The following is a 72,089-nucleotide window of genomic DNA, read 5'->3' as shown; positions in this document are numbered from 1 at the left end:
AAGAGTGATCAGATGAATTGCATAGTCCTTCTTTGCCATGAAAAATGATGATTACACTTACCGGTAATCGGATTTTCCAGACCCCACGACAGCACCATAGAGAGAGAGAGGGATCCACCCCCAGGGACAGGAAACCTACAGAAATAAAAGGGTGGAGCCTCTCTTCCCATTCAGTGGATTACAGAGCAAGAGAGGGACTCCTACACCATTGGTTAATCCAGACAGAACCTCATAAGCTTATCAATTGTGCAAGATCAAGAAAATTCTAAATATAACAATATATATACATTTTTTTAATTTTTTATTTTTAAAAAAAACCATCACCAGGGTGGGAATTAGGAAGGGTACTGACGTGGGGTCTGGAAAATCAGATTACCGGTAAGTGTAATCATCATTTTTCCCCTCCCCCACGACAGCACCATAGAGAGAATTACAGAGAAAGAACCCTTCCTAGGGAGGGACCACCGCTTGCAAAACCTTTCTCCCAAAGGAAAGATCAGAAGAGGAGAGTAAATCCAAACGGTAGTGATGGAAAGAGGTAGAGGGTGAAGACCACGTGGCTGCCTTACAAATCTGTTCAATGGAAGCCCCCGACGTTTCCGCCCATGAAGTGGAAACCGAACGTGTAGAGTGAGCCTTCACCGAAAGAGGAGGAGACAGGCCCTCCTCCAAGTAAGACTGAATAATGGCCAGTCTAAGCCATCTGGACAAGGTACTTTTGGTAGCCTTCCTCCCTTTATTTGATCCCGAGAAGAGAACAAACAAAACAGAAGACTTTCTCCATCCTTCCGTAACTTTGAGATACTGCAACAAGCATCTCCGTACATCTAGCGTATGAAACACAATCTCTCCCGCATTCTTTGGATGGTCACAAAAGGAAGGGAGAACGATCTCCTGTGATCTGTGAAATTTAGAAGATACCTTGGGAGAAAAGGCCGGATCAGGTAGAATAATAACTCTATCATCAAGAATTACAGTAAAAGGGGGGTTGATGGAAATGGCCTGCAGCTCGCTAATCCTTCTAGCCGTAGTAAGGGCCACTAACAAAACTAGCTTGAGAGTAAGAAACTTAATACCTATTGAATCAATGGGTTTGAAAGGTGCTTTGGTAAGGGAATTAAGAACTAAATTAAGGTCCCACGGGGGCACCCTAGGGGAAGAGACTGGTGTCATCCTATCTACCGCCTTGAAAAATCTAACAATCCATGGATTCATGGCAAAATTTTGCTGAAAAAGGGCAAATAAAGCAGAGACCTGCACTTTAAGCGTACTTTTAGCGAGACCCAAGGAAAGACCCTTCTGCAAAAATTCCAGGACCTGGGAAATAGGGACCCATTCTGGCAAATGCTTAGGGTTGAGTTTACTGAACTCCATAAACTTCTTCCAAGTCCTCGCGTAGATTGAAACCATTACTGGTTTTCTACTTTTTAGTAAGGTCGTGATGAGTTCCTGAGTAAAACCTTTTTTAACTAATAGGCTCCGCTCAAATTCCATGCAGTCAGATGGAGACCAGCTGCTGCCGGATGGAAGACCGGACCCTGAGACAGTAGATCCGGTAGATCTGGTAGGATCCAGGGGTCCGAAATAGACATGGTTCGAAGCAGCGTGAACCACGCCCTCTTGGGCCAAAAGGGGGCAATCAGGATGACCCTTGCTTTGTCTACCCTGATCTTTTTTAGAACTGCTGGGATTAACTGGAAGGGGGGAAAGGCATATGCCAGAGGGAAGTTCCACTTCAGAAGAAACGCATCTACCCCATAGGGGGATTCTCTTGGATTTAGAGAACAAAAGACTTCTACTTTCTTGTTCAGGCTCGTACTGAAAAGATCTATAGTTGGCGTGCCCCACGACCTGCAGATCCTGGAAAATATTGAGGCGTTGAGGGACCATTCCCCCTGTCTTAAGGGGTATCTGCTGAGAAAATCCACCTGAATATTCTCTTTCCCTTTTATGTGGAGAGCCGAAACGTGACTGACTTGTCTCTCCAATAATGTTAACAATCTCCCAGCTTCCCACCGTAGGGATACCGACCTTGTCCCCCCCTGGTGATTTACATATGCTACTGTCGTCTGATTGTCTGACAGAATTCTCACATGGCCTGTGCCAAGAAGGGCTAAGGAAGCTTTCACTGCCAGTCTGACTGCCACTAACTCTTTCCGGTTGGAGGAAAAGACCTTCTGAGCTGGGGACCATAGACCTTGGAAGTTGTATCCCAGCACATGAGCCCCCCACCCCCAGGGGCTTGCATCTGTGGTCAGGACAATGGGATCCGGGTAGGACCATGGAATTCCCTGAATCAGATTGTCTCTGACCAGCCATCAGGATAAGCTTTTCTTGGTTGTGTCTGAAATTCTTATTCTGACATCTAGCTTTCCCCCGTGTCTTTTGAAGGCTGTCAAAACTTCCGACTGTAGCTGTCGGGAGTGAAGCTGAGCCCATTCTACCGCCGGGAGCCTAGTACCGACATAGCCTTCCGAAGAGTCAGGGAGGTGGAAGAGAGGGATTCTATTTGACTCCAGACCTTTGCGATTTTTTTCTTCTGGGAGATACGTTCTTTGAGTCTCGGAGTTCAACACTAGGCCCAGGAATTTCTGCACCTTTAGCGGTATCAATCTGGATTTTTTGTAATTTATTATCCATCCCAGATCCTGGAAGGTCTGAATGATAGACTGAACATTCTGTTGGCAGACCCGTAAAGAATATGCAATAACTAGAAAATCATCTAGATATGGGACTATCAAAATATTTTTTATCCTCATGAACGACACCATCTCTGCCACCACCTTCGTAAAAATCCTTGGTGCCATGGCCAGGCCAAAGGGCAGCGCCTGGAACTGATATTGTCTGATCTGACCTTCTATCTGAATCGCCACTCTCAGGAACTTCTGAAACCTCTGGTGCATCGGTATGTGAAAATAGACGTCCTTTAAATCCAACACTGCCATGAAACAATGAGGAAAAAGAAGCTGAATCGTATTCCTCACCGTCTCCATCTTGAATTTCCTGAAGACCAGAAATTTGTTCAAATCCCTGAGATTGATGATAGTCCTGAAAGTGCAGTCTGGTTTTGGAACTAAAAACAGGTGGGAGAAAAAACCTTCGGACAGTTCCTCTTGCGGAACGGGAATCAAGACATTTTTCCTGATAAGGTCCAAAACTTCTTTTATTATAGGAAAGGAACCTCTTACACAAATACTTTTTGTAATAATAAATCTTTGCGGAGGCAAAGAGATGAATTCTGGCTTTAGACCTGAACGGATTATGTCCAGGACCCAAGGACCTGCAACCCTTTCCCAAGAGGCCTGGAAGAACTTCAGTCTTCCTCCCACCTCTAACCTGGCGTCATTGTGGGGTCTGTTTCTTGCTAGTAGAGGAGGAGCCTCCAAATAGGAAACCTTTCCCCCCCGAATTCCTGGATCTAAACCTCTGATCTTTATCTCGGCCAGACCTCCTACTGGTATTACCTCTGAAGGGACGAAAGGACTGCCTATTTCTGGGACCAAAAACTGAAGCAGGGCCAGGGGCCGGAAATCTTTTCTTTTTATCCGCCGCCTTTTCTAAAAGGTCGTCTAGCTCAGGCCCAAACAAAAATTCTCCCTGGCAGGGGATATTACATAATCTTTGTTTAGAAGCCAAATCACCCCCACTCCAACTCTTCAACCAAAGGGCCCTCCGTGCTGAATTGGTGAGAGAAGCAGACTGAGCACTGAACTTAATGGAATCAACCAATGCATCTGTCAAGAAGTCGGCCGCTTTTTGTAGGGTTGGCAAGGAAGACAAGATCTGATCCCTAGGGGTTCTATCTTTTAATTGCCCCACCAACTGTTGTAACCAGAAGGATAAGGTCCTAGCCGTGACCGTAGCAGCTATGGCTGGGCAAAAGGCTAAGGTAGAGGCCTCCCAGGCACCCCTAAGAAAGGTTTCAGCCTTCTTGTCTAAGGGTTCCTTAAGCATCCCCGTATCCTCAAAGGGGAGGGAGGATTTTTTTTATGCTTTAGAGATGGCGACATCAATTTTAGGGGCTTTCCCCCAAGAGGAGGAAGCTACTTATTCAAATGGGTATTTACGTTTGAAGGCCCTAGAGGCAAATACCCTCTTGCCCGGCTTTTTCCATTCTCTCTGAATTAGCGACATGATGCTGACGTGTACAGGAAAACAGCGACCCTTCTTTTCCTGTAACCCTTCAAACAAGGAGTCAGCTACGGATTTATCCTCTTTAATGTCTTCAATGTTCATGGTAGACCTAATGACTTTTAATAATTTATCTGTGTCCTCAGGGGGAAAAAAGGTGTTGGACATGGACTCATCTTCCGAGGAAGAACCAGACGAGGATGGCCCCGCTGATTTATCACTGTCCTCTGACGAAAAGACTTGGGATGCTTTTTCACCTTTATCTTTCACGGAAGTTCTTGCCTTTCTATCAGACCTCAGGGTATTCTTAACCTCCGTCTTGATGAGCGACCGGATGTTATCTAACAGGGACGGTGACTCCTCCGATATGGTTTTTTCAATGCAAATTTGACACAGCTTCTTCCCATAAGAAGCGGATAAAGCCGTACCGCATAGCGGACATTCTTTGTTTTTTCTTTTGGCCAGCACTTTTTTCGGTTTAGGCTGGAAAAAAGAGAGCACAAAGCGCAATTCTTAACAACGCCAAAAACCAGACAATAAGCCACTTACCCCCTGAAGATCAAAAGAACTACCAGGATGGGATTCACATCACCCTCAGCAGATTCTTGTCTTCTTTCTTCCTCCATAACAACCTCTGATGGGGGGAATATGGAGTCTATACACTTCAGGGATACAAGAGAATAGTATTAAAATCCTTAAATACTATAAGCTAGGGCCACTCCACTGAAGGCCTCCTACATTGTCTGGCTTCAGACCGTCCTGTATAGGCTCAAGGATCGGCCTGTCCGCATCTCCTTAAATAAGCAGGAGGGACCGAGAGCGTCCGGCTTCTCAGTTCCGGAACGGAAGCACCGATGTGCGTTCCACCTGAATCCGGAAGTGCGCCCTGCTCGGCGCGCTCCGGAAGTGCGTCATCATACTTACCGCGCACCGGAAGTGCGTCACCCGCTCGCCGCATCAGACCCACGTGGAAGCGCTGCGCAGCTCTAATACAAGGTTAGGTGGTAGAGCCCCTGAACCCGAGGATAGCCACCTAACTGCGCCATCATAAGGCGCCTCCCATGGGGCAGAGCTCTCCCTGAGAGGTAACCCTCATGCCTGCCGCAGGATACAGAGGGCCCCTGGAGCACCTCCACATCCTAGGGTCCTGACAGCCTGCCCAGCAGCGTGATGGACCCCGGCAGTAAAACCGTTAGGCCTCTAGGAACGCCTAGGAAGCAAGACCAACGGTAAGACCTGAAAAGGAAACTGTAGGTCTCCCACTCCAGGGACAGGAAACCACTGAATGGGAAGAGAGGCTCCACCTTTTTATTTCTGTAGGTTTCCTGTCCCTGGGGGTGGATCCCTCTCTCTCTCTCTATGGTGCTGTCGTGGGGGAGGGGAAAATTAACTTAATCCCAAAAAAAAACTTTCCACTGCATTTCATTGCTGTCATTAAAGGACCTGCTGAGATCATTTCAGTAATCGTCTTGTTAACTCAGGTGAGAATGTTGACGAGCACAAGGCTGGAGATCATTATGTCAGGCTGACTGGGTTAAAATGGCAGACTTGACCTGTTAAAAGAAGGGTGATGCTTGAAATGATTGTTCTTCCATTGTTAACCATGGTGACCTGCAAAGAAACGCGTGCAGCTATCATTGCGTTGCATAAAAATGGCTTCACAGGCAAGGATATTGTGGCTACTAAGATTGCACCTCAATCAACAATTTATAGGATCATCAAGAACGTCAAGGAAAGAGGTTCAATTCTTGTTAAGAAGGCTTCAGGGCGTCCAAGAAAGTCCAGCAAGCGCCAGGATCGTCTCCTAAAGAGGATTCAGCTGCAGGATCGGAGTGCCCCCAGTGCAGAGCTTGCTCAGGAATGGCAGCAGGCAGGTGTGAGCGCATCTGCACGCACAGTGAGGCGAAGACTTTTGGAAGATGGCCTGGTGGCAAGAAGGGCAGCAAAGAAGCCACTTCTCTCCTAAAAAAACATCAGGGACAGATTGATCTTCTGCAGAAAGTTTGGTGAATGGACTGCTGAGGACTGGGGCAAAGTCATATTCTCCGATGAAGCCTCTTTCCGATTGTTTGGGGCATCAGGAAAAAGGCTTGTCCAGAGAAGAAAAGGTGAGCGCTACCATCAGTCCTGTGTCATGCCAACAGTAAAGCATCCTGAGACCATTCATGTGTGGCGTTGCTTCTCATCCAAGGGAGTGGGCTCACTCACAATTTTGCCCAAAAACACAGCCATGAATAAAGAATGGTACCAAAACACCCTCCAACAGCAACTTCTTCCAACAATCCAAAAACAGTTTGGTGAAGAACAATGCATTTTCAGCAAGATGGAGCACCGTGCCATAGGGCAAAAGTGATAACTAAGTGGCTCGGGGACCAAAACGTTGACATTTTGGGTCCATGGCCTGGAAACTCCCCAGATCTTAATCCCATTGAGAACTTGTGGTCAATCCTCAAGAGGCGGGTGGACAAACAAAAACCCACTAATTCTGACAAACTCCAAGAAGTGATTATGAAAGAATGGGTTGCTATCAGTCAGGAATTGGCCCAGACGTTGATTGAGAGCATGCCCAGTCGAATTGCAGAGGTCCTGAAAAAGAAGGGCCAACACTGCAAATACTGACTCTTTGTATAAATATCATGTAATTGTCGATAAAAGCCTTTGAAACGTATGAAGTGCGTGTAATTATATTTCACTACATCACAGAAACAACTGAAACAAAGATCTAAAAGCAGTTTAGCAGCAAACTTTGTGAAAACTAATATTTGTGTCATTCTTAAAACTTTTGGCCACGACTGTATGTCATCCACATATCCCCTCATAGCACTCTCATCCACATATCCCCCCCATAACAGTGTCATCCACAGATCCCCCCAAAACAGTGTCATCCACAGATCCCCCCATAACAGTGTCATCCACAGATCCCCCATAACAGTGCCATCCACAGATCCCCCATAACAGTGCCATCCACAGATCCCCATAACAGTGCCATCCACAGATCCCCATAACAGTGCATCATCCACAGATCCCCCATAATAGTGTCATCCACAGACCACCATTAGTTCAAAACCCACCAAAAGCACACCTTTTGGTTCAAAATATTTTTTTCTTATTTTCCTCCTCAAAAACCTAGGTGTGTCTTATGGGCAGATGTGTCTTATAGGGCGAAAAATTAATAAAACGGCAAACGGTAAATAAAAGCCGCCATATTGTATCAGATAAATCCTACGACAGTGGACATAAGTCTAATATGTTATACACTGCCCGTCCCCCCAAAAAAGTCTCCACCAAAAATATTTTGTTGGACCTCCTTTAGCTTTGATTACGGCACGCATTCGCTGTGGAATTGTTTTGATAAGCTTCTGCAATGTCACAAGATTTATTTCCATCCAGTGTTGCATTCATTTTTCACCAAGATCTTGCATTGATGATGGTAGAGTCTGACTGCTGAGGAAAGTCTTCTCCAGCACATCCCAAAGATTCTCCATGGGGTTAAGGTCTGGACTCTGTGGTGGCCAATCCATGTGTGAAAATAATGTCTCATGCTCCCTGAACCACTCTTTCACAATTTGAGCCCGATGAATCCTGGCATTGTCATCTTGGAATATGCCCGTGCCATCAGGGAAGAAAAAATCAACTGATGGAATAACCTGGTCATTCAGTATGTTCAGGTAGTCAGCTGACCTCATTCTTGGAGCACATACTGTTGCTGAACCTAGACCTGACCATCTGCAGCAACCCCAGATCATAGCACTGCCCCCACAGGCTTGTACATTAGGCACTAGGCATAATGGGTGCATCACTTCATCAGCCTCTCTTCTTACCCTGATGCGCCCATCACTTTGGAACAGGGTAAATCTGGACTCATCAGTCCACATGACCTTCTTCCATTGCTCCAGAGTCCAATCTTTATGCTCCCTAGCAAATCAAAGCCTTTTTTTCTAGTTTGCCTCACTGATTAGTGGTTTTCTTACGGCTACACAGCTGTTCAGTCCCAATCCCTTGAGTTCCCTTCGCATTGTGCATGTGGAAATGCTCTTACTTTCATTATTAAACATAGCCCTGAGTTCTACTGTTGTTTTTCTTCAAGTTGATTTCACAAAACTTTTAAGTGATTGCCGATCACGATCATTCAGGATTCTTTTCCCGCCACATTTCTTACCTCGAATACAATGGGTCCCCACTATCCTTCCAGTTTTTAATAATGCGTTGGACAGTTCTTAACACAATTTTAGACTAACAGACTAACATCTTTTCCACGACCATGAGATGTGTCTTTCGACATGGTTGTTTAACTGTCTCCCGACCGCCTAACGCAGGGATGCGTCCTGCGGGCGGCCGGGTTATTCTTCCTAGACGCATCGGTGCGTCATTTTGCGCGAGACGAAATTTTGCGCGCATGCGCGCACGTTCACAACAGCACTAAGCTGAGTAGTTGATCTACAGCCTGCCAGCAACGATCATTCGCTGGCAGGCTGTAGATGCGATTTTTTTTAACCCCAAAAAGGTATATTAGACGCTGTTTTGTTAACAGCGTCTGATATACCTGCTACCTGGTCCTCTGGTGGTCCCTTTTGCTTGGATCGACCATCAGAGGACACAGGCAGCTCTATAAGTAGCACCAATCACCACACTACACTACACTACACCCCCTCCTGTCACTTATAAACCCCTTATTAACCCCTGATCACCCCATATAGACTCCCTGATCACCTTCCTGTCAGGCTCCATTCAGACGTCCGTATTTTTTGCGGATCCGCAAAACACGGACACCAGCAATGTGCTTTCCGCATTTTGCGGATCCGCACATTGCAAGAACTGTATAGAAAATGCCTTTTCTTGTCCGCAATTGCGGACAAGAATAGGACATGTTCTATAGGCTCTACAAAAAACGCAGTGTTCGCCCGATCAGGCCTGATCTTGTGAGCACATTTGCGTTCAGTCCGCCCTACCGCAGTGACAGAATTTTATTTTTTCTGATCACTGCAAAAACACCGTAAAATTGCTGCAGCGCTATAAAGATCACTTTTGAGGGGCATGGCAAGCTCATAGAAGATTTTTTTTTTGGGGCACAACTTCTAACAAAAAATAAAATCTTACATGAACTCACCATACCCCTCACGGAATCCAAATGCGTAAAAATGCCCTGTGAAATCCTAAAGGTACACATTGGAATTTGGGCCCCTTTGCGCATCTTGGCTGCAAAAAAGTGTCACACATGTGGTATGGCCGTACTCAGGAGAAGTAGGCCAATGTGGTTTGGGGTATATTTTTACATATACCCATGCTGGGTGAGAGAAATATCTCAGTAAATTGACAACTTTGTATAATTTTTTTTAAAAGTTGTCATTTACAGAGATATTTCTCTCACCCAGCATGGGTATATGTAAAAATACACCCCAAAACACATTGCCCTTCTTCTCCTGAGTACGGCAATACCACATGTGTGACACTTTTTTGCAGCCAAGATGCGCAAAGAGGCCCAAATTCCAATGAGTACCTTTTAGGAGGGCATTTTTAGGCATTTGTATTCCAGACTTCTCACGCTTTAGGGCCCCTAAAATTCCAGGGCAGTATAAATACCCCACATGTGACCCCATTTTGGAAAGAAGACACCCCAAGCTATTTCGTGAGGGGCATGGCGAGTTCATGTAAAATTTAATTTTTTGTCTCAAGTTATGGAATATGAGACTTTGTAAGAATAAAAATATATCATTTTCCGCTAACTTGTGTAAAAAAAAAAAAACTTCTATGAACTCGCCATGCCCCTAACAGAATACCTTCGGGTGTCTTCTGTCCAAAATGGGGTCACATGTGGGGTATTTATACTGCCCTGGCATTTTAAGGACCCTAAAGCGTGAGAAGTAGTTTGGAATACAAATGCCTAAAAATGCCCTCCTAAAAGGTACTCATTGGAATTTGGGCCCCTTTGCGCACCTAGGCTGCAAAAAAGTGTCACACATCGCCATACTCAGGAGAAGTAGGGCAATGTGGTTTGGGGTGTATTTTTACATATACCCATGCTGGGTGAGAGAAATATCTCTGTAAATTGACACCTTTGTATAAAAAAATGTAAAAAGTTGTCATTTACAGAGATATTTCTCACACACAGTATGGGTATATGTAAAAATACACCCCAAACCACATTGCCCTACTTCTCTTGAGTACGGCGATACCACATGTGTGCCACTTTTTTGCAACCTAGGTGCGCAAAGGGGCCCAAATTCCAATGAGTACCTTTTAGGAGGGCATTTTTAGGCATTTGGATTCCAGACTTCTTCTCACGCTTTAGGGCCCCTAAAATGCCAGGGCAGTATAAATACCCCACATGTGACCCCATTTTGGAAAGAAGACACCCCAAGGTATTCCGTGAGGGGCATGGCAAGTTCATGTAAAATTTTATTTTTTGTCACAAGTTAGTGAAATATGAGACTTTGTAAGAAAAAAATATATATTTCCGCTAACTTGTGCCCCAAAAAAAAATATTCTAGGAACTCGCCATGCCCCTCACAGAATAGCTTGGGTGTCTTCTTTCCAAAATGGGGTCACTTGTGGGTTATTTATACTGCCCTGGCATTTTAGGGGCCCTAAAGCGTGAGAAGTAGTTTGGAATCCAAATGCGTAAAAAATGCCCTGTGAAATCCTAAAGATACTCATTGGAATTTGGGCCCCTTTGTGCACCTAGGCTGCAAAAAAGTGTCACACATGTGGTATCGCCGTACTCAGGAGAAGTAGGGCAATGTGTTTTGGGGTGTATTTTTACGTATACCCATGCTGGGTGAGAGAAATATCTCTGTAAAATGACAACTTTGTATAAAAAAATGGTAAAAGTTGTCATTTACAGAGATATTTAGGGCCCCTAAAATGCCAGGGCAGTATAGATACCACACATGTGACACCATTTTGGAAAGAAGACACCCCAAGGTATTCCGTGAGGGGTATGGTGAGTTCATGTAAAATTTTATTTTTTGTCACAAATAATAAGGCTGTTAACAGCCTGCATTTGTGGGAGGGGCGTCTGGCTATTTATCCCCCCACCTGCCGCTCAGCCAGGCGCCCGAGCCTCACGCATCACTGTGGCTTCACGCTCCCTCCTTCAGTGTCGTCACTTCTGGGTTACCGTGATCACGTGCCGCCGACGTCAGCTTCGCTGCCAGCCTGTCAGGTAATCGGGGTACAGCGTCCCCGCTCCAGCTTTACTTTACGTCCGGCCTGGTATCTGGCTTCGGGGGTGGCGCGGTCGGGATGCCGCTCTCCCCCAGTACGTTCCGCCCACGCAGTTACAGGCGGCTGGGTCGGGGGAGCGGTGTCCTAGCTTGTGCTCTTCCGTCTCATCGGTGTCCAGGAGTCAGATCCGGAGGGGGGCCACTTTGCTACCCCACCAGATTACCAGGGGAGAAAGCATATGATGGGAGTACACGGGAGGTAGATGGTTCTGGAGGGTGCCTAACCCAGCTAGATGTAGCGGTGATGAGTATGCCGTGGTATCACCGTATGTCATCTGTATTTTTCCATAAGGCTGCATTTAAATCCTTTAGAGTTATCGGATAAGGGTCATGAAGGATTTAAAGGGCCAGTGGTAGAGTCAGGGCGAGGCTATATTTGAGATTGTTGAAGCAGTGCTTCCAGCACAGCAAGGGTTGTCAAATTCCGGTGTTATGGTGCAGGGGTACTCCTGCGTTCAGGGGGGGGGCATTGCTTCATTCATGCTCCCTAACCCCTCCAGCAGGTTACCGGCGGGTTTAACACACCATGCGTGTGCCCGTTTTCAGAGCAGCAATGCAGGCTGGCTATTTAAAAAAAAAAAAAAAAAAGAAGAGAGGGGGAGTTTAAATATAATAAAAAATATATATATATATATATATATAAATATATAAATACATATAATAATTCTTGCATATTTAACAGTTTTCAAACCCTACAGCATCATAATGCCAGAATTTGCGGTCTAGTTGAGGGGAAGTTTTCACTTTACTGTTTCAAGTCAGCGAGTTTGTTTCAGTCGCATTGTGCGTCTGTCTCGGTTGTCTATGTCCCTGGATCGCCCAGGTTGTCTATGTCCCTGGATCGCCCAGGGTGTCAATGTCCCTGGATCGCCCAGGGTGTCAATGTCCCTGTATCGCCCAGGTTGTCAATGTCCCTGTATCGCCCAGGTTGTCAATGTCCCTGGATCGCCCAGGTTGTCAATGTCCCTGGATCGCCCAGGCTGTCAATGTCCCTGGATCGCCCAGGCTGTCAATGTCCCTGGATCGCCCAGGCTGTCAATGTCCCTGGATCGCCCAGGGTGTCAATGTCCCGGGATCGCCCAGGGTGTCAATGTCCCGGGATCGCCCAGGTTGTCAATGTCCCTGGATCGCCCAGGTTGTCAATGTCCCTGGATCGCCCAGGTTGTCTATGTCCCTGGATCGCCCAGGTTGTCTATGTCCCTGGATCGCCCAGGTTGTCTATGTCCCTGGATCGCCCAGGTTGTCTCTGTCCCTGGATCGCCCAGGTTGTCTCTGTCCCTGGATCGCCCAGGTTGTCTCTGTCCCTGGATCGCCCAGGTTGTCTCTGTCCCTGGATCGCCCAGGTTGTCTCTGTCCCTGGATCGCCCAGGTTGTCTCTGTCCCTGGATCGCCCAGGTTGTCTCTGTCCCTGGATCGCCCAGGTTGTCTCTGTCCCTGGATCGCCCAGGTTGTCTCTGTCCCTGGATCGCCCAGGTTGTCTCTGTCCCTGGATCGCCCAGGTTGTCTCTGTCCCTGGATCGCCCAGGTTGTCTCTGTCCCTGGATCGCCCAGGTTGTCTCTGTCCCTGGATCGCCCAGGTTGTCTTCGTCCCTGGTTCGCCCAGGTTGTCTGTGTCTCCCGGTTCTTCAGGGGGTTCGTATATATATTCTTTTAATTCTGACGTTGTGTTGTTCTTCCCTTTTAGATTGGCTTTTAGTTGTACGTTCTCTACGTTTTCGGCCAGGCAATTCCGAGGCGCTCTCTGGTAAGTCAGTTTATAGTTGATTAGCAAGGCAGGGCGGCAAACTTCGGTTCTACTCAGGGTCATTTTCCTTTCATTAGCTCCAACTTTAGCATTTGGGGTTTTGGAGCCGTGCTTCCAAATCCGTTCGTGTCCTACCAGGTAGGTTGTTGGTCCGATGGGCATTTTACTCACCTTTATTGGCCTCACGCTCCGCCGACATCCGGATCGCAGCACGCCAGCCTGCCGGGTGATCGAGGCTCAGCTGGCTCCGTGCTAGCTGCGTCTCGCACCCGACCTGGTTCCCTGCCCCCGGCTGGTGCACGCTTGATTGCCGCTCCCCCCAGCATGTTGCGCTCGCACGAGTGCGGGCGGCGGGGTTGGGGGAGCGGCGTTCTAGTCAGGGAACTGCCGGTCACATGCCGGCTCGGCATGAGAGCCTATTGTGTTAAAAAAGGGTGTCATAGGTTGATTTCACTTATAACCATGCTATCTTGGCATATCTATTAATTCTGGTTTTGGGATGCAGGTTGCCCTCCCGCTGTCAGGGGGGGGGCGCAGTTTTGGGTCCCCTGCCAAATTAGTTGGGGCTCTGTACGTTTAATTTTAAGTTTATCTGCCTTGCATCACAATACCAGAATTAGCGACTTACGTGTTTTCACTTTACGGTCTCAGAAATCAGTGGTTTATCGTTTTCTGGTTCAATCTGCTTCTGTCTCCTGGTCTTTACGTATGGCCGGGGTCCCCTGGCCCCCCCTGGGATCTCAGTGCCTCCCGGATCGCCCAGGTTGTCAATGTTCCTGGATCACCCAGGTTGTCGGGGTCCCTGGTTCGCCCGGGTTGTCAGGTTCCCTGGATCGCTCAGGTTATCAGTGTCCCTGGATCGCTCAGGTTGTCAGGGTCCCTGGATCACCCAGGTTGTCGGGGTCCCTGGATCGCCCAGGTTGTCGGGGTCCCTGGATCGCCCAGGTTGTCGGGGTCCCTGGATCGCCCAGGTTGTCAGGGTCCCTGGATCGCCCAGGTTGTCAGCTTCTCTGGATCGCCCAGGTGGTCAGCGTCCCTGGGTCGCCCAGGTTGTCAGGGTCCCTGGATCGCCCAGGTTGTCAGGGTCCCTGGATCGCCCATGTTGTCAGGGTCCCTGGATCGCCCAGGTTGTCAGCGTCCCTGGATCGCCCAGGTTGTCAGCGTCCCTGGATCGCCCGGGTTGTCAGGGTACCTGGATCGCCCAGGTTGTCAGGGTCCCTGGACCGCCCAGGTGGTCAGCGTCCCTGGACCGCCCAGGTGGTCAGCGTCCCTGGGTTGCCCAGGTGGTTAGCATCCCTGGATCGCCCAGGTTCTGTCTTCGTTTAAATGTCAGTGTCCCTGGATCGCCCAGGTTGTCAGTGTCCCTGGATCGCCCAGGTTGTCAGTGTCCCTGGATCGCCCAGGTTGTCAGTGTCCCTGGGTTGCCCAGGTTCTGTCTTCGTTTAAATGTCAGTGTCCCTGGATCGCCCAGGTTGTCAGCGTCCCTGGATCGCCCAGGTTGTCAGGGTCCCTTGATCGCCCAGGTTGTCAGCGTCCCTGGATCGCCCAGGTGGTCAGCGTCCCTGGATCGCCCAGGTGGTCAGCGTCCCTGGATCGCCCAGGTGGTCAGCGTCCCTGGATCGCCCAGGTGGTCAGCGTCCCTGGATCGCCCAGGTGGTCAGCGTCCCTGGATCGCCCAGGTGGTCAGCGTCCCTGGATCGCCCAGGTGGTCAGCGTCCCTGGATCGCCCAGGTGGTCAGCGTTCCCGGATCGCCCAGGCGGTCAGCGTTCCCGCTTCGCCCAGGTTGTCAGCGTTCCCGGATCGCCCAGGTTCTGTCTTCGTTTTCTAAAGCCACCCTTCGGGGTATTCAAAAGGAGGGGAAGGGGTCCGTGAGCCATAGGCAACCTGTTTCCGGTAAATTGTTCAGGGATCTTTCTTAGTCATTGGATGGTAATCCTTTTTGGGCCCTTCACTAACCTGATTTTGAAAGCGGCCATGTATCTCACCTTTTATGGATTCCTCCGGCCCGGTGAGGTTCTGGCGGGTTCAAATCGCCATAACCATCCTCTGAAGCAGCATCTGTTATGGGGCCAGGGCCATTACACTCCCCTGCTACCTTCCACCAAAACCATTCAGACGGGACCCTCTTCCGAGGTAAATTCTATCCCACGCTGAACGATTGGTGCCCAGTTCAGGTGCTGCATCAACTGCTAGCCCTCATCCAAGGTTAATCACCAGATAGCCCGCTCCTGCCACACGCAGGCAAGCTTCTCAGCACCCTCAGTTTATATCTTTCATCCGTGCCCTCGCCCAGGGTCTAGGCTAGGACCCCAAGGTAAATTCGGGCCACTCATGTCGCTAGGGGCAGACTACGCTGCTTCTCGGCATCAGGTGCCAGCTCATGTCATCCGGTCCATGGGGCGGTGGCGGCCCTCCTGCTTCACTAGGTATATACACAATCCTCGAGTAGAGTTATCTCGTGCCTTTCGATCACTGGCTTTGCAGTTTGCAAAAAGTGTTGTACCTAACTGATGTTTTTTGCCCCCTTTTTTCACTGGTGTACCCGCGCCGTGGCTCCCGGCACAATTCAGCCACTATGTTCAGGGCAGGTGTCTCTGCGTGCGCCGACGTTGTCCTAGCCCTGACCATAAATAATAAGGCTGTTAACAGCCTGCATTTATGGGAGGGGCGTCTGGCTATTTATCCCCCCACCTGCCGCTCAGCCAGGCGCCCGAGCCTCACGCCCCTCCCTCCCGCCCTTTTTCTCTAAACTCCCTTCAGGTATGCCCCCTTTTTTCACTGGTGTACCCGCGCCGTGGCTCCCGGCACAATTCAGCCACTATGTTCAGGGCAGGTGTCTCTGCGTGCGCCGACGTTGTCCTAGCCCTGACCATAAGTGGAATATGAGACTTTGTAAGAAAAAAATATATATTATTTTCCGCTAACTTGTGACAAAAAATAAAAACTTCCATGAACTCACTATGCCCATCAGTGAATACCTTAAGTTGTCTACTTTCCGAAATGGGGTCATTTGTGGGTTGTTTCTACTGTTTGGGCATTGTAGAACCTCAGGAAACATGACAGGTGCTCAGAAAGTCAAAGCGCATAAATTAATTTTTTTGCACCATAGTTTGTAAACGCTTTAACTTTTACCCAAACCAATAAATGTACACTTATTGCATTTTTTTTTATCAAAGACATGTAGAACAATAAATTTAGAGAAAATTTTATATAGAAATGTAGTTTTATTTGAAAAATTTTACAACAGAAAGTGAAAAATTTCATTTTTTTGCAAGAATTTCGGTCAATTTTGATTAATATAAAAAAAGTTAAAAAATCCAGGTGGCGACAAGCAGTGTATATAATATTATCTACCTTACTGCATAGAATAATTGTAACCATAATGTGTATAAATAAATCCTCCACAGCGCACAGAATAATTCCATCATACTATGAAAAATACATAGAATTCAATCAAAAGAAATGATGAAAGGCGTCCACAGCCTTACTGATCCCCATCCCCAGTAATCCTGACAGACAAGGGCGGTGACTGTACCTCCACCTGCACCGCTGGACACTACATGTATGGGGGAGACTAGTGGGCTAAAGGACCTTTCATGATGTCATGACCATGTGACTATGTGTGGGAGGTGTCCTCCAGGCTGTGCTGTTGGAGGAGGTAAAGGACCTGTGATGATGTCATGAACATGTGACTGTGTATGGGAGGAGTCTGGAATCACATGACTGGGTGCTATTCAGTGTATTCAGGACTCTGTTGTGCTGGTTGTGATCGGGATGTAGTTACAGAGTGTATGCAGTGGAGCTGTCTCTGTCTCTCCTACAATATAGGATCCGCTCAGTGGAGATCTTCTATAGCAGATCCTTCTCCTGATTGACCCATCAAGAATGGATAGGGACAAGATGGCGGAGAGTATAATAAATCTCACCCTAGAGATCCTCTTCTAGCTTACTGGAGAGGTGAGATATTCTGATGATGTCACATTACATCATTTTATCTATGTTACGAAAAGATGGACATGACTGGAGAGGTGAGGGACTCAGGAGATATATGGAGTGATATTTATTACTGTGTCTCTCCATAACAAGGACTACACAGTAGTGAAGAAGACCTCTAGTGAGCGCTGTCAGGCCCCCATGTCTGAAGGATGGGAAAGAACCCTGAGCCCAATCACGGGGCCTCCACCTCACCCCCTGATACATGAGGAAATCAATAGAGAGAAGATCCTAGAACTCACCAACAAGATGATTGAGCTGCTGACTGGAGAGGTGACATTGCTGGGAATGCTGGGACATTATACAGGATTGCTATGAAGGGATCTAGGTGGTGACTGTATCATTGTGTTGTTAGGTTCCTATGAGGTGTCAGGATGTCACCATCTATTTCTCCATGGAGGAGTGGGAGTATTTAGAAGAACACAAAGATCTGTACAAGGATGTCATGATGGAGGATCATCGGCCCCTCACATCAGCAGGTAATAGACATGACTAAATACACATGTCCTCTCATTATCTGTATGTAAGGAATTAATTCAGTCACTGGATGTGTTTCCTATAGTAAAGGACGAGAGAACACCAGAGAGATGTCCTAGTCCTCTTCTTCCACAGGATGGTTCAGAAGAACATAACAATGTCCCACAGGTAGATGGAGATAAGGTCTCATGAAATGCCCCCTATGATTTGTAGAAGGCTGTGAAGATCTTGTTTTATCCACCAGTATTATATGTTTTATCCTTGTATAATGAGAAAGGTGGAGATGGCAGGATTACAGCCGACTATAGATATTACATGTGGTCTGGATCTTTTCACAATTTTCTAGTTATGGAGACTGCTGTATGGAATAAGGAACTAACAGGTTGGATTTATACCGGAGACCTGCAGATATTTGGGTCAGATATCTCCTGCTGTCCGGTCCTTTTTGGTTGTCATTCTAATTACTGATCTTCCACACGACTTCTCCAACCGCCTGATGACTTCTATAATATTTGTTTCACAGTTTGTGAATCCAGGTGAAGATGTGAACAATATTAATCCTACCAAGACATATGTGAGGGGCGATGATCAGAGTATAGAGGACATCCCTACAGATCACCGTCCATGTGAGTAGTAACCACTAAATAAAGCAGAGAAGACCCACAGATTCTACTCCTTCACTAGATACTTTTAAAGAGGTTTTCTCCTCTATAGAAGAAGTGGAATAAACTGTGAATAAAATATAACTTTTATTAATAACTATTAAAACAAAGTGGTGACCACTGCATGGAGACTAAAGTACCACTGGATAAATCAAATAAATATGGTACCCATATGTCTCATTGACAGATTGGTCCTCATCTAGTCTGGGAGTGACCAAACCAAAAATACGGTAGGGTATTTAATGGTCACTTACTTGAGCACTGCAGACTCTTCAAACAGCTGTTCGAGGGGGTGGTAAGAGTCAGAGGACTACCATTCAGATTTTCTTACCTCTCCTGAGGATTAGTCATCAGTATTTTACTCCTGAAAACCCCCTTTAAGCTCTGTGTTCTGTCAGTTTTTTCAACTGTATGGGTTTTTAATAAAACATTGCTACGCTGAGAAATGACTAGAAAAAAAACTTACAATGGGACCTTCTTGTATAAGGATCTGTGCGCATTCACCTACAGATGCTTTGGCCATGCCTGGAGCTTTTATGTTCTTCCTATGTTTCCATGGGTTTACTCCAAAGGTCAGATCTGATGGCCTATTTAACCCCATTAGGGAGCAGCCAGTTTTTGTGCGTTAGTGACCAAGTAACTCCCCCCCCCCACACACACTTTTTTATCATTGCATTTTAAGAGCAACAGCTTACTTTTATTTTTATGTTGATGTGGTCATATGAGAGCTTGCTTTTTTTCTGGGAAAAGTGGTCATTTTTAATTGTTTTTGAAAAGAATAGAAAAATAAAACCAGCAACTACGCAATTTTGGGTTTTCATTAGACCACTGGTTGCCATGTTATCACAATCCTGCCCATTAGAGCAGGAACCTGGCTATCATTAAATAGCTGAGCATCTCTACTAAGGTGCAAAGGGGTAAAAATAAAATATATTTAAAAAATTTGCTAATTAACTAGAAAATAATATGATAGACACAATGAAAAGTGAACCTTTGAAGATGCCTGCTTCAACACAAAAGTGGAAAACTACAGCCTAGTGACCTACCATTCTGATCTACTGGTTCTTGCTCTGAGATTAGATTAGATTAGGATCTGTTTTGCAAACCACTGTCCTAGTCAGTGAAGAATTTAATTTAGCTACATTCCTTGCAATTTATATTTAAATGTTGAGATAGAAATGTTATAACTAGGGATGAGCGAACTCGAACTGTATAGTTCGGGTTCGTACCGAATTTTGGGGTGTCCGTGACACGGACCCGAACCCGGACATTTTCGTAAAAGTCCGGGTTCGGGTTCGGTGTTCGTCGCTTTCTTGGCGCTTTTGTGACGCTTTCTTGGCGCTTTTTGAAAGGCTGCAAAGCAGCCAATCAACAAGCGTCATACTACTTGCCCCAAGAGGCCGTCACAGCCATGCCTACTATTGGCATGGCTGTGATTGGCCAGAGCACCATGTGACCCAGCCTCTATTTAAGCTGGAGTCACATAGCGCCGCCCGTCACTCTGCTCTGATTAGCGTAGGGAGAGGTTGCGGATGCGACAGTAGGGCGAGATTAGGCAGATTAACTCCTCCAAAGGACTTCACTTGATTAATCGATCGATCTGCAGCTGTGCATCATTGAGCTGCTGAAATTCAAATGCTCACTCACTGTTTTTAGGCTGCCCAGACCGTTTGTCAGTCACTTTTTTCTGGGTGATCGGCGGCCATTTTGTGTCTTGTGCGGTGCTGCGACTAAGTGCATCCAAGCTGCGACCAAGTGCATTTAACCCTCAAGGGTGTGGTTGTTTTTTGGCTAAAGCCTACATCAGGGTGAAGCTGTCACACCAAGTGCATTTAACCAGCAATAGTCTGTTCATTTTTTGGCCATATACTAAATCAGGGGCAAGCTGCGCCTGTCACCAAGTGCATTTAACCCTCAATGGTGTGGTTGTTTTTTGGCCATATACTACATCAGGGGCAAGCTGTGCCTTTCACCAAGTGCATTTAACCCTCAATGGTGTGGTTGTTTTTTGGCTAAAGCCTACATCAGGGTGAAGCTGTCACACCAAGTGCATTTAACCAGCAATAGTCTGTTTATTTTTTGGCCATATACTACATCAGGGGCAAGCTGCGCCCGTCACCAAGTGCATTTAACCCTCAGTAGTGTGGTTGGTCAAGCTATCACACCAAGTGCATTTAACCAGCAATAGTCTGTTCATTTTTTGGCCATATACTAAATCAGGGGCAAGCTGCGCCCGTCACCAAGTGCATTTAACCAGCAATAGTCTGTTCATTTTTTGGCCATATACTACATCAGGGGCAAGCTGCGCCCGTCACCAAGTGCATTTAACCCTCAGTAGTGTGGTTGGTCAAGCTATCACACCAAGTGCATTTAACCAGCAATAGTCTGTTCATTTTTTGGCCATATACTAAATCAGGGGCAAGCTGCGCCCGTCACCAAGTGCTTTTAACCCTCAGTAGTGTGGTTGGTCAAGCTGTGACACCAAGTGCATTTAACCAGCAATAGTCTGTTCATTTTTTGTCCATATACTACATCAGGGGCAAGCTGCGCCCGTCACCAAGTGCATTTAACCAGCAATAGTGTAGTTATTTTTTGGCCATATCCCAGTCTAATTCTGTCACTAAATCCATACCGGTCACCCAGCGCCTAAATACTAGGCCTCAAATTTATATCCCGCTAAATCTGTCGTTACCGCTGTACTGTTGTGGCTGGGCAAGTTATTTAGTGTCCGTCAAAGCACATTTTTTGTTCAGGGTTGAAATACAATTCCCAATTTAGCAATTTCATAATTTAGTGGTTTCTGCTATATCAGAGCTATTTGAAATCTATCCCTAAAAGGGTATATAATATTCAAGGTGCACATAGGGTCATTCAGAATAACTTCACACACACGCTACTGTGCATTTCCAAGTCCAATTCTGTTAGTAAATCCATACCGGTCACCCAGCGCCTAAATACTAGGCCTCAAATTTATATCCCGCTAAATCTCTCGTTACCGCTGTCCTGTTGTGGCTGGGAAAGTTATTTAGTGTCCGTCAAAGCACATTTTTTGTTCTGGGTTGAAATACAATTCCCAATTTAGCAATTTCATAATTTAGTGGTTTCTGCTATATCAGAGCTATTTGAAATCTATCCCTAAAAGGGTATATAATATTCAAGGTGCACATTGGGTCATTCAGAATAACTTCACACACACCCGCTACTGTGTATTTCCAAGTCTAATTCTGTCACTAAACCCATACCTGTCACCCAGCGCCTAAATACTAGGCCTCAAATTTATATCCTGCTAAATCTCTCGTTAACGCTGTCCTGTTGTGGCTGGGAAAGTTATTTAGTGTCCGTCAAAGCACATTTTTTGTTCTGGGTTGAAATACAATTCCCAATTTAGCAATTTCATAATTTAGTGGTTTCTGCTATATCAGAGCTATTTGAAATCTATCCCTAAAAGGGTATATAATATTCAAGGTGCACATTGGGTCATTCAGAATAACTTCACACACACCCGCTACTGTGTATTTCTAAGTCTAATTCTGTCACTAAACCCATACCTGTCACCCAGCGCCTAAATACTAGGCCTCAAATTTATATCCTGCTAAATCTCTCGTTAACGCTGTCCTGTTGTGGCTGGGAAAGTTATTTAGTGTCCGTCAAAGCACATTTTTTGTTCTGGGTTTAAATACAATTCCCAATTTAACAATTTCATAATTTAGTGGTTTCTGCTATATCAGAGCTATTTGAAATCTATCCCTAAAAGGGTATATAATATTCAAGGTGCACATTGGGTCATTCAGAATAACTTCACACACACCCGCTACTGTGTATTTCCAAGTCTAATTCTGTCACTAAACCCATACCTGTCACCCAGCGCCTAAATACTAGGCCTCAAATTTATATCCTGCTAAATCTCTCGTTACCGCTGTCCTGTTGTGGCTGGGAAAGTTATTTAGTGTCCGTCAAAGCACATTTTTTGTTCTGGGTTGAAATACAATTCCCAATTTAGCAATTTCATAATTTAGTGGTTTCTGCTATATCAGAGCTATTTGAAATCTATCCCTAAAAGGGTATATAATATTCAAGGTGCACATTGGGTCATTCAGAATAACTTCACACACACCCGCTACTGTGTATTTCCAAGTCTAATTCTGTCACTAAACCCATACCTGTCACCCAGCGCCTAAATACTAGGCCTCAAATTTATATCCTGCTAAATCTCTCGTTAACGCTGTCCTGTTGTGGCTGGGAAAGTTATTTAGTGTCCGTCAAAGCACATTTTTTGTTCTGGGTTGAAATACAATTCCCAATTTAGCAATTTCATAATTTAGTGGTTTCTGCTATATCAGAGCTATTTGAAATCTATCCCTAAAAGGGTATATAATATTCAAGGTGCACATTGGGTCATTCAGAATAACTTCACACACACCCGCTACTGTGTATTTCCAAGTCTAATTCTGTCACTAAACCCATACCTGTCACCCAGCGCCTAAATACTAGGCCTCAAATTTATATCCTGCTAAATCTCTCGTTACCGCTGTCCTGTTGTGGCTGGGAAAGTTATTTAGTGTCCGTCAAAGCACATTTTTTGTTCTGGGTTGAAATACAATTCCCAATTTAGCAATTTCATAATTTAGTGGTTTCTGCTATATCAGAGCTATTTGAAATCTATCCCTAAAAGGGTATATAATATTCAAGGTGCACATTGGGTCATTCAGAATAACTTCACACACACCCGCTACTGTGTATTTCCAAGTCTAATTCTGTCACTAAACCCATACCTGTCACCCAGCGCCTAAATACTAGGCCTCAAATTTATATCTGTCATGGTCTTACCTCCTTGCTGTTCCCTTCGTTTGACATGTGCTGGCGGCCATCTTGGTTTCTGGGTTTTCTTGTAGCCTCCCACCCTGCGGCTCCTCCTTCCCACTGGGAGGAGCTGGATGCCTAGCTCATATATATAGGAGGTCTGTGGCTTCAGTTCCTTGCTTGGTCCTCCTGTGTTCACATGCTTCCAAGACTGCTGCTGCTTCTGGTTCCTGATCCTGGCCTCGTCTGACTACCCCGTTGGTTCCTGATTCCGGCTTCGTCTGACTACCCCGTTGGTTCCTGATTCCGGCTTCGTCTGACTACCCCGTTGGTTCCTGTTCCTGGCTTCGTCTGACTACCCTTCTGGTTCCTGACCTCTGTCTCCGCAAGACCCTGCTTCGGTTTAGCCATCCGTTCGGACTTTGCTTACGGCTTGCTCTTCAATAAAACCTTCTTATTTTCCACTTATCTCTTGTTGTACGTCTGGTTCATGGTTCCTTGACATTAGGACCAAGCCATGAATTCTGACGGTACAGGGCCACCCTCGCTACCTACGCTGGTTGCCAGACTTGATCAGCAGGATCACCTGTTGGGTCGATTCGCTGTGGCGTTGCAAACCCTGCTTGAACGCACGGCTCATTTAGCTTCCGTTGCCGATGGGTCGGTTGTCGCTCCTGGGCCCGCTCCTACTGCCGCTCCGGTTGTTGCGCCAGAGTCTACCCTGACACCTGTTGCTGCGCCTGTGGTGTTTCAGGGTATGACCGGTTCTGCCCCCCTTCCACAGCGCTTTGGGGGAGAGCCAACTCAGTGCCGAGGTTTCCTTAACCAGGTGGGCATTTACTTCGAGTTGCTGCCACATGCCTTTCCTACTGAGAGATCAAGGGTGGGCTTCTTGATCTCGCTGCTCTCGGACAAGGCCTTAGCCTGGGCCAGCCCTTTATGGGAGAACAACAATCCGGTGGTTGCCGAGTTTTCCGGTTTTGTTGCTTCTCTTCGGAAGGTATTCGATGTGCCGGCTCGTGCTGCCTCTGCTGCGAAGCTCCTTATGTCCATCAGACAGGGTTCACGATCCGTAGCTGAATACGCCATTGAGTTTCGTACCCTGGCAGCAGAGGTGGGCTGGAATAATGAGGCTCTGGTCGCTGCTTTCTCTCATGGTCTCTCGGATGCCTTGAAGGATGAGGTTGCAGCTAAGGACCTACCAGTGGAGCTCGAGTCTCTTATTTCTTTCCTGATTTTGATTGACACCAGACTCAGGGAGAGACCTTCCTTTAAGGAGAGCCTGCGGAGGTCTCCTAACAGATTGGCGCCTACGTTTGCTGTCCCACCCGTGCCTCCCTCTCCTCCCACGCCTCCTGGGGATGACTTGTCTGGGGGTGAACCCATGCAGCGGGGGTTTGCTCGCCTGTCTGAGGGGGAGAGGGTACTCCGGAGACGCGAGGGCCGATGCATGTACTGTGGTCTCGGTGGGCATTTTCGGTTGGCATGTCCGAACCGTCCGGGAGAACGCTCGCACCTGAGGTCCTGTCGGGGGCAGATCTTGGGTGGAGTCTCCTCATCCCCGGTTTCCCGTGTTGACAAACCACTGATCACGGTTGTCCTCTCCTGGGTCGGGGGCTCGGTGACGACCCAGGCGTTGGTGGACTCTGGTGCTGGTGGTTTGTTCATTGATAGAGTGTTCGTTGCCGCCAATTCCATTCCTCTGCAGCCTCGAGGTTCCCCACTGGCTCTTGAGGCGATAGACGGCAGACCCCTTCTGCCGCCACACGTGACTCATGAGACCCTTCCAGTGGGGATAGCCATTGGTGCCGTTCACAGAGAGTCGGTCTGTCTCCAGGTTATTTCGTCTCCACACTACTCGGTGGTCTTGGGGTACCCCTGGCTCCAGAAGCATAATCCGACTTTCGATTGGAGATCGGTCGAGATCCTCTCGTGGTCACCGCAGTGTGGGGCTAGTTGCATCCATGGGCCTGTCAAGTTGCTGTGTACTTCCTCGGACTCTCTGTTGCCTCCTGAATACGAAGAGTACCGGGATGTATTCGATAAGGTGCGCGCGGTTGCCCTACCTCCGCACCGCCCATACGATTGTGCCATAGAGTTACAATCCGGTGCCGTTCCTCCTCGTGGCAAAGTCTATCCACTGTCGGTAGCGGAGAATGAGGCCATGGAGGAGTACGTGAGGGAGGCGCTTTCACGCGGACACATTCGCAAATCCTCGTCCCCGGCAGGGGCTGGATTTTTCTTTGTGAAAAAGAAGGGCGGCGAGTTGAGGCCTTGCATCGATTACAGGGGTCTCAATCGCATCACGATCAAGAACGCTTACCCGATACCCTTGATTTCCGAGCTGTTCGATCGCCTCAAAGGGGCCACGGTCTTTACCAAACTCGACCTGAGGGCGGCATATAACCTGGTAAGGATCAAGGCGGGCGATGAGTGGAAGACCGCGTTTAACACCAGGACCGGTCATTATGAATCCTTGGTTATGCCCTTTGGGTTGTGCAATGCGCCCGCAGTCTTCCAGGAATTCATCAACGATGTTTTCCGTGACCTGTTGCAGCAGTGTGTGGTGGTCTATTTGGATGACATCTTGGTATATTCTGCATCCATGGAGGCCCACATTCTGGATGTCAGACGAGTGTTGCAACGCTTACGAGAGAACAAGCTGTTCGGTAAGCTTGAGAAATGCGAATTTCACCGATCCCAGGTAACCTTCTTAGGTTACATCATTTCCGCTGAGGGGTTCTCCATGGATCCTGAGAAGGTTTCGGCTGTCTTACAGTGGCCCCAGCCCAGTGGGCTTCGTGCCCTGCAGCGCTTTTTGGGCTTCGCCAATTATTATCGGAAGTTCATCAGGGACTTTTCCATGCTAGCCAAGCCTCTCACGGATCTGACCAGGAAGGGCAGTAATCCTCAGGTCTGGCCGCTCGAGGCCATCCGAGCTTTTGAGGCTCTAAAGTCCGCCTTTGTGTCGGCTCCGATTCTGTCGCATCCCAACCCTGGGTTGCCTTTTGTCCTCGAGGTGGACGCGTCTGAGACGGGAGTAGGCGCCCTCCTGTCTCAGCGTAGAACACCAGAGGGTCCTCTGCTTCCTTGTGGGTTTTACTCCCGGAAACTGTCTTCCGCGGAGTGCAACTATCAGATTGGTGACAGGGAGTTATTGGCCATCGTGCAGGCCCTTAAAGAATGGAGGCACTTGCTCGAGGGCTCGGTGGTTCCGGTTCTCATCCTGACGGACCACAAGAATCTGACCTACCTCTCTGAGGCCAAGAGATTGACACCACGTCAGGCCAGATGGGCTCTGTTCTTGTCACGTTTTAATTACGTGGTCTCCTACCTACCCGGCTCCAAGAACATCAGAGCGGATGCCTTATCACGGCAGTACTCCGAGCTGTCCGGGGAGGAGTCGATTCCGACTACGGTCATACCCCCGAATCAGATCCTGGCCGCTATTCGCACCAGCCTGACTTCTCCTCTGGGTGAGCAGATTTTGGCGGCTCAATCTGGTGCTCCCTCTGGGAGACCCAACGGCAGATGTTTTGTGCCTGAGGAGTTGCGCACTCGGTTGTTGCGAACCTACCATAACTCCAAGGCCGCGGGGCACCCTGGAAAGAATCAGCTGTCCTGGGCGGTTTCACGTCTGTTCTGGTGGCCTTCTCTACGTTCCGACATCGCCGCATATGTAGCGGCATGCTCCGTTTGTGCCCAGAGTAAGTCCCCTCGGCACCTTCCGTTGGGCCTTTTGCAACCCATAGCCACCGGGGAGCGTCCATGGTCACACCTGGGGATGGATTTCATTGTGGACCTCCCTGCATCCCGAGGCCATACGGTCATTCTCATGATTGTGGATCGGTTTTCCAAAATGTGCCACTGTGTTCCTCTCAAGAAGTTACCCTCTGCACAAGAGTTGGCCTCGATTTTTGCCAGGGAGGTCTTCCGGTTGCACGGTTTGCCCAAGGAGATTGTGTCGGATCGGGGGAGTCAGTTTGTGTCCAGGTTCTGGCGCGCCTTTTGCTCCCAGTTGGGGATTCATCTCTCTTTCTCCTCGGCCTACCACCCTCAGTCCAATGGGGCCGCAGAACGATCCAATCAGGCCTTGGAGCAATTCCTTCGTTGCTATGTCTCCGATCACCAAGACAATTGGGTTGACCTCCTGCCTTGGGCTGAGTTTGCCAGGAACACGGCGGTGAACTCTTCCTCTGGGACGTCTCCCTTCATGGCCAATTATGGGTTCCAACCTGCCGTGTTACCGGAGGTATTCTCTCCCCAGGATATTCCGGCTGTGGAGGATCACCTTTCCGTCCTACGTGCTTCTTGGGTACAGATCCAGAGGTCCCTTGAGGTCTCTGCGCAGCGCCAGAAACTCCAGGCTGATCGCAGACGAGCGCCCGCTCCTTCCTACCAGGTCGGAGACCGCGTATGGTTGTCCACCCGCAACCTCAACCTTCGAGTGCCCACTCCCAAGCTGGCGCCTCGCTTTGTTGGTCCCTTCCGAGTGCTTCGCAGGGTAAACCCGGTAGCCTATGCCCTTGCGCTTCCTCCTGGCATGCGGATCTCCAACGTGTTTCATGTCTCCCTGTTGAAGCCACTGGTGTGTAATCGTTTCACTTCCTCGATTCCTCGGCCTCGTCCGGTCCAAGTGGGCAATCGTGAGGAGTATGAGGTGAGCAATATCCTGGACTCACGCCTGGTCCGCGGCCGGGTGCAGTTTTTGGTCCATTGGCGTGGTTATGGTCCAGAGGAGCGTTCCTGGGTTCCCTCCGCAGATGTCCATGCTCCTGTCTTGCTCCGAGCCTTCCACGCACGCTTCCCTCAGAAACCGTTCCTTACTCCGCGGAGGAGGGGCCCTTGAGGGGGAGGTACTGTCATGGTCTTACCTCCTTGCTGTTCCCTTCGTTTGACATGTGCTGGCGGCCATCTTGGTTTCTGGGTTTTCTTGTAGCCTCCCACCCTGCGGCTCCTCCTTCCCACTGGGAGGAGCTGGATGCCTAGCTCATATATATAGGAGGTCTGTGGCTTCAGTTCCTTGCTTGGTCCTCCTGTGTTCACATGCTTCCAAGACTGCTGCTGCTTCTGGTTCCTGATCCTGGCCTCGTCTGACTACCCCGTTGGTTCCTGATTCCGGCTTCGTCTGACTACCCCGTTGGTTCCTGATTCCGGCTTCGTCTGACTACCCCGTTGGTTCCTGTTCCTGGCTTCGTCTGACTACCCTTCTGGTTCCTGACCTCTGTCTCCGCAAGACCCTGCTTCGGTTTAGCCATCCGTTCGGACTTTGCTTACGGCTTGCTCTTCAATAAAACCTTCTTATTTTCCACTTATCTCTTGTTGTACGTCTGGTTCATGGTTCCTTGACAATATCCTGCTAAATCTCTCGTTAACGCTGTCCTGTTGTGGCTGGGAAAGTTATTTAGTGTCCGTCAAAGCACATTTTTTGTTCTGGGTTGAAATACAATTCCCAATTTAGCAATTTCATAATTTAGTGGTTTCTGCTATATCAGAGCTATTTGAAATCTATCCCTAAAAGGGTATATAATATTCAAGGTGCACATTGGGTCATTCAGAATAACTTCACACACACCCGCTACTGTGTATTTCCAAGTCTAATTCTGTCACTAAACCCATACCTGTCACCCAGCGCCTAAATACTAGGCCTCAAATTTATATCCTGCTAAATCTCTCGTTAACGCTGTCCTGTTGTGGCTGGGAAAGTTATTTAGTGTCCGTCAAAGCACATTTTTTGTTCTGGGTTGAAATACAATTCCCAATTTAGCAATTTCATAATTTAGTGGTTTCTGCTATATCAGAGCTATTTGAAATCTATCCCTAAAAGGGTATATAATATTCAAGGTGCACATTGGGTCATTCAGAATAACTTCACACACACCCGCTACTGTGTATTTCTAAGTCTAATTCTGTCACTAAACCCATACCTGTCACCCAGCGCCTAAATACTAGGCCTCAAATTTATATCCTGCTAAATCTCTCATTAACGCTGTCCTGTTGTGGCTGGGAAAGTTATTTAGTGTCCGTCAAAGCACATTTTTTGTTCTGGGTTGAAATACAATTCCCAATTTAACAATTTCATAATTTAGTGGTTTCTGCTATATCAGAGCTATTTGAAATCTATCCCTAAAAGGGTATATAATATTCAAGGTGCACATTGGGTCATTCAGAATAACTTCACACACACACGCTTCTGTGCATTTCCAAGTCTAATTCTGTCACTAAATCCATACCGGTCACCCAGCGCCTAAATACTAGGCCTCAAATTTATATCCCGCTGAATTTGAATACAATACATTGGGCCAAATAATATATTTGTTGTTGTGGTGAACCATAACAATGAGAAAAACATCTAGTAAGGGACGCGGACGTGGACATGGTCGTGGACATGGTCGGACATGGTGGGTGGACTGATTCTCTGCTGTCATGAAGCCAGATTGTCTGTTACGGGACCTCTCTGCTCTGCCTGTGTGCTAGGCCTAAATATATGCCAATGGACTGTTGCAGTGGTGGGTGACGTGAAGCCTCATTCTCTGCTATGACATGCAGACTGATTCTCTGCTGACATGAAGCCAGATTGTCTGTTACGGGACCTCTCTGCTCTGCCTGTGTGCTAGGCCTAAATATATGCCAATGGACTGTTGCAGTGGTGGGTGACGTGAAGCCTCATTCTCTGCTATGACATGCAGACTGATTCTCTGCTGACATGAAGCCAGATTGTCTGTTACGGGACCTCTCTGCTCTGCCTGTGTGCTAGGCCTAAATATATGCCAAAGGACTGTTGCAGTGGTGGGTGACGTGAAGCCTCATTCTCTGCTATGACATGCAGACTTATTCTCTGCTGTCATGAAGCCAGATTGTCTGTTACGGGACCTCTCTGCTCTGCCTGTGTGCTAGGCCTAAATATATGCCAATGGACTGTTGCAGTGGTGGGTGACGTGAAGCCTCATTCTCTGCTATGACATGCAGACTGATTCTCTGCTGACATGAAGCCAGATTGTCTGTTACGGGACCTCTCTCCTCTGCCTGTGTGCTAGGCCTAAATATATGCCAATGGACTGTTGCAGTGGTGGCTGACGTGAAGCCTCATTCTCTGCTATGACATGCAGACTAATTCTCTGCTGACATGAAGCCAGATTGTCTGTTACGGGACCTCTCTCCTCTGCCTGGGTGCTGGGCCTAAATTTATGACAATGGACTGTTGCAGTGGTGGCTGACGTGAAGCCTGATTCTCTGCTATGACATGCAGACTGATTCTCTGCTGACATGAAGCCAGATCCTCTGTTACGGGACCTCTCTCCTCTGCCTGGGTGCTGGGCCTAAATTTATGACAATGGACTGTTGCAGTGGTGGCTGACGTGAAGCCTGATTCTCTGCTATGACATGCAGACTGATTCTCTGCTGACATGAAGCCAGATCCTCTGTTACGGGACCTCTCTCCTCTGCCTGGGTGCTGGGCCTAAATTTATGAAAATGGACTCTTACAGTGGTGGGTGACGTGAAGCCTGATTCTCTGCTATGACATGAAGACTGATTCTCTGCTGACATGAAGCCAGATTGTCTGTTACGGGACCTCTCTCCTCTGCCTGGGTGCCGGGGCCTAAATATCTGAGAATGGACTGTTCCAGTGGTGGGTGACAGGAAGCCAGATTCTCTGCTATGGAACCTCTCTCCAATTGATTTTGGTTAATTTTTATTTATTTAATTTTTATTTTAATTAATTTCCCTATCCACATTTGTTTGCAGGGGATTTACCTACATGTTGCTGCCTTTTGCAGCCCTCTAGCCCTTTCCTGGGCTGTTTTACAGCCATTTTAGTGCCGAAAAGTTCGGGTCCCCATTGACTTCAATGGGGTTCGGGTTCGGGACGAAGTTCGGATCGGGTTCGGATCCCGAACCCGAACATTTCCGGGATGTTCGGCCGAACTTCTCGAACCCGAACATCCAGGTGTTCGCTCAACTCTAGTTATAACATATTAATATTATTTAAGGTTATATAATTAAAAAATAATTACAAATTCATTCTTGGCAGATGACTGCACCAGGAGCCCAGATGGACATGGGATATTATCACAACATGCTATGCTTCAAGATGTATATGAACAGCATGTCATTATCCCAGATGTATCCTCAAACTTTCACAGCAAAAATCCATCATCTGATTCTTTTCAATGGATCCGATCTTCTGATTTATCACAGACTGTTAAGCAAGACAAAGAACACAGCAGGGGTGAACATAAAAGACGGGAGAAGCAATTTTCATGTTCAGAATGTGGGAAATGTTTTATCCAGAAATCAGACCTTGTTAAACATCTGAGAAGTCACGAAAGGCAGAAGCCATTTTCATGCTCACACTGTGAGAAATGTTATAGCTACAAATCAGATCTTATTAGACATCAGAGAATTCACACAGGGGAGAAGCTGTTGTCATGCTCTGAATGTGACAAATGTTTTATCACCAAATCATATCTTGTTAGACATCAAAGACGTCACACAGGGGAGAAGCCATTTTCATGTTCAGAATGTTGCAAATGCTTTAAACAGAAATCAGATCTTGTTAATCATCAAAGAATTCACACGGGTGTGAAGCCGTTTTCATGCTCAGAATGTGGAAAATGTTTTCCTTATAAAAAATCTCTTCTTAGCCATGAAAGAACTCACACAAGGGAGAAGCCATATTCACGTTCAGAATGTGGCAAGTGTTTTATTAAGAAATCAGATCTTGTTAAACATGAGAGAATTCACACCGGGGAAAATCTATTTTCATGTTCAGAATGTGGGAAAGGTTTTATCCAGAAGCCAGATCTTGTAATGCACCAGAGAATTCACACAGGGGAGAAGCCATATTCATGTTCAGATTGTGGAAAATATTTTACATTTAAATCAGCTCTTGTTGTACATCAGAGAATTCACACTGGGGAGAAACCATTTTCATGTTCAACATGTGGCAAATGCTTTGCTTTCAGAATGTCTTTTGTTGCCCATCAAATAACTCATAAGGGGGAGAAGCCATTTTCATGCTCAGAATGCAAGAAAGGTTTTAACACTAAATCAGAGCTTGTTAGACATCAGAGAATTCACACAGGGGAGAAGACATTTTCATGTTCAGAATGTAAGAAATGTTTTCACCATAAATCACATCTTGTTAGACATCAGAGAATACACACAGGAGAGAAGCCATTTTCATGCTCAGAATGCGAGAAATGTTTTAATGCCAAATCAGATCTTGTTAGACATCAGAGAATTCACACAGGAGAGAAACCATTTTCATGCTCGGAATGTGGGAAATGTTTTCATCGGAAAGTAAATCTTGGTAACCATCAGAAAACTCATACAGGGGAAAAGCCAAAGCTTTCAAGTTGCAGTCCAAGCAAGGGAAATTAATTTAAACCACTAAATGATGATTGAGAAATGTATGTAATTACCAATAAATGTCTTATTCAATAGCATATAGAAACTTATCACTTTGCTTTTAAGATTGTGCAGAAAACAACATGAAAAGCACAATAGAAAACACACATTACTCAACACTATGTATTGTAGATTTTGGTGTGGAATTTTTCAGTATTTTAACAACTCAGTCATAATCCATTGTGAAACTACAATACAGCAATCGTGGATCCACACAAATAATTGACTTGCTGTGAATTTTTAAAGCCACACCACAGGTCAATTTCCATGCATACAAAATACGCACAGTGGTATATGAGATTTGGTAGGTCTCATTGATTTTGTGGGTGCTGTATTACACTTTAACGTGAAGCATGTGCGGTAGTATAAAACTTATAAAAATAGTCCAGATTGTTACGGTGTAATAAAAAAGAATAAGTTGCTTAAAAATAAATAACTGATTAGTTGTGAGTGTACAGTATATATATTCACTGCATTTGCTAAGAAACTCTAAAATAAGATCTAGTCCAACCAATTAGCTTCCAAAATCACATAATTAATTAAATAAGGGCCCCCTGTGTGCCATTAAATATCACAGGATATGAGTATGAATGCTCCTGTTCTGAAAGGCCCCTAAATCTGCAACACTACAAAGCAAGCAACATGAAGACCAAGGAGCTCTCCAAACAGGTCAAAGACAAAGTTGTGGAGTAGCATGAATCAGGATTGGGGTATAAAAAAAATAGCTCAAACTTTAAGCATCCCATGGGGCACTGCAAGATCCATTATAACAAAATGGAAATAATATGGGTCAACTCCAACCCTGACAAGTGAAGAACATCCACCAAATCACACAGATGAGGTAAAAAGGATCAAATCAAATCAAGGATTTAACAAAGCCACACACACCACAGATGAGATGGAAGGATTAGGTTATAGGACCACTATAAGTCATGCACTCCACAGGAGAGATGGAAGTATCTGAACGTAGAACCACTATAAGCCACACACTCAACAGAGGAGATGTAAAGATCTGTCCATAGGACCACTCTATAGAGGAGATAGAGGGATCTGTCTATAGGACCACTATAAGCCGTACACTCCACAGAAGAGATGGAAGGATCTGTTCATAGGACCATTATAAGCTGCACACTCTACCGAGGAGATGGAAGCAATTGTCAATTGGATCACTATAAGCTGTACATTCCAGAGGAGATGGAAGAATCTGTATATAAGACCTCTATAAGCCGTACACTCCACAGGAGAGATGGATGGATCTGTCCATAGGACTACTATAAGCCATATACTCCACAGAGGAGATGGAAGGATCTGTCTATAGGACCACTATAAGCTCCACAGAGGAGATGGAAGGATCTTTCCATAGGACCTCTCTATAGAGGTGGAGGGATCTATTATCTATCTATCTATCTATCTATCTATACGACCACTATAAGCCATACACTCCACAGAGAATATGGAACAATCAGTCCATAGGACTACTATAAGCCATACACTCCACAGAAAAGATGGAAGGATATGTCCGTAGGACCACTATAAGCCATACACTACACAAAGAAGATGGAAGGATCTATCAACAGGACCACTATAAGTCATACACTCCAGAGAGGAGATGGAAGGATCTGTCCATAAGACCACTATAAGTTATACACTCCCCAGAGGAGATGGAAGGATCAGTCCATAGGACCACTATAAGCTGTACACTCCATAGAAGAGATGGAAGGATCTGTTCATAAGACCACTATAAGCTGCACACTCCACCGAAGAGATGGAAACAATTGTCCATAGGATCACTATAAGCTGTACATTCCCAAAAGGAGATAGACGAATCTGTATATAAGACCTTTACAAGCCGTACACTCCACAGGAGAGATGCATGGATCTGTCCATAGGACCACTATAAGCCATATACTCAACAGAGGAGATGGAAGATTCTGTCTATATGACCACTATAAGCTGACACACTCCACAGAGGATATGGAAGGATCTGCCAATAGGACCACTATAAGCTATACGCTCTCCAAAGGAGATGGAAGGATCAGTCCATAGGACAACTATAAGCCGTATACTCCACAGAAGAGGTGGAAGGATCTGTTCATAGGACCACTATAAGCTGCATACTCCACAGAGCTGATGGAAGCAATTGTCCATAGGATCACTATAAGCTGTACACTCCACAGAGGAGATGGAAGAATCTATATATAAATCCTCTATAAGCCGTACACTCCACAGGAGAGATGGATGGGTCTGTCTATAGGACACTATAAGCCATGCACTCCACAGAGGATAAATATAAGGAGAGAACACAGGAGATGTGAGAACTGATTATCTGTCACCACTAGGATGTCCTGTTTATCACTGTTTATAGTATAAGGGACAGAGAAGGAGGCAGAAGAGGTAAGCACTGATTTTCTATCACCACTAGAACATCTTACTCATCACTGTTTATGGTATAAGGACAGGCAAGGTGAGAACTGATTATCTGTCACCACTAGAATGCCCTGATTATCACTGTTTATAGAATAAGGGACAGGAGAGAACACAGGAGAGGTGAGAACTGATTGTATGTCACCACAAGAACATCATGATTATCACTGTTTATAGTATAAGAACAGGACAGAACACAGGAGAGGTGAGAACTGATTAACTGTCACCACTAGAACATCCTGATTATCACTGTCTATAGTATAAGGACAGGAGATAACACAGGATAGGTGAGAGCTGATTATCTATCACCACTAGAACATCATACTTATCACTGTTTATAGTATAAGGACAGGAGAGAACACGGGAAAGGTGAGAACTGATTATGAACGTCCTGCATATCACTGATTTTTATAAATAAGGACCTTGGATTGATATAACATAAAATATATTTGATTTCCGGTGCTGGTATGGAGTGACACGACTAGCGGAGCTCCGCTACTCTTCCCTGCATCACCCTCCACAGAACGCCTACTGGCTCATTTTCCCATCAATTGTGTGGGATACCCCGCAAGGCTTCTTTGAGTGTATGGAGAGGTATTTATTGAGGAGTGGGAAGAAACTGGGTGATGGCGAGGATCAGAGGTCTAGGCAGATCAACAATGTGTCCAAGATGGCGTCTGAGAATACTACCATCCCGTCTGATAGCGTGCTCCTGGACCTACAGCCTGCTCCCTCCCAAGTAGATATCTTTGGGCCCAGCTCATTCCCAGACACCAACGTCTTGCTGTTGAGGTGGCAAATCACCCAGCCTCCTGTAATAAACATTAATTATCATTGGTGGCAAAGTGCACCATCCCACCCACCCCCACAGTATTAAAATCATTGGTGGCAGTGGCCACATGGTCCCCTCCCCTCCTCTTCATTGGTGATGCAGTGGCAGGTTCGTATTGGAGCCCCAGCAGTGTAATCGTGGGGCTCCGATCGGTTACCATGGCAGTCAGAACGCTATTGAAGCCCTGGCTGCCATGGTAATCTCCCTGCTGCTGTGTGTACTATGCACAGGGCAGCAGGGAGAGTGTGAGATCCTATTCACCCTAATAGAGCTCTATCAGGGTGAATAGGACAAGGGATCAAAAGATCTCAGGTTCTAGCCCCTAAGGGGGGAAATAGTTATTAAATAAGCAGTAAAAAGAAAAGTAAAAAAAAACACCAAAATATTAAGTAAAAATCACTGCTTTCCCAATTTTACATATAAAATATATAAACAATAAATAAATACACATATTACATATTGCCACGTCAGAAAAGTCCAAACTATTAAAATATAAAAAAATCTCCTATGCGATGAACGCCATAACAGAAAAAATAAAAACTACGTGATTCGCCATTTTTTTTGTCACCTTGTCCCCCCCAAAAATAGGATAGGACTGTTCGATTATGGGCCAGACGTTCCATAAAATGCGGAACGCACGCAGCGTTTTTTTGTGTTTATTATTTTTTTCGCCTGGTATCGAATGGTATCAAGTATCACAATACTTTTTTATGTTATCGAAACCGAATCAAAATTTTGGTATCGAAACAACTCTAGATACAATTGACTTTTTGAGGAAATTGAGTACTGTAACCATACCATTCTGGCCTCTTTCGATATTGTCAGCCTCTATACTTCTATGCAGCATAGTATTGAAATGACAGCGATAGAACAGGCTTGGAATGTGTCTGATTTCACAGTGGAAGCGAGGGCATTTATTTTGTCTTTACTGCATATGATACTGGGCAGTTAATGTACAGGGTTACAGTCTGTTTAGAAAGGATCGTCAAAACCAGAGAGGGGGAGGGGTCTGCCTTTATGTAAAGTCCGGTCTAAAGCCCACACTCCGTGAAGATATAAGTGAGGGACATGAACATGTGGAGTCACTGTGAGTAGAGATACATGGAGCTAAAAACAATAATAAATTACTAATAGGAGTTTACTATAAACCACCTAATATACCAGAGTCCACTGAAAATCTACTACTAAATGAGATTGACAAGGCGGCAAATCATAATGAGGTGGGTATTATGGGGGACTTCAACTACCCAGATATAGACTGGGAAACTGAAACTTGTATATCTCATAAAGGAAACAGGTTCTTGGCAATAATCAAAGACAATTACCTCGCCCAACTGGTTCAGGACCCGACTAGAGGGACGGCCATACTGGACTTAGTATTAACCAATAGGCCTGACAGAACAACAGACGTGCAGGTTGGGGGACACCTGGGAAATAGTGACTTCAAAAAAGCTAAATTTAGCCAACTATGAGAGGCCATAGGCCTAACTAAATGGGATAAAGTCCTCACAAATAAAAATACAGCCACAAAATGGGATATCTTTAAAAGCATCCTAAAATCTCATTGTGAGAGGTACATACCGTATGGGAATAAAAGGTTAAGGAACAAAAAGAAACCAATGTGGATAAACAGAACTGTAAAGAAAGCAATAAATGACAAAAAGAAAGCATATAAATCACTAAAACAGGAGGGTAGCACGGAAGCACTGAAAAACTATAAGGAAAAAAATAGAACATGTTAAAAAACAAATAAAAGCGTCCAAACTAGAGACCGAGAGATTAATTGCCAAAGAGAGTAAAACTAACCCTAAAATATTCAATTATATAAATGTTAAATATTTTTTTCTCCAATGTATTCACTGAGGAAAATAAACTGTCAGATGACATGCTGAATGTTGAAATAAATTCCCCATTAAAAGTGTCCTGTCTGACCCAGGAAGAAGTACAACAGCGACTTAAAAAGATTAAAATAGACAAATCGCCAGGACCGGATGGCATGCACCCCCGTATCCTAAGGGAATTAAGTAATGTCATAGCCAGACCCTTATTTCTGATATTTGCAGATTCTATATTGACAGGGAATGTCCCACAGGATTGGCGCATAGCAAATGTGGTGCCAATATTCAAAAAGGGTCCAAAAACAGAGCCTGGAAACTATAGGCCGGTAAGTTTAACATCTGTTGTGGGTAAACTGTTTGAAGGTTTTCTGAGAGATGCTATGTTAGAGCATCTTAACGGAAATAAGAAAATAACGCCATATCAGCATGGCTTTGTGAGGGATCGGTCATGTCAAACTAATTTAATCAGTTTCTATGAGGAGGTAAGTTCTAGACTTGACAGCGGCGAATCAATGGATGTTGTGTATCTGGACTTCTCCAAAGCATTTGACAAAGTACCACATGAAAGGTAAGTATATAAAATGAGAATGCTCGGACTGGGAGAAAACGTCTGTAAGTGGGTAAGTAACTGGCTCAATGATAGAAAACAGAGGGTGGTTATTAACGGTACGCACTCAGATTGGGTCACTGTCACTAGTGGAATACCTCAGGGGTCAGTATTGGGCCCTATTCTCTTCAATATATTTATTAATGATCTTGTAGAAGGCTTGCATAGTAAAATATTAATTTTCGCAGATGACACTAAACTGTGTAAAGTAATTTACACTGAAGAGGACAGTATACTACTACAGAGGGATCTGGATAGATTGGAGGCTTGGGCAGATAAGTGGCAGATGAGGTTTAACACTGACAAATGTAAAGTTATGCACATGGGAAGGAATAATGCAAGTCACCCGTACATACTAAATTGTAAAACACTTGGTAACACTGACATGGAAAAAGATCTAGGAATTTTAATAAACAGCAAACTAAGCTGCAAAAACCAGTGTCAGGCAGCTGCTGCCAAGGCCAATAAGATAATGGGTTGCATCAAAAGGGGCATAGATGCCCGTGATGAGAACATAGTCCTACCACTTTACAAATCATTAGTCAGACCACACATGGAGTACTGTGTACAGTTCTGGGCTCCAGTGAACAAGGCAGACATAGCAGAGCTGGAGAGGGTCCAGAGGAGGGCAACTAAAGTAATAACTGGAATGGGGCAACTACAGTACCCTGAAAGATTATCAAAATTAGGGTTATTCACTTTAGAAAAAAGACGACTGAGAGGAGATCTAATTAATATGTATAAATATATCAGGGGACAGTACAGAGATCTATCCCATCATTTATTCATTCCCAGGACGGTGACTGTGACGAGGGGACATCCTCTGCGTCTGGAGGAAAGAAGGTTTGTACACAAACATAGAAGACGATTCTTTACGCTAAGAGCAGTGAGACTATGGAGCTGTCTGCCTGAGGAGGTGGTGATGGTGAGTACAATAAAGGAATTCAAGAGGGGCCTGGATGTATTTCTGGAGCGTAATAATATTACAGGCTATAGCTACTAGAAAGGGGTCGTTGATCCAGGGAGTTATTCTGATTGCCTGATTGGAGTCGGGAAGGAATTTTTTATTCCCCTAAAGTGAGGAAAATCGGCTTCTACCTCACAGGTTTTTTTTTGCCTTCCTCTGGATCAACTTGCAGGATGACAGGCCGAACTGGATGGACAAATGTATTTTTTCGGCCTTATGTACTATGTTACTATGAATAATAATTATTTCCTTTTTGGAGATGATTACGCAATGCAAATTAGAGAGACAGCCATGGGGACGAATGTGGCGCCTACTTACGCCAACATGGTTGTCGCCCACATGGAGGAACAACTCGTCTATGTATCCCACCACTTCAGCCATGTGCTGGAGTGGTGGAGATACATTGATATTTTTGTGATTTGGACAGGAACAATTCCGGAACTTAGGTTGTTCCATTCCTTTTTGAACAAGTTGATTTTTGATATACAATTTACTTAAGATTTTTCACAGGAGGCCATTCATTTTTTAGATGTCAATGTAAGTATTCAGGATACTATCTTGAGCACTAATTCATATGTGAAACCCACTGATAGAAATGCGATACTTAGATATGACAGTGCACATCCCTGCAAAATGATCCAGTCTTTGCCATTTAGTCAATTTAGTGCAAAGAGGATCATTAGCGAACAAACAACATTGGAGAGGACACTCGGCACTATGACATGGTCATTCCGTTCAAGACAATATCCCTCTGCTGTATTGTGTGAACAACGGGCACGTATACACCAAAGGAATAGACATCAACTCCTTAATAAAACCACTAGGGATAATACCAGTAGGATACCTTTTATCTCTACATATAGTGAGGCCAGTATACATATAAGCAAAATTATCAACAGACATTGGTTTATCCTAACCAGTGGCTATAAGGATATTGCCGAGTTCAAACATAAACAATTAATGTCGTACAGAAGGGCACGCAATTTAAAGGACAGGTTAGTAAAGAATGATCCAACAAAAATGTTCAACAATTACTTTTGGCTACCCAAAAATTGGGTTGTTATTAGTGATGATCGAGAAAGTATTCGGGTGTTCAGCCCAAACACATTGCTACATTCGTGTGCTCGGCTGAGCACCCGAGTATAATGGAAGTCAATGGGAGACAACCAGGCAACCCCTGCTCTGAAGAGGGGAGGGTGCCTGGTCCATTGGAAAAGGTCAGAAAATGACAGAAACACCACCGAAATGGATCAGGAACAGCATGGGGACGATGTCTGGATGCATCTTGGACTCCCAGGTTGCTAGTGGGAACCATGTTGTCTGAGTTGTATGCCACTTTTACAGACTGACAAAAATATACACAAAACCCCCCCAAAAAATCTATTTCACAGGAAAAATTGTTAGGAAACATTCTTTCCTGTATATTCAATTGTATATAAAGTGCAAGCGCTGCAAAAAATAACAAGCAAGAGGCACTCCGAAACAGCCTGTATATCACATAAAGGAGGGCCTCATTCACATTGTGGTACAATTGTTCAGGTAGTGGGACTCCTACACTCATAAAGCCTATGCACTAAGTGAAAGGGCTGCCAAAAATTACAAAGAACCGGCACTCCAAAACACCCTTTGTTACACATAAAGGAGGGCATCATACACACCCTTGAAAAATTATGATTGATGGCCTGCTGGTGACCCTCAAAAACATTTGGAGTAAAGGCCTGCTGATCTGACCATCTAAAACATTAGGGGAGAGGGCCTGCTGCCGCATTGGTGACTCTAGATAACCTCTAGGCGATTTCAAGTCCCTGTGACGGCGACGATCAATTTGGATGTCTGTCCTATCAACTTTCGATGTTTTTTTCTGTGCCTACCATAGTGAACAGGGGTAACGGGGAATCAGTGTTCGATGCCGGAGAGGGAGCCTGAGAAACGGCTAACACATCCAAGGAAGGCAAGCGGGTGTCGTTCAAATCATACACTCATGGAGGTAGTGATGATAAATAACAATACAGGACTCTTAAGATGCCCTGTTATTGGAATGAGTAATACAAAATTACAGGCAATGTCACTGTGGTATTTTGGATGAGGAAACCTTATACAGGAGAGGCCCTGCTGCCGCTTTGTTGACTCTAAATAACTGCTGCCTGATCCATTTTGATATCTTCCCTATCAACTTTTGATGATCTTTAATGTGCCTAACATGGTGACCACCGGTAACGGGGATTTATTGTTCGATTTCAGAGAGGTAGCCTGATAAACGGCTACGGCTACTACTTCAAAGCAAGACAGCATGAGTTGCAGGCCTGCATGTGAGCTGACCCAGTAAAAGATTTTAGGTGGTGAGGTGAGCTGGAACCGACAAACCCAACTTGATTTTGATGGTTGCATTACTCTGCAGGTGACCGTCATACAGCTCTACAGATTTGTTTCTACCTGCATCTTTCTAAACAATATGTGGCCTTAGTCTTTTATCCAGACTCTGTCATTGTGCCACTATGTGGCCTCCTCATGCTGCCATCTCTACACCATGTCACCTTGCCACTCATTTTTATCACCATGCTGCTGCTGATGCAGCTTAAAAGGCCCTATAGTGATCACTAGTGTTGATCGCGAATATTCGAATTTCAAATTTTTATCGCGAATATAGGTAATTAGAAAATTCGAGAATATTTAGAATATAGTGATATATATTTGTAATTTCGAATATTCAAGATTTTTTATTGCAAATTTTCATAATGCACATTTTTATCGCTAATTTTTCAATTGCCAAATACAAACCGGATTCCAAAAAAGTTGGGACACTATACAAATCGTGAATAAAAACTGAATGCAATGATGTGGAGATGCCAACTTCTAATATTTTATTCAGAATAGAACATAAAGCATGGAACAAAAGTTTAAACTGAGAAAATGTACCATTTTAAGGGAAAAATATGTTGAATCAGAATTTCATGGTGTCAAGAAATCCCCAAAAAGTTGGGACAAGGCCATTTTCACCACTGTGTGGCATCTCCCCTTCTTCTTACAACACTCAACAGACGTCTGGGGACCGAGGAGACCAGTTTCTCAAGTTTAGAAATAGGAATGCTCTCCCATTCTTGTCTAATACAGGCCTCTAACTGTTCAATCGTCTTGGGCCTTCTTTGTTGCACCTTCCTCTTTATGATGCGCCAAATGTTCTCTATAGGTGAAAGATCTGGACTGCAGACTGGCCATTTCAGTACCCGGATCCTTCTCCTACGCAGCCATGATGTTGTGATTGATGCAGAATGTGGTCTGGCATTATCTTGTTGAAAAATGCAGGGTCTTCCCTGAAAGAGATGACGTCTGGATGGGAGCATATGTTGTTCTAGAACCTGAATATATATTTCTGCATTGATGGTGCCTTTCCAGACATGCAAGCTGCCCATGTCACACGCACTCATGCAACCCCATACCATCAGAGATGCAGGCTTCTGAACTGAGCGTTGATAACAACTTGGGTTGTCCTTGTCCTCTTTGGTCCGGATGACATGGCGTCCCAGATTTCCAAAAAGAACTTCGAATCGTGACTCGTCTGACCACAGAACAGTCTTCCATTTTGCCACACTCCATTTTAAATGATCCCTGGCCCAGTGAAAACGCCTGAGCTTGTGGATCTTGCTTAGAAATGGCTTCTTCTTTGCACTGTAGAGTTTCAGCTGGCAACGGCGGATGGCTTGGTGGATTGTGTTCACTGACAATGGTTTCTGGAAGTATTCCTGAGCCCATTCTGTGATTTCCTTTACAGTAGCATTCCTGTTTGTGGTGCAGTGTCGTTTAAGGGCCCGGAGATCACGGGCATCCAGCATGGTTTTACGGCCTTGACCCTTACGCACAGAGATTGTTCCAGATTCTCTGAATCTTCGGATGATGTTGTGCAAAGTTGATGATGATAGATGCAAAGTCTTTGCAATTTTTCGCTGGGTAACACCTTTCTGATATTGCTCCACTATCTTTCTGCGCAACATTGTGGGAATTGGTGATCCTCTACCCATCTTGGCTTCTGAGAGACACTGCCACTCTGAGAAGCTCATTTTATACCCAATCATGTTGATCAAATTAGTGTTAATTGGTCTTCCAGCTCTTCGTTATGCTCAAATTTACTTTTTCCAGCCTCTTATTGCTACTTGTCCCAACTTTTTGGGGATTTGTTGACACCGTGAAAATTTGAATCAACGTATTTTTTCTTTAAAATGATACATTTACTCGGATTAAACGTTTGATCTGTCACCTACGTTCTATTACAAATAAAATATTGACATTTGCCATCTCCACATCATTGCATTCAGTTTTTATTCACAATTTGTTTAGTGTCCCAACTTTTTGGGAATCCGGTTTGTAAAAACATGATTCCTCCCTGCTTCTTGCTTGTGGGCCAATGACTCGAATATTCTAAAAAACTAATATATTCGATATAGTGCTATGACTCATTGGCCCACAAGCAAGAAGCAAGGAGGAATCATGTTTTTGCTCGGCAATTTAAAAATTAGCGATAAAAATTAGCATTACAAAAATTCGCATATTACGCGATCATTACCTTGTCGATATTTTGGAGTAAAAAAATCGTAGAATATAACTTATATTCGAATTTGCGAATATTCACTGAATATTCTGCGAAATATCGCGAATTCGAACATGACTACTGCCGCTCATCACTAGTGATCACCATGCCCACAATCTAATTAAGGTTGTATGCACAAAACCAAAGTAAAAAAATCGATTTTATAGGAAAAATTTATTGAAAACATTATTTCCTGTATATTTACTTGTATATAAAGTACTGCCCCTACAAGGAAAAATCACTCCGATACAACCTGTATATCACATAAAGGAGGGCCTCATTAACATTGATTTGCAGGCCTTATTCACTCCCTTAGCAGTGTCATTATACAGCTGGGACTTGTAGTCCTCCACATACAACATGCTGCAGAGTCTCCCAGCAGGCAGACATGTCACTCAGGGCAGCTCTTGTATCCACTCCCTTAGCAGTGTCATTATACAGCTGGGACTTGTAGTTCTACACATACAACATGCTGCTGAGTCTCCCAGCAGGCAGACATGTCACTCAGGGCAGCTCTTGTATCCACTCCCTTAGCAGTGTCATTATACAGCTGGGACTTTTAGTCCTACACATACAACAGGCTGAAGAGTCTCCCAGCAGGCAGACATGTCACTCAGGGCAGCTCTTGTAATCACTCCCTTAGCAGTGTCATGATACCGCTGGGACTTGTAGTCCTCCACATACAACATGCTGCAGGAGGGAATAAGTGTCAAGAGTTAAATTAACCATTAAATAAAGCGGTCAGCATGCGCAGCAAACCCACCAAAAAAAACAAAAACAAAGGGGGGAATGAAATTAAGGTACGTTCTGGGAAACCCGCCATATAGTCCGCAAAAAAAAAAAAAAAAAATGGATTCACAGACAAACCCGCCATATAGTTAAAAAAATATTTTTTTACTGGAAACCCGCCATATAGTAAAAAAAAAAAAAAAAAAAAGAGGGAAATTAGATTTACTGAAAACCCGCCATATAGTAAAAAATAAATAAAAAATATATAAAAAAAAATTTTAAATTCGGGTGTCCACATAGGACCGGTCTGGCTCCTTCCCACTTCGGCCATCGGGTCACGTCCGAGGGCTCTGGTTTTCCTGGTTCGCCCAGGCCATCATGTTTTGTCAGGTCACCAAGTCGTTGTCTGCCGGTCACAGTCGGGTGTCCAGTCACGGTTGGTGGCGCCCCCTCCTTCCCTGGTACGCCCAGGGCTCGGCTCACTCCTGGTACGCCCAGGTCTTCACGTTTCTTGACTTACACACGGGTTCACGCACCTGTCCTTCGGCTTCAGGTCTCCCTAGGCGGCCATCTTCGGCTTCTCCCCTGGGCATTCTTGCTGTCCGTAAATCCGAAGTTCATGGCTTACCACTGCCCTTCGCGGGCCGCTGCTACGCGCAGCCTCTATTTTCAGGGCTACGCGCCTTCTCTCCTGTCAAACCGCCTGGTTCGCCCAGGCGGCTCTCTTCGGTCAGGTGTCCGATCCGATGCGCTCGGATGGTCGCTTGGCCTTAGGGTGAGCCCCAGCCTGGCCAGTTCGCCTGGTTCCGCAGGTTGGGGGACACCCATGGCCTCTGCACTTTCAAATGTTTCGCCTGTTGCTTTATTTACAGGAGTTTGTTCCCAGTTCTCCGTTCCTTTTTCGGGCCTGTTCAGGTAAGTTCGCGCTGGCACCACCCCGGTCCCAATCAAATCATAACCACGCGTTAATTATCTTCGTCTGTTCGGCTAGGCCAGGTTCATCTGAACCGTCTTGCGAATTCCGTTACCGGTACGTGTCTCTCTATCGTGCACCAATCTAATCTCCAAGTACGTCATCACCTGCTTTTTTATTTTTTTATTTTTATTTTCTCCCTTTATTTTGTCATGCCTTATATTTTTTAGCTGCTCTGCCATGTCTCGAGCCTCGGATATGGAGGACGGCCTTTCCATCTCCGGCTCGATCGTGTCAAGCCAAGCGGGTCCCTCATCCCTTCGGAGCTGGACCATCCCAAAACTATTGGCTGAGTTAAACTGGAGGGGCATTCCACACCCGGCCACCGCAAGAAAGGCAGAATTATACAAACTGCTCATGACCAGCCCTAGCACCACGGCGGTGCAACCGGAGGCGTCGGCCATCCAGTTGTCCCTGGTACAGCTGCAGGTGACCCTGAATTCCCTGGTGGACTCGGTGACGGACGTTCGGGCTAGAGTTTCGGAGCTCGAATCCCGGCCACCCGTTGTACCTCCAGCTCCCGTTCCGCTAATGACCCCATCTACATCAGGCTGGCTGGCTACAGGTACGCCAAGACCCATTCCACAGGTGTCCCCCTCTCACTTCATTCCTGATAACCTTAAGAGAGACATCCTGGCGGGGAAAGATGTCAATCTGGCATCAATCCTCATTGCCGCTCAAGATGTTCCCGAGAACCGGGTCATCAACTGTGGTGATGTGTCGGTGGTCCTTCGGGCCAAGGATTCACGGCTCAACCGCAAGTTGACCATCCCGGAATTTGTCCTGGCCTTCAGCCTCTTCAGGGACATCGTCTGCACCGCACAGCCAGAGAGAAGAGAGGAGCTGGACAGCTATTTGTACCTAGTCACTGACCTAGGGCACAAGTATGGTGGGTCGGCCTTCTATGACTACCACCGTTCCTTTGCAGCCAAGGCGGCGGCAGCCCTGGCCCAGTTCCAGTATGTCACCAGCTGGTCCTTGATTGACACCGAACTTTTCTGCCGTCACTTTGCTGGCCTCAGGGCTCCCAACTGTGCGACATGTCAGTCGATTTTCCACTCCTCTGAATGGTGCCCCAATACCGCGCACCCGTCTCAGGACAGGGCCATCCCGGGGACCTCTGGATCATTTCCATCCAACCCCTCCACAGACAAGCTCGGCAGACCTATTGTCTACCTGGGGAAGAGCCAGGTCTGCAATAACTTTAATTCAGGGGGGTGCTCTTATGCCAGCTGCAGATCACTCCACGTCTGCTCCCTGTGCTTCAGGGCCCACCCACGGTCCGCCTGCCCAAAGAAGTCTTCCAAGGGTTCCTGACTAGCGGACATCAACGTGGACCTCTTGGCGGCACTCCTTTGCGATCACCACGATCAAGACTTCGTGGCGTTCCTGTTGGCAGGCTTCCGCCAGGGGTTCCACACAGGGCTCATCGCTCTGCCACAGGTGCCCTGGGAGGGCAGGAATGTCCGCCACCCTGGACCCTCCAGCAACTAGCGAGTTGCTCCAGTCGGAGGTATCCAAGGGGTTCCTCATAGGCCCGTTCCCACGCATCCCGTTTTCCTCATGGTGCATTAACCCCATCGGCCTGGTAGCAAAGAAGAACACCAATAAAAAAAGATTAATTTATGATCTGTCCGCCCCTCATTTGTCCGGTGTTCCAAGCCTCAATTCTCTGATTCCCTCAGAAGAGTTTTCCATGCGTTATTCCTCGGTGGACGACGCCATCCAGGCCATCCTGTCGCATGGTAGGGGCGTGTGGCTGGCAAAAGTTGACATTGCAGATGCATTCAAACTCCTTCCCATCCTGCCGCAGTTATGGCAGTTCTACGGTATTGAGTGGGCCGGCCAGTATTTTTTCGCCAACAGGCTCACGTTTGGATCCAAGAGTAGCCCGTGGTTATTCGACCAGCTGGCCAAGGCGCTACATTGGATCCTGATCCATCATGGGGGCCTCCGGTCGGTCATTCACTACCTCGACGATTTTCTTGTTGTCAAGGATCCGCAGGGTGGGTCCGGCATACTTTCTGTCCTCCTCGGATTGTTTGCCAGTCTGGCTGTTCCGGTCGCGGAGTCTAAGACTGAGGGTCCGGCCACGAGGGTATCATTCTTGGGCATCGTCCTGGATTCGGTTCTGTTGCAAGCCAGCCTACCAGAGGAGAAACTCACTCAGTGTCGGGAGGTCATTTCCCATGCGGCAGCCACGGGATGCCTCACTAGAGTCGAGTTGCAGTCTCTTCTGGGGCGGCTCAACTTTGCCTCCAGGATTATGCCCCAGGGGAGAACCTTTGTGTCAAGGCTGCTCCAGCTTTTTCCCTCGGCACCCGAACAGGACAGCATCATCCGATTGGACGGCCAGGCCATGGCGGACCTGGCTATGTGGGAGTTGTTCCTGTCCCGATGGAACGGCATCTCCTTTTTCGTGTCACCTTGGTCTTCCTCCTGCCCGACTATTTTTTCAGACGCAGCTGCATCTTGAGGCTACGCTGCCATTTGGGGTTCCCAGTGGCTAGTGGATCGTTGGCCCAGTGCCATCTTAGAGGAGGCTGAATCCATCCGCACCTCATCTCTGTTGGAATTATACCCCATTGTGGCAGCGGCTCAGGCTTGGGGCCACCTCTGGGCTAACTTGCCGGTGATGTTTGTGACAGATAACCAGGCCTTGGTCGACATATTGGCCAAGGGCAGGGCCAAGTCCCCCATAATCATGGCGCTGTTGTGCCAGCTGGTTTGGCTGGCACTGTCGCATAACTTCCACATGCATTGTAGCCACATCCCGGGGGAGAGGAATATAGCAGCCGACGCGCTGTCCAGATTTAATTTTGAACTTTTCTTCCAGGTAATGCCGGAGGCCGAGCCACGCAGATTTCCCACCCCGCCCTTCAGTTCCCTGACAATGGACTAAGCATACTCGTCTCGTCAGCAAGGGACCTGGCGCAGCAGTCCCTTGCCCCAAACACGGCCAGGAACTACCTTTCAGGCCTGAGAACCTTCCAGGAGTTTTCACGTCTGCACCCGCAGGCTGGCCTGGCAGACATTCCTTACGTCATGGCCTTCATCGCCCATTGTCACCACCAGTTACACCTCTCCTACAACACCATTAAGTTGTACCTAGCGGGCGTCCAACACCACACCATGCTCCGCAACCCGGGGGGCGGGTCCATTCTTTCTGTGCATGCGGTCAAGGCCACCTTGCGGGGGGTCCAGAAGGGTGGGCCCAATGCCCCGTCCCGCAGGCAGGGCATCACGGGGGAGATGTTCCGGAAGTTATCTTCAGCCCTGGATGGTGCTCCTTTTGGGCCCTTTCCCAGCTTGGTCATCAAAGCTGCCATGTACTTAGCATTTTATGGCTTCCTTAGGCCGGGCGAGTTCACGTGCGGTACGGCGGGACAGTGCAGCCTGCACAGAGAGCAGCTGGTGAGGGTGATTGACCATTACGCGCTGAAGATAATTACCACCAAAACCAGTCAAACTGGCCCCCCGGTGACGGTCCAGTTTTTTCCCACTAGCAATGAATGGTGCCCGTTACAGGTATTTGACCGGCTCATCCTCGCCCTCCGGGAGGCGCCACCTCACAGCCCTCTGCTACCCCATCTGAAGGGAGCTCTCACACGGCGCAATTCGTCAGCCACATCCGCACGGTGGCGGCTGGCTTGGGATTGGACTCAGGAGCGATATCCGGTCATTCCTTCCGCATTGGTGTAGCCTCCGCGGCTTCCCGGCGGGGGGTCCCCGCCCATGTCAGCCGGAAAATGGGGAGATGGCGCTCGTCTTGCTTCGCCAGATACATACCTAACCCGCAGGTGGAGATTTCGCAGGCATTTCGGTCTTTGGTGTTATAAGGTAATAAAGTCTTGCACCTTAACTATTGTTGTCATTTTTGCCCCCTTTTAGGCTACTCTCATACCCGGCTCCAGGCACACCCCAGCCGGTTTAGGTTCCAGGCAGGCACTCTGCCCTAAGTCTCGTATTTAGCCTCGACCACAAGTTGGTAAGGCTGAGGTTCAGCCTGCATTTGTGGGAGGGGCTTGAGCCTTCTTAAACCCCCACTTACCTCATCACAGTGGGCGTTCCGGTTCTTGGTCCCACCCACCCATTCCCTTCATTTCAAGGGTCCTCCTTGGGGTAGCCCCCTTTTAGGCTACTCTCATACCCGGCTCCAGGCACACCCCAGCCGGTTTAGGTTCCAGGCAGGCACTCTGCCCTAAGTCTCGTATTTAGCCTCGACCACAAATATATATATATATATATTTAATATTTTTTTTTGCATAAAACTTGCTTAGCTCAGTTATACATCGCTGCCCTTCAGATTTTCAGTGCTATATATTTTTTTTTAATAACTCGGACAACCCCTTTAAGTCCATGCCTAATATCTAGTGCTCATGCCTATTAGCATGACAATATCCATATATATATATATCTGTGCCCATGCCAAATATTAATTGATTATGTTTATTTAAACATATATTTAATAACTATAATTATTTTGACTTCTTCATATTTCTATTCCGAGGCACTCCAGGACAACAGAGTCCTCTGCATCATAGCAATGGGTCAGGCGACTCTTGATACGCGATCATGTGACCCCCTCTCCCGCACACAACTAAGCGCTGTCCGATGCCAGAAGTTTTTGGCATAGGAGCGCTACAGCGCCACTGCGGGAGCATCATGGGTACCTTAGAGATGGGTCACATGGCTGCAGACCATGCTATTATGTGACCCTCTCCCTTTGCTGCCCCTCGATCACAGCCTCCGCCCAATAGAAGCCACGCCCCATCTCCAGTAACACTGGAAAACATAGCACTCCTCATCTCCACCCCCCTCATTAATATTCATATCTACACCATGGGAATTGTGGTCACATGACTAAAAAGCACGTGACCTACTTTTTCAACAGGATTCAACACTCGTTTTTAATCATATAAAACACTAGTTTTTGAACAAAAAAACCTTTGTATGCATCTAACTAGGTCCTCTATGAATGAATTCCATTGTGACTAATTGTTATGAACTCTGCCATTGAGATGACACCTGGGGGTGGCCCCTCCCCTTAGGGACAGCCCACACGTGCGTTTTTCTGATGTTTTTTTCATGCTTACATGTTATAAATACTTACCTCTCTACATGTCCATATTATCCTTTGTCTAACCTGATGAAGGAGAACTGTTTTATCCCCGAAACGCGTTGTTCTTTTTTACACCCTGTTCCAAATTATTATGCAAATTATATTACAATTCAAATTTTATTGAACAAACCTCCTAATGATAACAGTATTTTTTTTAAACATAAAAAACTTACAATGCTATGTTCCAAATTATTACTCACAGTAAGTTTCAAAACACTGTATAGGTTGTAAAGAACAGAAAATTGGCATTTGTTGTGTTTGTGAAGTGACCAGGATACGGGGACGCGGACGCCACTTTAATGCAGTGGCTGGTTCAGGTGGATAATGTTCTGTATTTGTTCATGACACCAATTGTAGCGGGTGCAGGGTACTACCCCATGGCCCTTCCAAGGTGTTATAACACACGTCCCAGATTAGGAATGCTAGAGTGGTGTAATGGCCTATAATGTCTCTGTAGGGTAGTGGTAATTGTGTCAACGATGTCTCCTACCTGGGTACGGCCGGACTCCTAGCTCACTTGCAATAAATTTAAGTGTAGTGATAGTAGGAGTAATAGAGGAATTTTGCAGCAGAAATGAGCTCCAGACCTGTAGATGAATTTCAAACGTTTCTTTACTGAAGATAACTTTCATCCAAGCAGTATACAGCCTTGGTCCCAGCAGGTTTTAGTAATGATTGGCAGGAAATGAATGCTTCTGCTTTAAATGTGAGCTTGCAGCATAAGTCGTCTGCTTGGTAGCTCTGTAATTGTGACAGGAACTAATCTTCTGCACTTTTCTGTAACTATTGCTGTATGGGGACAGACTAGCTGAGGAGGAATGGCTTCTCCTAGGTCTCTCAACTTAACTCACAGATGGTTTCTCAGGGGATGCTTTCTTCCTGGAACTCTGGAGGTTGTCTGTAGCTTTCTGCTTCTTCATCCAGCTGAGGCTGCAGGTGCTCAGACTGGGAATATAATCAGGTCTCAGCCGAAACAAGATCCTTGCTGTCTTCCCTATGCAGGGGATCTCCTCACACACATACACCCTTCCCCTAGCAGGGGGTGGGCTACACTAACTCTAACTTCCTTCTCCAGCCATGCTGCAGGACGTGGGAACAACCCACTTTGCTCACAGAGGGGGAGCTAAGCTGGAATAATCTATTCCAGCCTAGATATACTAAACTGTAACTAGTACCTTGCCTGCTGGTGAACCTGGAAAATTACAAGAACAATTTAATTTAACATGGTTTTAGATGTACATATGTGAAGACATAATATAAATTACATCAGATGACAATATACAGGCTCTTAACAGATAGTATCGGGGTAGAGGCGTGTAGTAACACAACTCTGGGGTGTTACATTTGCAGCATATTTACTGAAATCAAAAGCTATCTCAATCAAACTTTTAACAACATTTTAACTTTTCAAACATTTTAACAGGTCACGTTACATTTTAACATAAGACCCCTTATTTGATTGCAGCTTGACAAGTCTTGCATCAATTGAACTTGTGAGTTTTTGGACAGTTTCTGCTTGAATTTGTTTGCAAGATGTCAGAATAGCCTCCCATTGCTGCTGTTTGGATGTAATCTGCCTCACACCCTCATAGATCTTTTGCTTGAGGATGCTCCAAAGGTTCTCAATAGGATTGAGGTCAGGGGAGGATGGAGCCCACACCATGACTTTCTCTTCTTTTATCCCCAGAGCAGCCATTGATGCAGAGGTATTCTTTGCAGCATGAGATGGTGCATTGTCATGCATAAAGATGATTTTATTACGGAAAGCAAAGTTCTTCCTTCTGTACCAGGGAGGAAAGTGGTCAGTCAGAAACTCCATATACTTTGCAGAGGTCATCTTTACACCTTCGGGGACCCTAAGGGGGCCGACCAGCTCTCTTCCCGTGATTCCGTCCCAAAACATGACTCCACCATTGCCTTGCTGACGTCGCAGCCTTGTTGGAACAGGGTGACCGTTCACCAATAGTGATGGCCAGTTCGTAGTGTTCGCCGACGAACACATGCGATCTGCCATCTTTATTCCCAAGCCCGGCAATGCAGAGGTAAGTCCTTACCTGTGCCTGCACCGCAAGTCGCTCTGAAACACATGCAGTCACCGGTAACGGGCAGTTCCGAGAACAGCCCGATGAAGGCTGAACACTGTGAACTGGCCATCACCGTTCACCAACCTTCCACTACTCCATCTATCTGGACCATCCAGGGTTGCACGGCACTCATCAGTGAGCAGGACTGTTTGAAAATGAGTCTTCATGTATTTTTCTGTCCAATGCAGCCGTTTCTGAGCATTGGTTAGTGGTGGCCGAATAGAAGGTTTATGCACAGTTGCAAGACTCTGGAGGACTCTACACCTTGATGTCCGTGGGACTCCAGAGGCACCAGCAGCTTCAAATATCTGTTTGCTGCTCTGTAATGGTATTTTAGCAGCTGCTCTCTTGATCCGATGCATGGATCTGACATAAATCTTCCTCAATGTGCCTTTATCTGCACAAATCCGTCTGTGCTCTGAATCAGCCACAAATCTCCTAATAGTGCGATGATCACGCTTAAGTTTTCATGAAGTATCTAATGTTTTCATACCTCGTCCAAGGCATTGAACTATTTCTCTCTTTTCGGCAGCAGAAAGATCCTTTTTCTTCCCCATATTGCTTGAAAATGGTGCTTAATGCTTAATAATGTGGAACACACTAGTTTAGTAGTTTTTCCTTAAATTGAGCTCACCTGCCAATCTAATTATCCCAGGTGTCCGAGATTGTTTTTAGTGATCAGAAGAGCCCTGAGACACAATGCCATCCATGATTTAAACTGAAAAACTAAATATTTAATCTTTGTGACATTTAAATAATAATTTGGAACAGGGTGTAAATATGCGCTTTCTTCCAATAAAGAAGAATTTGTTACCCGAACATCACGACCGGCTCCACCAGTGAATTAACGCCTAAACAGATCCTTTTCCACAGCAGCACAGAACCTCTCTGCATGCAGTCATCAGCTAAAATGGCTGCATGCAGGGAAGTTCAGCCTCTTCTTGTGCAGCTATAGCGCTGTCATTGGCTGGAGCGTTGTTCCAGCCAATAGCACCGCTGGCAGGGGACCCAAAACACTGGTGTCCCCTGCCTCACCTCGGATTTGACCGATGCTGACCAGTTCAGCACCGGCCACCGTCATCAGACCTCCTCCGCAGATTCTGACAACTTCCTGCGCTGCGATGTGCCGGTCTCATTGATCAGCAAATTGCAGCGCTTGGAGCTGCAGGGGGTGTGAAGCTCATGAAGGAAGTCCCAGGTTGTGAGTCAGTTCGGTGGGTATATACGGTTGTGATAGGCTCTGCACACCTAGCCCTCATTGCTGTCATGGGTAAAAGGGGAGATTATTGGCTTTTGGGCTCGGGTGGTGGTACTTCTGACACTGCGCAGTGTGAACTGTTCTTGTGCTGCTGTGGTGAAAGTGTATCCTGAGCGGACAAATGGTACCATTGAGAATAAGTGATGTGGAAACTGCAGAGCACCACGTGCCATTGAGGTGAAAGGTGAACATCGGCTATGAAGATGCACAAGGGCGGACCGACACTCTACAGTGGAGCAGCTCGCCACCAAAATGACCCAGAGGGCCACCAGACGTGTGTCTAACACAACAGTTCAGAGAACCCTACTGCGTATCCAGCACTGACCACAACCAGCACAGGGTCATGTGCTCCACTGACTCCTCCCACACATGGTCACATGGTCACGACATCATGAAAGGTCCTTTACTTCCTCCCACAGCTTTGTTAAAGTAAAACATATTTTTGTACCGATGGCGATGGCACAATAAAGGTGCTTGAGGAAGAGGTCCAAGTAGCCTCAAAAGCTTGTAATCATCGTCATCTTTTCAGTAAGCCATTAAAAGGTATCAACCACTGAAGAATCTCAATCTTTCTCCAGCAGCACAACCCAGATCCTGACTCCTCCCACCCATGGTCACGTGGTCTTGAGATCATGGAAGGTTCTTTACCTACATCAGCACAGTGTAGAGCCTGACTCCTCCCACACATGGTCACATGGTCGTGACCTCATGAAAGGTCCTTTAGCCCCCCAGTCTCTCCCCCCATACATGTAGTATACAGCGGTGCAGCTGGAGGTATGTGTATAGTCACTGTTGACATGGGGGGTGGGGGGATTGTTTTTTTTTTTCCGGGATGACTTGTATTTTTTATAGAATCGTTACATTAAAGGTAACGTGCAGAGCTGGTATATTGATGATCTGTCTTCAGGATCGGTCACCAATATCAGATCAATATATAGGAAAGATCTATGGCACACCACTTGTGATGAAATTAAGGGTTATTTATTTACTCATATTTAGACACTTTGTGTCACATTACATCCAGTATTAATTAAAGCATAACATGGAATATCTGTCATGTATGACCTTTATCAAGGGATCTGTAATCCATGTATTCAGAGGAGGCAGGATGGACTCCTCTGAATACATGGATTACAGATCCCTTGATAAAGTTCATACATGACAGATATTCCATGTTATGCTTTAATAATACTGAATGTAATGTGACACAAAGTGTCTAAATATGAGTAAATAAATAACCCTTAATTTCATCACAAGTGGTGGGCCATAGATCTTTCCTATATATTGACTTTACTCTCTATGAGCACCCACCTCTAAGTAAAAGGTGTGCAGATCTCAATAACCAATAGTACCAATATCAGATCGGCGGGGGTCCAACTCCCGACCTCTAGTCCATCAGGTGGCAGTGCTTGTGTTTGCTGCTTCCAGTTCACAGTTACCTCTGCGTGATACAGTGCAGAGTAATTACAGCTGCTCGCACAATTACCTGCTCTATAAGCAAAACAAATCTGAAGCAGAAGCCGCGTTCACACAAGTCGCCGATTGGCAGGGATGCCGGGAATCTTAACTCCTCCAATCAGATTTTTATGGACTATCCTAAGGATAAATCATCAGTATGAATCCACTGCACATGCCTTTTAATTATACCAATTCTTCCACTGTCCTACACCAAATCAGAATGACATCCTCTATGGACCGGTCTGACACCAGAATTGAACCCTCTGAGCCCGAAGCGGTGGTTCAAACAAAAACAAATTCCCCTCTTTCACAGTCTTGGGAAAAGATTTGCATATGAGGACACATGCCGCCTGCATCACTGTTTCTTGGAGCTGTAGGTAGAAGTATTCCCAAAATATAAAAAAATATACTGTATTGGGTTCCAACAGTATTAAATCCAGTTCTTGTAGAACATGACTAGTGTCCTTCAGATATGAAGGAAGCCTTCTGCTATGAGGTGAAGAACGTGATCTATTCATTTTCAGATTTATATATAGTAGGATTTTTACACCTGACACTACTGGTCATCGGAGGGGAAGGGAGGTGTTATGTGTTTGCGAGAGGTAAAATGTTGCCCCTGTGGAATTCTTAAAAATTGAGGCTGCAAAAAAATCTCCTACTGATAATACTTATTTCCAGTGCAATTGGCAAAACAGGATATTATAAGGATAAAATGATATTATGGCTTTAGAAGAAAAGGTCCAGGAGAGGGAAAGAACTAATGTGGTAAATCCTTACAAGACAAATATGCTGCAACACAAGAGGCACAACATCCTTTAAACACCAATTCTTTTTTTCTTCAAATTAAATATTCAGAGGAAGTGGAGAAATTAGATCAGACTTTCACTGTCCTGGTACCTGAGGGGCTCTAAAGTAATTGTATTTTACATGAAACTTTGTAGGATTTTACATCTTCTCATTTCTCCATTCAGATTCCTACAATATAGGATCCACTCAGTTGGAGATTTTCTACATTACATCCTTCTGATTGACCCGTCAAGGATGGATAGGGACAGGGACAAGATGGCAGAGAGTATAATAAATCTTACCCTGGAGATCCTCTTTCGGCTTACTGGAGAGGTGAGAGATTCTTATTATGTCACATTATATCATCTTATCTATGTTACTAACAGGTGGACATGACTGGAGAGGTGAGGGACTCTGGAGATGTATGGAGTGATATTTATTACTGTGTCTCTCCATAACCAGGACTACACAGTAGTGAAGAAGACCTCTAGTGAGCATTGTAAGGCTCCTGTATCTGTAGGATGTGGAAGAACCCTGAGCCCAATCATGGAGCCTCCACCACACCCCCTGATACATGAAGAAATCAATAGAGAGAAGATCCTAGAACTTACCAACAAGATGATTGAGCTGCTGACTGGAGAGGTGACACTGCTGGGAATGCTGGGACATTATACAAGAACGCTATGAAGGGATCTGGGTGATGACTGTATCATTGTGTTGTCAGGTTCCTATAAGGTGTCAGGATGTCACAATCCATTTTTCCATGGAAGAGTGGGAGTATTTAGAAGGACACAAATATCTGTACAAGGACATCATGATGGAGGATCACCGACCCCTCACACCACCAGGTACTAGACATGACTAAATCCATACATCCTCTCATTATCTTTATGTAAGGAATTAATTCAGTCACTGGATGTGTTTCCTACAGTTAAGGAAGACAGAACACCAGAGAGATGTCCCAGTCCTCTTCTTTCACAAGATGGTTCAGAAGAACATCACAATGTCCCACAGGATGATCAGGTAGATGGAGATCAAATCTCATGAAATGTCCCCTATTATCTGTAAAAGGCTGTGAAGATTCTGTGTTCAGTCTTGTATTATATACCAGTATTATGTTATCCTTGTATAATGAGTAAGGTGGAGATGGCAGGATTACAGCCAATCATAGATGGTATATGTTGTATGGAGCTTCTCACAGTTTTCTGGCTGTTTAGACTGCTGGTTGGAATAAGGAACTTAAAGGATCCAACAGGTTAGATTTTTACAGGAAACTTGCTATAATAGTATTCACATGATTTTTCTCCTGGTATGTGGAATCATAAAGGTCTGGAAGGAAAGTTGGAAGTCCAGTGGATATGCCAATCCACTAGAGTCTCCTGAAGTAAAGAGTAGTGATGGACGAACATCGTCCGGGACGATTTGCAAAACGCGATCAAATGTTCGCAAACCGCAAGTTTGCGGCGGTCCCCATTCACTTTAATTGCGAACCTGAAAAACCTTCAGGTCATATTTGCAGCCACCAAATACTTACTAGAAGTGCACAAATAGTCCCACAAAAAGGACAGTAACATACTAGAGTGGATCAATGACAAATTTCCCACAAAAAATATGTATTTTAATCAGGGGCCATTTTTAAGCATCTTAAAGGGAAACTCTAAAAAATGTACCCTGCTGGAGCCTAGAAATTTTTTATTTTAGGCCACGGGAGTACAGACCCAAAAATTAGGCATTCATCTGACATAAAAGAACTTGTGATTATGTGGCTGATGGTACATTAGGTGGTCGCTGGATAAAAACTTTACTGTAGGCCAGTACAAATACAAGTCAAATACATATGTTTAAAAGAACTAAAAAAATTAATTGGATTAAAAACATGGCTAACAAAATCCCTCCTCTTGAATAAACCCCAAATGATAATAGGTGAAATTCGATAACACGTGGTCGTCACAGGTGTTGAATTCCTCCGAGGTCCCAACAATTAGGCATTCACCGGACAGAAAAGAACAAGTGATTATGTGGCTGGAGGTACATTAGGCGGTCACCATATAATAATTTTACTGTTGGCCAGGTAGATTACAGGCCCCAAAAATGATGCATTCAAGGTACAGAAAAGATAAAGTGATTATGTGGCTGGAGGTATATTAGATGGTATTGGATATCAATTTTACTGCAGGCCAGTGTAGTACAGACCCCTATCATTAGGCATTCACCGGACAGAAAATATCAAGTGATTATGTGGCTGGAGGTATATTAGACGGTCATTGGATATCAATTTTACTGCAGGGCAGTGAAGTACAGGCCCCAAACATTAGGCATTCACTGGACAGAAAATAACAAGTGATTATGTGGTTTGAGGTACATTATGCGGTCGTTGGATACAAAGTTTACTGTAGGCCAGTACAAATACATATTATTAAAAGAACTAAAAATATAAAATTTGATTAAAAACATGGCTAACGAAATCCCCCCCTCTTGAATAAACCCCAAATGATAATAAGTGAAATTCAATAACACGTGGTCGTCACAGGTGTTGAATTCCTCAAGGCCCCAACAATTAGGCATTCACCGTACAGAAAAGATCAAGTGATTATGTGGCTGAAGGTATATTAGATGGTCATTGGATAACAATTTTACTGCAGGCCAGTGGAGTATAGCCCAAAACATTAGGCATTCACCAGACAGAAAATGCCTTTTATGCCACTGTATTTACATAAGACAGGGGTCATTCTTTGTTCTGTGTGGTTGCGGATATGTGTGGACTGGCATGAGGAAATTCAATTAAACGTGGTCATCACAGGTTTTGAATTCCTCCGAGATCCATTCCTCATTCATTTTTAGAAAATGAGAGGTAGTCGACACTGTCGTGAGCTAGGCGAGTGCGCTTATCGGTCACGATCCCCCCTGCTGCGCTAAACGTCTTTTCGGGCAGGACACTGGACAAGGGGCAAGCCAAGAGTGCCATGGCAAATTGTGCCAGCTCTGGCCACAGGTCAAGCCTGCACACCCAGTAGTCCAAGGGTTCCTCGCTTCTTAGAGCGTCCACATCGGCTGTTAACCCAATGTAGTCAGACACCTATCGGTCTAGGTGTTCCCTGAGGTTGGGTCCAGAGGGCTGTTGATGGGTTGGCTGCAAGAATGATCTCATATCCGAACTGACCAACACATCTTCAAACTGCCCTCTTCTTGCAGGTGCGGTACGATTGGTACCCGCACCTGTTTAGCTGTGGGTGGAAATTCCTCTGTCAGTGCCCGTAACAGCAGAATGCAGCATCTCTCGCAGCAAGGCCTGGAAATGCTGCATTCTGACAGCCCTCTGTGATGCTGGTAACATGTCCGCCATGTTGCTTTTGTACCGGGGGTCTAAGTACGTTGCCACCCAGTACTGGTACTTCCCCATTATGCTTTTTATACGGGGGTCCCTCTTCAAATACTGGCGCTTGAAGGCCCCGATTTGGACTAAATTGGAAGCGGTGGAGCGCCCTGGCTCCTGCTCATCGCCCAGGAGAATGTCGTCCTCAATCTCCTCCCCCCAGCCACAGACAACACCAGGGATCCCCGAAAAGTTTAAAGTCCCCCTCATAGCCTGCTCTTCTTGCTCCTCTTCCCCCTTCTACCATCCTCCTCTGACTCATCTTCCGACTCCTGCTGACTTGTTTCAGATGAAGTAGCCCCTCTGGGAATTCAATATGCATTGCAACTCCCTCATCTTACAGCTCCTGCTCCTCGACGGCTTGATCAATGACCTGATGCAATGCACGCTCCAGAAAGAAGGCGTAAGGTACAATGTCACTGATGGTGCCTTGGCTGTGACTGACCAGTTTGGAGATCTCATCAAATGGACGCAGAAGTCTGCATGCATCGCGCATAAGCAGCCACTGGCACGGTGAAATGAAACCAAGCTCCCAAAACCTGTCCTGCTGCAGAGTTTGTACAGGTAGTCGTTAACGGCATGTTGCTGCTGAAGCAGCCTATCAAGCATATACAAGGTGGAGTTCCCGTACGTCGGTATTTGGCAACAAATCACTGCACGACTAAGTTCAGGACGTGTGCCATGCACGGCACGTGTATCATTTTGCCCTGTTTCAGCGCGCTCAGCAGATTGGCACCATTGTCGCACACCACTTTACCAAATCAAGCGGGGTTAGCCACTGATCGGCCTGTGACTGCAGAACTGAAAGTGCAGAACCGGTGTGACTTGGCTTTCCGACACAACAGCCGCAGCACAGCATGGCAACGTCTCACCTGGCACGTCGAATAGGTTCTGGGGAGCTTGGGGGGTGCAGCAGAAGAGGCGGTAGCAGTGGAACAGGAGGAGTCAGCGGAGGAGGAGACGGAGGATGGAGTAGGAGGAGGAGAAGAAGAGGCAGGCCTGCATGCAATCTGTGGCGGTAACACCAAATCCACACGGGTGCCACGGGTTACATGCTTGACAGCCATCAGGAGGTTCACCCAGTGGGCAGTAAAAGTTATGTACCTTCCCTGCCTGTGTTTGCTAGACCACGTGTCTGTGGTCAGATGTATCTTGGCACCGACACTGTGTGCCAGAGATACATTCATTTGCCGCTGAACATGGCCATATAGTTCTGGGATGCCCTTCTGGGAGAAATATTTCCTTCTGTGGATCTTCCATTGCAGTGTGCCAATGGCCACAAATTTTCTAAAGGCCTCCGAGTCCATCAGTTTATATGGCAGTAGTAGGCGGGCTAGCAGTTCTGACAAGCCAGCGGTCAGCCATTGGGCAAGAGGGTTATCCGGCGTCATCAACTTTTTACGTTCGAACATTTGGGCCGCAGAAGCCTGCCATTTGCCAGATGAACGTGACGATGGCATGGTGGAAGGTGGAGTGGAGGACAAATGGGAGGAGAGAGGAGAAGGAGAAGAGGCAGGACATGGAGCGCCGGGAGTGCGGCTTTTCTGACGGTGTTGCTCCCACTGGGCTCGGTGATGGGAGGCCAGGTGCCTTCTTAAGGTGGTCGTCCCTAGGTGAGTGTTGGGCTTACCGTGACTTATACATTGACAGCACAGGCTGCAGATGGCAACACTATTGTCAGCAGCTGACACATTAAAAAAAGCCCACACTGCAGCTCCGTGTGTCAGCGTACTGGGAGCGCCAGATGTGACCGTCCATGGTGGATGGCTCTCTCCAGATACATTTGCAGTCTGCTTTTTGTCTCCTTTGCACTGCGAGTTCTGCCTGCTTTTCCTCCTTCTACCCCCTATCTACTGCTTTGTCTCTCCCTCTGAACTCCCCTCCTCTTCCTCTCTTGTGGGCACCCACGTGACATCCATCATTATCACCTTCACCACCACTGACATTAGAGATCTCAGAGTAGGCAGAAACAGCAGGGACCTCTGTCCTTGGGCTGATCTGGCTACTGTCATCAGACCGCTGGGTGGCGGCCGTTGCTACCGCCTCTTCCTGATCCAATGCCAAGAATGGCTGCGCATTAGGAAGGTCTGGGAATGGATTGGAAAATAATTCCACTGACTCGAGTGGAGGGGCTATGGTGGTGGTGGTGTCTTTGGGGGTGCACACAGCAGAGAGTAAAGAGGGTGCAGATACAGAGGATGAGGAGGATGCAGAAGCGGAAGGCTGAGTGAGCCACTCAACCAACTCTGGTGCGTCCTTCGATGTAATCGCACGCACCTCCTCCAACTTCCCACTTAGGCTCTGGCCAGGTGCACCTGTGGAATGTCCTGCCTCTTCCTCTGCCTGTCATTATCAAAATGACCCTGTGACAAAGTCCCTATAGAAGAGCAGTATTTGTGGAAGTGGGTATATTGCAGGCCTCAATAAATATTTGGTGGAAGCCGGTATATCAATCGCCTCTATCAGTATTTTGTGGAAACATGTATGTAGAACCCCCTAATTAGTATTTTCTGAAAGCTGGTATATCAAACCCCTTTATCAATATTTGTTGGAAGCCAGTGTATCGCAGGCCTCAATCTATATTTGGTGGAAGCCAGGTATATCAATCCCCCCTATCAGTATTTTGTGGAAACAGGTATATAGAACTCCTTAATGAGTATTTGCTGGAAGCCGATATATCAAACCCCTTTATCAATATTTGGTGGAAGCCGGTGTATCACAGGCCTCAATCAATATTTTGTGGAAGCTGGTATATCAATCCCCTCTATCAGTATTTTGTGGAAACAAGTATATAGAACCCCTTAATAAGTATTGGCTGGAAGCCTGTGTATCAAACCCCTTTATCAATATTTGGTGGAAGCCGGTGTATCGCAGTCCTCAATCTATATTTTGTGGAAGCCGGTGTATCACTCCCCTCAATCAATATTTTGTGGAAGCGGTATATCACACCCCTCAATCAGTATTTTGTGGAAGCAGGTATATCGCACCAGTTGCAGTTAGTTATTCCAATAGTGTTTGTCCCTCTATCTAGCTGTGGTATCTCAGCAGAACCGCACACAACTACTACACAATACAAATGTACCATAATATACTTTCTATGTTAGAAGGTATATTATAGGTATATCACACCCCTCAATCAGTTTATATGGGGGGGGGGGGGCAACAAGTATATCACACTAGTTGCAATTAGTCATTCCAATAACGTTTGTCCCTCTATCTAGCTGCGGTATCTCAGCAGAACCGCACACAACTGCTGCACAACACAAATGCACTATAATATACTTTCTTTGTTAGAAGGTATATTATAGGTATATCACACCCCTCAATCATTTTTTTTTGGGGGGGGGGGAACAGGTATATCACACTAGTTGCAATTAGTTATTCCAATAGTGTTTGTCCCTCTGTATAGCTGCGGTATCTCAGGAGAACCGCACACAACTGATGCACAATACAAATGCACTGTATAGAAAGTATATTATAGGTATATCACACCACTGCCTCAATCATTAGTTTTTTGGGGCAACTATTATATCACACCAATTGCAATTAGTTATTCCAATAGCATTTGTCCCTCTATATAGCTGCAGTATCGCAGCAGAATCGCACACAACTGCTGCATAATGCAAATGCACTATAATATACTTTCTATGTTAGAAAGTATATTATAAGTATATCACACCTATTGATAGCACACCTATAAAAGGACTTTTGTGGCCCTATTAGCTAGCATTTGGTGTGGCCCTATTAGATAGCATCCGTCCCTGCTCCACACAGCAACCTCTCCCTACACTGGCAAAAGACAGAATGTAAAATAGTGGCCAGCTCAGATTTATTTATAGGGTAGGGGGTGTGTCCATGTGCTGAAATGTCTGAATTGGCTGTCCTGTCTCACCTGATGAATATGTCATGGGTCAAAGTTCTGCACAATGCAAAAGAAGATGACGCCGGCGGACATCGCTATATGTTCGCCTGTTCGGCGAACCGAGAACGAGCGTCGGGCGAACCGAAAACCCATCTCTAGTAAAGAGTAGTCAAATAACAGTCCAGGTTCAGTAACAGGTGAATGACAATAGCTGTAGTGTGAGGCAAAGGCATAGTCGGTAACAGTCTAAGTTCAGCAACAGATAAGCCAAACAGTATGTAGGAAGCTCATAAGTAGTAGTTAGACTTTCAGGCAGGAAGCACATTAATCCGGCAAGAAAGACATGGCAAGCCTGGCTTAAATAGGAAGTCCAAGGATGCAGCTAATTAGACAAAGAAGGCAAGAATTTCAATGAGCAAGAAACTGTCCATCAGATTCAGGAAAAGATGTATCCAGAATTACTGGTAGTTTCTGGGTCCTGACACATCTGCAGATATTTGGGTAAATAACTCTTGCTATCTGGTTATTTATGGTTGTCATTCTAATCACTGATATTGTTTAGTCAATACACATTCCACAAGATTTCTCCATCTGCCTGATGACTTTTACAATATTTGTTTCACAGGTTCTGAATCCAGGTGAAGATCTGAACATTATATATGTTACAGAGGCATTTGAGAGGGGTGATGAGCAGAGTATAGAGGACATTCCTACAGATGACTGCCCAGGTGAGTAAAAACGAATGATGAGTCAAGCAAGCTTCGGGCACTTCATCTGAAGTTGCTTCATTCAAAACTTCGGATTAATGCTGTAGGGAGATCCATCTCCATACAGTATTAAAATGTCCGGGCTCCGATGAGCCAAAGTCAGTTATTCGCAAAGTCACACAAGACTTTGTTGAATAACTTCGGTAGTTTAATTTTTTTTAAGGTGGAAAACCACTTTAAAACTTGGAACCGAAGTCGGCTTCAGTTCCGTCTGGTACCTTGGTACCATCGGGTGTCAAGTAAGGAGGATGAAGCAACACTTCAAAGAGACAAATAATTTATGTTGATTCTTTCGCCTTAGTGTTGCTTCTTGTGTCTCCTTATCATTATATTTTTTTTTTATTGTAGGTACAAGTCAGGATAGTTAACCCTCACACTGCTTATCTATGGCTAATGTAACCGTAATCTTATTAGGAAGGCAGTGTATGGGTCAAGTCTCCTGACTTGATGCTACAGTTAACAAAAGAAAGTGATAAGGACACATTAGAGCAATCAGATAAGGAGAAAGGTGAAGCCAGTATATAATCGGTTTGTACATTACCAACTAGCAAAGAGGATTTCTCTGCTTGTAACACAGCAGACTTTTCCATAATACACACACTGACACAAAAGCTGTAAAGTTCCTCAGTATAGCTAAAAAAACAACAACACACTGCAGCCACAGAGTAAAAGGTACATCTAGCAAGAGTTAGGGCTCACAAACATAATTCATGTTAAACTAGTTTGTGTTCCAGACCCCTCACAGATGATGTCTGCTTCCTGTCTGTTTTTCTTGCAGACCCACTCACTAAATGAATGAATCTTAAGGGAAAATCAGAGTTGTATGGTGCATGCTATGAGTTTTGCAATAAAAATTAAAGGGGTTGGCCAGTTTCCTATATTGATGACTTATTCTCAGGTAAGGTCATCAATATTAGATCAGTGGGGGCCTGACTCTTGGTACCCCCTCTGATCAGCTGTTTTAAGAAAATACAGCTCTCATATGAGCACTGCCTTTTTTTCACTGTTTACCTGCTTGGCATTGACGGTGTTGACCAAGTGTAATTGCAGCTCCTCTATCTCTATTCACTTCAATGGGAAGGAGCAGATGGAGTGTAATTGCTTCTTCCTATTGAGGTGTATGGGGACGGAGAAGCTGCAGTTACATTTGCTTGTCACTGCGATGTTGATGGCAAGCAAGTAAACAGTGAAGAGAAGGTAGTGCTCGTACTAGGACTGCGTTCTCTTTAAACAGCTAATCAGTGGTTGGACTGACCCCACAATCTGATATTGATGACCTATCCTAAAGATAAGTAATCAATATAGGAAACCGGCCGACCACTTTAACTTTATAAAGTGCCACCGTATTCCTAAATGCTTTTCAATTCAGAGGGTGCAAGTAAGAATCAAAACAGACATCACATTTACAGGCTTATTACAATTATGGGCTAATATGCAATTGAAACACTAGGAGTGAGGGCCCTGCACGCGAGAGCTTACAATATGAATAAATGGTGGGGACATAGAAAGTAAAATGTATTATTTCCTAAAGTGGTCCGGACATCTTTGTACTAATAGAGTAGTGCAGATAGAGCTGAATGAGCTAGTGCATTGCATGTAGGTATTACTGTTGTATGATGGTGTTAAGTTCTTAGAAATGAAGAGCGAGGGAGTAAATGTGGAAGAGTCAATTAAGGGAACATGTCATAAACATCCTGACTAGTGAGGCTTTATTGGCCTTTTGGTTTATGGCGCTGAAATTGGAGAACAAAACTTCTCAAATTTTTTTAAATCCTCCATTCTCTGAAGGTAAGTATATAATATCTGCTGCTTGAAAGAGTTCTCAAAGATGATAACATATACTAGCTTTTTTGGCCAACTGATGGGCAAATCATCTGTTTCATTGGGAAGATCTATGCAATTGGGCAAACAAGTTCTCTCTACTTTCACTCTTTTCCCAGGGTTTCTTAAATAATTTTGGGTAACTGGCATGAATTATAATGCAAATCTTTACCAGCTCATATTGACAACTTCTTTGTACATGACCATACTACTCTTTTCCTCTGCTCTGTTCTGTGCTAAAGTGTATGTCGCTGTAGGGAGTGTGTGACACAGTCAAGAACGGAATTAGGTTTTGAAGGTTATTTTATAAAAATATAATACAATGGGTCTTATTCTTGGCAGATGACTGTGCCACAAGCTCCAAGGAAGACCTGATATCTTCAGATTTTACAGCAAATGATTGCATAGAGGACACATTTGAAGAGCATCCCATTGTTCCATATACACCTTCAGCCCAACATAGCAACAATCTGTCATCTGATCTTTTTCAATGGGTTCTATCTTTTGACTCATCGCAGACTATTCAGCAAAACAAAGAGCACAGAATGGGTGAACATCCAAGAACTCGCACAGGGGAGAAGCCATATTCATGTTCAGAATGTGGCAAATGTTTTGTGCAGGAATCAGATCTCATTAAACATCAGAGATTTCATAGGGATGCAAAACCATATTTGTGTTTAGAATGTGGGAAATGTTTTATCCAGAAATCAGGTCTTATTAAACATCAGAGAAATCACACAGGGGAAAGACCATTCTCATGTTCAGAATGTGGAAAACATTTTAGTGTTAAATCAGTTCTTGTTAAGCATGAGAGAATTCACACAGGGGAGAAGCCATTTTCATGTTCAGAATGTGGGAAATGTTTTAGCGTTAAATCAGATCTCGCTAGACATCAGAGAATTCACACAGGGGAGAGGCCATTTTCATGTTCAGAATGTGGAAAATGTTTTACTCAGAAATCAACTCTTGTTAAACATCAAAGAACTCACACAGGGGAGAAGCCATTTTCATGTTCAGAATGTGGCAAGCGTTTTCAACAGAAATCCGATCTTGCTAAACATAAAAGAACTCACACAGGGGAGAAGCCATTTTCATGTTCAGAATGTGGGAAATGTTTTACTCGGAAATCGACTGTTGTTTCACATCAGAGAGTTCACACAGGGGAGAAGCCATTTTCCTGCCCAGAAGGAGTAATGTTTTAATACAAATACATCTCATTTCCTATAAGGAATACACAGCGGTGAGGCGATTTTCATGTTCCCAATATTTTACCCACAAATTACATCATTGAACTACACACACAGAAATTGTCATCTTTCAGTTACAGTCAAAGTAAAGTCAAGAGAACGGGAAAGCAATATGGAGGACAAAATAATAATAAGAAATGTATATGATTACCAATAAGTGTCTGTTATCCCCCAAAAAACATACAGAATCCAGATAATGCACCTATAGATCCACCTTGTGCATAGAATATTAAACACGATTTATAATAAACATTTGCTTTTAAAACTTCTATCCTTGTGTTCGGGCCTACCTTTCTGCATCATTTAGCTGTTACCTCAGAACCTATGGAGTTGCTGGAGACCTGGTAGGCATTTTGGCTCTGATTTATCAAGAATGATGTGTACTGTGCTGCTGAAGGAGGCATGTCATTTATGATGGGGTGCAGGTCTTTTTGCGGGAGCAGACATTATTTATGTCATTTTCCATCATGAATAATTATGAATGTGTCGGTGGTAATGGGCCCGCTCACACCCCACCATCGCTACACCCACTTTTCATAAACCCAACGAAGGCAGCTTAAAATGCCAGTTGCCACTAAAAAAGTCCCAATGTAATTGAAAAAGTTTTACAACTTTTTAAAGCCATAAATAGATGTAGTGAGAATGCTAAATTTCTCTTTTTGTGTATAAGTTGTGAGGGCAGAATTACATTGTGTCTCCAAGACTTTGTGGAATTTGAAAAGCCGGAATTAGACTTACCGGTAATTCAGTTTCCACGAAATCACCACGACGGCCACGAGGAGATTGACCCCTGACCTCTGTAGGGGCAGGAACAGAGAGAGAGTTTAAATCCCCCCCTCCCACCACCAGCACTAGTGTGTCCAAAATTACAGAGACAGAAACAAAGGTGGTGAGAAAAAAATAAAGTCAAGATGATATTACTTCATAACCTCCAAGCTCAGGACCAAATTTAGGGTAGGGAATATATGTGCCGTCATGGTGATTTTGTGGAAACTGAATTACCGGTAAGTCTAATTCCGGCTTTCCACCTCATCACCACGACAGCCACGAGGAGAATAAAAAAATTATAAACTGGGGGGGGGGGGGGGCGACCGCCTGAAGGACTTTACATCCAAAAGACAAGTCTGAACTACTAGATAAGTCTAGTCTATAGTGTTTCATAAAGGTGTGAATGCTGGACCATGTGGCAGCTTTACAGATGTCCTTTAGAGAAGCTCCGGCCCTCTCGGCCTGGGAAGAGGACATAGCTCGGGTAGAGTGGGCTCTTAGGTTTGAGGGGCAAGGTAGGCCCTGGATTTCATAACAAAGAGAAATAGAATCTCTAATCCAACGTGCGAGAGAAGACTTGGAGGCTTTCAGACCCTTATTCTTACCTGAGAATAAGACTAACAGGTTATTGGTTTTACGGAATTCTTTTGTAACCTCAAGGTACCGTAAAACGGAGTGTCTTACATCTAGTGACTGGAAACTGGATTCTCTACTGTCAGAGGGATTACTACAAAAGGAAGGCAAAATTATCTCCTAGTTTCGGTGGAAATCGGATACCATTTTAGGAAGAAAACCAGGATCTAGCCTAAGAATGATTCTATCATCGGTGATATGGAGATAGGGTTCTTGTATTGATAATACTTGAATTTCACCTAGCCTTCTTGCGGATGTGATGGCAACAAGAAAAGCGTTTTTTAGAGAAAGGTGCTTAGTGGAACAATCTGACAGGGGCTTGAAATGGGCGAGTGTCAGGCCTGTGAGCACTGTATTTAGGTCCCAGTTAGGGATTCGGGATTTTAGAGAAGGGCGGAGCCGAGAAGCTGCTTTCATAAATCTTCTAATCCACCGGTGGTTGGCTAGATCTTGATCAAAGAAACAAGCTAGGGCCGAGACTTGTACCTTCAGGGTGGAAGGTCTAAGACCTAGCTCGAGACCTTGCTGGAGGAACTCTAGGATTTTCTGAAAGTTAGGAGGCCCTAAGTTCGGGGCAGGGTTACCGATCCAGGAGCAAAACCTCTTCCAAATTTTCAGATAGATCAAAAAGGTGACCTTCTTTTTCTTGCTTTCAGGGTAGAGATTACCCGATCAGAGAGATCTTGTGATTTCAACATCTGGACCTCAGGATCCAAACTGATAATTTGAGGAAACCCAGGTTTGGGTGTAAGATTGGCCCCTGGTGAAGCAGGTCCCTCCTGGAAGCCATATTAACTACACGCTTCATCTATATGGTATCCTTGGCAGCGCCCGCAGAAGAGGTTCATTCATTTTTATCCGGCACAAGTTTCATTTTAATGAACGTGAGCTTGTCCACGTTGGCTGTGGACAGACGGATGCGCCTGTCTGTGATCACCCCCCACCCTGCCATGCCAAACACATGTTCGGACTTAGGGCAGGCCAGCACCTCCAAGGCATAAAGGGCAAGCTCAGGCAATGCGCCCAATTTGGAGACCCAGAAGTTAAATGGGGCAGACCAATCGGTCAGTACGTACAGACATGGTGATGCTGGATGTTGTAGCATGCTGACAAATCTCTTCCACATTTAGTCTATGTTAACCCTCCCTTCTGAGGTGCCCCAGCTGCGTTGGCGACTTCCCTTGCCTCCGCCTCGTAGTTCCACTGAGTCCCCGCTGTCAGGTGGGAACGCCATCAGTAGCACTTACCAGTGTGCCCTTGTACTTGCGCATCTTCCATTTGCACTCCAGTGATGGAAGTAAGGACAGCACGTTGTCCTTGTAGCAGGAATCCAGCAGGGTGGCCACCCAGTGATGGACACTGCAGCATATAGTAGTTCATGTGTGCCAGGATGCCCAGAAGCAACGACAAGCTGTCCTCGGTGGGAGGTGTATTGTCTGTATCCTCTGTATTCCTCCAGCCATGATTCAATAATGCCCATGAGCTGATTTTTGTGCCACCCTGCTGTGAACATGGATCCTCCTCAAAAACTGTGCCCTGGATGGACAGTTGTGTACCTTGCCACTGTTGGTCCCTGCCCGTACTTACTGGTCCATGTATTGGTGGTTATGTGGACCTTTCCACTGATGGCGTTGTGCAGCGCACACCTGAGTTTTTCCAACACTAATTTGTACAAGGCAGGGATGGCCCACCTGGAAAAATAGTGGCGGCTGGGATCCACATACCATGCGCAGCCGTCATAAAATTTTCAAAACTGCCTGTTTCCAACAAACTGAACGGCAGCATTTCAAAGGCCAGAAATTTGGAAATGCTGGCATTCAGGACCAGTGCTCGCTGGTGAGTAGGGGGGTACTTCCTCTTTCTCTCCAGTGTTTGGGAGATGGACAGCTGAACGCTTCCATGGGACGTTGTGGAGATGCTCAGTGACACTGGTGGTGGTGTTGCTGTCACATCATCTGTTTGCGGGGTGCTAGGTGGCCTTGTCACTACAGAGGGGGAGGATAAGGCCGAGACCATAGCAGAAGAGGGAGCAGGAGGAGCCTCTGATGTTTTGTGGTTCTTGAGGTTTCTACTCCACTGCAGCTCCTGCTTTGTGGTTAGATGCCGGATCATGCAGGTGGTGCTCAGGTTTAGAATATTTATGCCTCAATTCAGGCTCTGACTGCACAGCGTGCAAACCTCCTGTGTTCTGTTGTCAGCACATTGCCTGAAGAACTGCCACGCCAGGGAACTTCTTTGCGCTTTGGTGTGCTCTGTCCTTCAGCGCGGTGGGCAGTAGCAGACGTACTGGCTGGGGGAAGGCCACTCTGCTTTTGCACCCTGCTCTTTCTTTTGCTGTGCGGCTGGTGGTGCGTGACCCCCACCTCTTCCTCCGAACTGCACACGTCACTCTGATGACCTGGATGCCATGTGAGGTCTCGGACCTCATCATCTTCCACCCATTCCTCACCTCTGCCCTTCTGGCCGGTCTGCAGAAAGCCCCAGTGGTTGACACCGGTGTTTCTTCATCATCATCAGAGATGCGCTGAAGCGGCCCTCCCACGTCCTCGTCATCAAATATAAGTGATTGGGCATTAGTGCACTCAATCCCTTCCACTTCTGGGGCACGGCTATGTGGATGGCCCTGGGAAACCCTGCTAACAGAGTCATCAAAAAGCAGAAGAGACTGCTGCATGACCTGGGGCTCAGACTGCTTGGCTGATGTGCAAGGGGTTGAGGTGGAGGACGGATGCCTGTGGGCCACCGGTGACAACTCTGCACTTTCAGCAGTGGACTGGGTGGAAGACAATGTGAAGGAACTGGAGGCACTGTCAGCGACCCAATCTACTATCGCCAGTACTTGTTCTGGCCTCACCATTTGTAGAGCGGTATTCGAGCCTACAAAATGATGCAGAACGTTCTGTCCTCTGCGTGGACCAGAGGAAGGTGTTTCATTTGTGCGTGTAGCTGGCGTAGATCAACAACATCCTCTACCTGCAGCAGGAGCACCACCAGCATCAACGCCAGCAGCACCACGACCACGTTCATGTCCCCTAGTTGATGCTCCGCTCCAAATTGGCTCACAGGTTCAAATGAGGGGTCGATCAAACCCAAAAATGGCTGTAAGTCACTGACAGAATTAACATAAAGATTAAACCTCCTGTTACAGTTAGACGGATAAAAATGCGGTGTTATCACACCCAAAAACTGCTTTTACCAACACACGTAACAGACTGATTAACTGTCTTATAACAGTAAGGGAGCGTTCACATGAACGTGTGGCTCGGACGCGGACCCATTCATCTCAATGCGGACAGCAGACATTGCTCCATTCCCTGGCCCTGCAAAAATTATAGATCATGTCCTATTCTTGTCCGTTTTACACGTCACACAGAGACAGCTCCGCTACATACACGTCACACAGAGACAGCTCCGCTACATACACATCACACAGAGACAGCTCTGCTAAATACACATCACACAGAGACAGCTCCTCTACATACACATCACACAGAGACAGCTCCGCTACATACACGT

At 45.8% G+C, this 72,089-nt stretch overlaps 1 protein-coding gene and 1 long non-coding RNA gene across 2 annotated transcripts; both read left to right on the top strand.

The window, feature by feature from the left end:
• Positions 1–16,856: 16,856 nt before the first annotated feature.
• Positions 16,857–17,465, top strand: LOC122941707. The gene is made up of 3 exons (XR_006390499.1): positions 16,857–17,056; positions 17,186–17,365; positions 17,448–17,465. It is a non-coding gene; the product is annotated as an uncharacterized LOC122941707 (long non-coding RNA).
• A 213-nt stretch (positions 17,466–17,678) lies between these two features.
• Positions 17,679–67,441, top strand: LOC122941922. Its single transcript, XM_044299421.1, has 9 exons — positions 17,679–17,737; positions 18,093–18,195; positions 31,064–32,408; positions 45,565–46,106; positions 47,080–47,223; positions 48,231–48,922; positions 57,069–57,125; positions 63,963–64,065; positions 66,268–67,441. The coding sequence occupies exons 3-9, from the start codon at positions 31,114–31,116 to the stop codon at positions 67,125–67,127; spliced, it is 3,693 nt and encodes a 1,230-aa protein (XP_044155356.1). The 5' UTR covers positions 17,679–17,737; positions 18,093–18,195; positions 31,064–31,113; the 3' UTR covers positions 67,128–67,441.
• Positions 67,442–72,089: the final 4,648 nt, after the last annotated feature.

This window comes from Bufo gargarizans, chromosome 6 (assembly GCF_014858855.1).
Source record: "Bufo gargarizans isolate SCDJY-AF-19 chromosome 6, ASM1485885v1, whole genome shotgun sequence".
NCBI lineage: Eukaryota > Metazoa > Chordata > Amphibia > Anura > Bufonidae > Bufo > Bufo gargarizans.
Note: the sequence above shows the minus strand (reverse complement) of the source record. Positions and strands in the feature narration are given on the sequence as shown.

Excerpts from the sequence above, each read along its gene's own strand:
- LOC122941922 (XM_044299421.1), top strand. The coding sequence starts at position 31,114 with ATGCTTCAAGATGTATATGAACAGCATGTCATTATCCCAGATGTATCC. Across the intron at positions 48,923-57,068 it reads ATGAATGGTGCCCGTTACAG|CCTCTTCTTTCACAAGATGG; the intron begins GTATTTGACCGG and ends AGATGTCCCAGT. Across the intron at positions 64,066-66,267 it reads TCCTACAGATGACTGCCCAG|ATGACTGTGCCACAAGCTCC; the intron begins GTGAGTAAAAAC and ends TATTCTTGGCAG.